At 32.9% G+C, this 72089-nt stretch overlaps 2 protein-coding genes and 1 long non-coding RNA gene across 6 annotated transcripts; all 3 read left to right on the top strand.

Annotated features, from left to right (window-relative positions):
- Positions 1-21170: 21170 nt before the first annotated feature.
- Positions 21171-23411, top strand: LOC142225676 (uncharacterized). Its single transcript, XM_075295497.1, has one exon. It carries the CDS (start codon positions 21283-21285, stop codon positions 23233-23235), a length of 1953 nt encoding a protein of 650 aa, XP_075151612.1. The 5' UTR covers positions 21171-21282; the 3' UTR covers positions 23236-23411.
- A 26228-nt stretch (positions 23412-49639) lies between these two features.
- LOC142223122 (uncharacterized) lies at positions 49640-50685 on the top strand. The gene is made up of 4 exons (XR_012718583.1): positions 49640-49952; positions 50077-50152; positions 50212-50509; positions 50580-50685. It is a non-coding gene; the product is annotated as an uncharacterized LOC142223122 (long non-coding RNA).
- A 19178-nt stretch (positions 50686-69863) lies between these two features.
- Positions 69864-71612, top strand: LOC142225675 (uncharacterized). 4 transcript variants are annotated; one of them, XM_075295493.1, is made up of 3 exons: positions 69864-70147; positions 70278-70400; positions 70463-71612. In XM_075295493.1, exons 2-3 carry the CDS (start codon positions 70389-70391, stop codon positions 71498-71500), a joined length of 1050 nt encoding a protein of 349 aa, XP_075151608.1. In that variant the 5' UTR covers positions 69864-70147; positions 70278-70388; the 3' UTR covers positions 71501-71612. The 4 variants fall into 4 exon arrangements, with proteins under 4 accessions (XP_075151608.1, XP_075151607.1, XP_075151609.1 ...); XM_075295494.1 differs by having other exon boundaries at positions 69867-70015; XM_075295496.1 differs by having other exon boundaries at positions 69885-69903.
- The last annotated feature ends 477 nt before the right edge of the window (positions 71613-72089 follow it).

The following is a 72089-nucleotide window of genomic DNA, read 5'->3' as shown; positions in this document are numbered from 1 at the left end:
GCGCCCACGAACCGAATAAACAAAGTTTATTTAACAGAAACAAACATTTAGTTTGGCACTGTGGAGCAGTGGTAGCTACGTCCGACTCTCATGCCAAGGGTCGTGGGTTCGATCCCTGCTTCGGCCAAAGTTTTTTTTTTTGCTTTTGTTTTTTTTACATACATTCCAGACATATTCGGAAGATTCCGAAAAAATGTTCAACATTACATTGTACTATATTAAATTTTGAACTGTAAAATGTGTCTTATTAAAGACCTAAAGTCAGAAAAGAACAGTGTTTGATATAAACGAAATGGACTGTGTTGTTATTTCAAAAATAACTTTTTTATTGAAAAAATAAAAATTTTGTAACAAACGAATTTTTTTGGTGATAAAAGTTTAAAATTTTCGAAGCAATTCAAAAAACTCTAACAAAAGAAAAACGTTTTCGGTACACGTTTTCCAAACGTTTTTTTTTTGCGTGTACGACTTGAAAGGAAGGACGCAAATTTCCAAAATTTGTGTCCTAAATTTAATAAAAAAAAAATTAAACAAAGATTAGAAACTTAGTTTTAATTGAAATTTCATTATTTTAAAGAAATTTGCCGTTAATATTTAATTTTTAATACCAGGTAAATATCTTTACAGTGTAGATAAAAAACACATACTCATAATAAATACTGTTCTCAATTCATACTCCTTTTTTATTGCAGGTACTCGTTCGCTATTTGATTTCAGTCCCTTTTCTCAAAGTATAGTGGCACATCCAAGCAAAAAGTGAATCCACCATGAAAGAAAATGTCGGTTTATTGAAACTAGTTTTCCAATTGCAACATGTTACAAAAACGTTGATACTTTTTGTCACATTGAAGAAAATTTATAAAAATAATAATAAAAATTGTTAAAATGTGCTTAGCGCCATACGAAGTTCAAGACAGGTACAATTTTACTCGTTTGAGAGACTTATGAACTCAAGTTAAGCAAACTTCTCCCATTTTAGGAAAATATAATTGTGTAGCATATTTGTATACAACTTTTCTTATTTGTAGTTCACGTCATTGATGTAAGCAAAAAAATATTCAAAAATGGAACATTTACTCACATTGGGCAAAATTTAACTAAAATAAAAAAAAATCATGAACTAAAATAAAGTTCAGTTGGCATTAGCTCCCCTTTTTTGAGTGTAGCCTGATATTTTAGGTGCACGTGCACTGCAAAAATATTGTCGTGAGACCAACGATTTATTGACCTTAAAATACGAATGCATTTTTTGCTTAGTATAGAAGATGCATTTGTAAAGACAAATGTTTGGAACCGGACAGTGTGGACAATTCAGTCCATTATAATTCCATAGGGTTTGAACTTTTCTCTCCCGTCAATGCTTAACCGATTGTAAGTTTAGCTCATTGGGAAGCGATGTATGAAAACGTCTTCATGGGAACTGCATTTGGAATGTACTGCTACTGAGATTGTTCAATTTGCCGTACGGTACTTGCACGATTAATTCCGCTTGAATATCATAATCGAGCATGAATTCCAGAATTGTATCTCAAGAGTTATTTTCCGGAATTAAACAAATCATTGAAATCAGGTAAACTTAATCATTATCTGTTCATTATCAAGTTCACCTTTATTTTGGCTACCACTTATGACAGAATACCTTATACAGCAGATGGATTTAACTTCCACACACACACAAATCCCAAGTTGATAATTAACGTCTATAATTTTGCGGCTCTACAAATTTTTGGTGGTAGATGTGATGGAGTACTATGCAAACATAACATTTGTATCTCTGTAAGAGATAAAATGGTAACAGCAAGCGTCACAGTAGCCAGAGCGTGAGTCACGAAAATAATATCTTCGTGGGTGTGCGTGAGTAAAGAATTACACTCACGAAAATATTCCTGCTCACCAACATAAAACGCTTAAGAGTTAAATTCAATTACAATTTTAGTGACACCTGGGATGTTAAGAGTTTAACATGAGCATTTTAATAATGCTCATGTTTTCAGACACTTCGGCAAGGTAAATTAATCATAAAATTATTCGTGAGTCACGATATTTTTCGTGAGTCACGGTATTTTTCGTGAGTCACGACGTTTTCGTGCGTGAGTACAAATTTTCTTTTCGTGAGTGTGCGTGAGTCCTACCAAAAAATATCGTGCGTGAGGGTGCGTGAGTATGATTTTTCAGTCGTGCGTGTGGGTGAGTATGATTTTTCAGTCGTGAGTGTGCGTGAGCGTGAGTAAACTATTACTCAAGTGCACACCTTTAGTATTAATGCAGAGATCGTGAATTTCACTTATATTATTTGGATACTTTTTACTTTTCTTTGGTGGGTGTTCAAAGTACCCTCAGAGACGACCCTTCTTTAAGGAGAATTTTGAACACCCCTACAAATTATATGTAAAGTAATTTAGTTTTTTAATATGAATATGAAATGTATACACCCTCAAAAAAAATTTCGCTTCTCTTAGTGTTTTTAGTTTGATTGATTGTTTGAAACGATTTTTTATTTAAAAATTAAACAATTTTCCATCATTTTTTTTAATTGACAGTCTTTCGTGCTTATTGTTTCAATTAATTTACCAATTGAAAAAATTTCCAACTTCAATCAACTTTTTAAATGGAAATATTTTGGTAATATTTTTTTCTGTGTATTTGTTCGGAAGCATTTACTCCCAAAGAAGATTGTGTTCTTACTGAAAATATAAATTATTTGTCGCAAGTCGAGTAGAAATATTACTATTTTTTCCATCGAATCGAGTATAAACCAATTTATAAATTAATTGATACTATTAATTTTTTGGGGGATGTACCCCAACTAAAAAATTTAGAAGTTCTTCCAAAGGCACAACTTTAAAAGCACTTCCAAAAGACGTACTCCCAATGATGTTCTTTATTTCAACTACACAGGAAGTTCTTTTAATTCAATTTTTTATAACTAGATTTTTTTATATTTTTAATGGATAATGTTAACTTTTTTGTTTCAAATAGGTTAAAAACAGAGTAAGAATTCATAAAATGGTAAAAATTACTTACATTTTGTCAATAAAAATGTCAAATCCAATCTGAGGAAAAATTATAATAAATTATAAAAATTATTTATTTGACACAATATTACAGAATTTTTTAATTTACATCCAAAACATTGAATTCGGATCACACCTAAAGAAGTGATGCAAATTCAGTGCAACGGCTGTTGAAATGGAGGACTTTCGTCCTATGACGGAAGTAATTATAGGTGCAGATGTAATCATACCCAGCAAAAAAAGTGTCGCCAAAAAAGTAATGAAAATGTTCTTTTTGGATCCGGAAGTGGTGTAAAATTGACGCAGAATCGATGAATTTAACATGGGCTTGTCATAGGACGGAAGTCCTCCATTTCAACAGCCGTTGCACTGAATTTGCATCACTTCTTTAGGTGTGATCCGAATTCAATGTTTTGAATGTAAATTAAAAAATTTTGTGATATTTTGTCAAATAAATAATTTTTATAATTTTTTTATAATTTTTAATGGGTTCTTACGCTGGTCGGAAACGTTTGACCTTAAATATTTTCAAAAAATTCACAATTTTTTCAGATTGGATTTAGCATTTTTTGACAAAATTTAAGTGATATGTACCATTTTATGAATTCTTCCTCTGGTTTTAACCTATTTGAAACAAAAAAAGTTAAAATTACCCATTAAAAGTAGGAAAAAACCAAGTTATAAAAATTGAATTTAAAGAACTTCCTGGGTAGATAAAATAAAGAATATCATTGGGAGTGCATCTTCTGGAAGTGGTTTTAAAGTTGTGCCTTTGGAAGAACTTCCAATTTTTTTTGCTGGGTATGTATAACCATTTAGAAATTTCGAGTAAACGTATATATCTTACAATATTTTATTCAGAGAGCGAAAATATGCCAAAAATATCTACATAACAAATGTGGAAAAGGATATGCATGTGTTTTTGCATTGAAAGGAGCATTTTATATGTGCGTACTCTCTCGTTAGTACTCTCTTTCGTTCTCTGAATGTAACAAATGTTTCGAGCTGAAGTTTTTAAACACAATATATTTATGTGCAAAAATATAATGACCTTGAAAGCCCGATTTTAGAGCAGATCTAAAAATAACCAAAAATAATGTTCCTAAATTATTGTTAAACATATGTGAGAATATATGGATGTCTACACACAAAAAAAATTTTTTCATTTCAATCACGAAAATCGCGGATTCAATCATTTTTTAAATTGAAATGTCTTCAATCACAAAAATGATAGTATCAATCACCAATTTTGATTGAAAACCAACACGATTTTCAATTAACAATTTAATTGACTTTTGTCACGGAATCAATTAATTATGTGATTGAATCAATTAAAAACGTGATTGATTTTTAACTTAAAACTCAATCACAGTTTTAATTGAGTAAATTAAAATTTTAATTAATTTCGCGACAAAAATCAATCAACTATTTGATTCATTCAATTAAATAATTAATTAAAATTGGCTATAAATTTCACTCAAGAAAATTGCGCCCCCAAAATCGTATTTAGTTTTATTTGAAATAAAAGAAAATGTGTGTTTCTTATAAAACATATTCAATATTTTATTATTTTTTGAATTATGCAATAGACAAATAAATTTGGTTCTTCTCATTTGTGTGTTTTGTTCTAACATAACTAACACATACAATTACTTTCAATAACAACTATAGGGTGAAAAAATAAACTATATAAATCATTATCTTCCTTATCATAATAACCATATCAGCATGTTCCTTCTAATTTGTAGATGCGCCTAGATTTCCAATAAATCAGCAGCCTGTAAGCTAAATTAGTTTTTCTGAAAGTAAACAGAATAATTCGAATTTAATTTTGTTCAATTAAAAGTTAATTTTGTTAAACATTACCAGCATAGAATATCAAGTTCAATTCTTAGTTATAGGTTGCAGATTTATAATCTTCTTTTGCAGTTGTAGTCTTTTAGCATAAAAAGGTGTATTAAGGATCTCGGTAATTTAATTTTAGTAACACTTTCTTTCCGAAATTTCCACACATTGAAATCGTCTATTAAAATTTGAACCAATCAAAGACATAAATAATGGGAAAACAATGTAATATTTCGTATTATATTGATGATACTTTGCACATTCTGGAAATAGAAAAAAATATAAATGGAAAATACATATTTTTATTATTTTCGAATATTTTTCATATTTTTAAATCCAAAAGAAAGACCTTTTTTACCATTACATAATTCAGCTCATTAGTTTATATATCAGATAGATATACTGCTCTCTACTTGGGTTCAAACTGAAAAAGGCAGTTAAAACAAAAATGCAATTTAATACCAACGCTACTTCGCAACTTCAAGGTGAATATTCCAAAAAACCCATACTGCTCTTGGTTTTAAGAAAACTAAATAGGAGTGAAAAGAAATTTACAATTTTAAATGATCAATACGGTACCCACCTTTTTAGTTCAAACATATTCTTATATATTTGATAAAAATTATGGAGTTGACGGAATTGATTGGTCAATTTCACGAAATAAAATTGGTCACTAACAGAAATTAATAAAAAATATATTATTTTAGTCCGTTTAATGTAAACAGGCTTCAATGGGAAACGGTATTCACATTTCACAATTTCTTACCTTCAATAAACGTAGATTGTTTTTAATTTTTACAATATCACAAAACACAAACACAGGTAATTTCAAATGCGTTCTGTCATATATTTTTTCAAACCTTTACCACGTGGTCATTTGTTGTTGCACACTTTTGTTTATTCCAACCCTTTGCTATGATTTGTTGTTGTGTTCAAAAAAGTTATGCACACATTTTGAATGCAGCAGACAGAATGTCGCCAATCATGTTTTTCAATTTACGCGAAAAACAAAAACCCAACCGTTCGTTACGAGTTACTTCACAGACTGATCTCTCCATCATACATTCACAGACTGATCTCTCCATCATACATTGTATCACAATGGACTGAATAGTCTAAGTGAGCCTGAATCTTAATCGGGCTGCCACTTTAACCTAACCTTAACCATCATACATTGTTGAATAAATACCCATTCTCTGGTTCTCTTTTCGCTCTTTCCATTGCTCAAAATTTTTCTATTTCAATCACAAAGGTGATGGAATCAATCACATGTATAATTGGAAACGGAAAATTTTACAATCACGTTTCTAATTGAAAATTATTTCCGAATTGATTAACAAATCGATTGAATCAATTAATATTTTAACTGGAAACGTAACAAATATCAATCAATTTTTTAATTGGGTTTTATTCGGATTTGATTAAATAATTAATTGAATCAATAAACATATTAATTGAATCCGTTTCCAAATTCAATTAAGTGTTTAATTGAAAAGAATTTGGTGATAATTTTTTTTTTGTGTACATTCCAAAGTGCGCTAAGTCTAAAAAGTGAATTTTACAGGAAACAAGAAACAAGTTTTGTTTTTTGAAGTTTCTCAAAACCCGTATAAGATAGAAATTCCCTTATTTTCGGTCTTAAAATCATATTTTTTATAATTTTTTTTTGTATGTACGAAGTCAAAATAGTGATAATAGAACATGGCTTAAAATGACTTAGACCACTTTAGACCGAACAAAGCTTTTTGTCCTTTTTAAAACTTTGGACTCAGGCTAAGTACAATATTAACCATAACTTTTGATAGAAATGTCCAATAAATTCGAACTTTTGACAGGATGCAATTCACATCAATCCGAATAAAAAACAGCGAACTCCATCAAAACATGCTAAGTCGACTTAGCGTACTCTGGAATGAGAGCATCGATAATATGTATATAAACATATATTAATTTAGAAACTTAAACGAGTAAACATATAGGGTGAGTGCAGCAAATGTGGTACAGGCTGGTAATGGAATATTAGTTTTTTTCTCTATCTAACAACATACGAATAAGTAAACCAAGCTGAATAGATTGTAGCTGTCAGAGAATGAAGCAATCAAAGATCAGTTTGATCTTTCTTTGTGCCAGTTGAAAGAATTCACATTTACCCGTGCTCCAATGTGTTTTTTTTTTGGTTCTTAATCATTTTGTTTTGTGTGAAGGTACATTTTCAATTTATTAAATTTCGGATGTAAATAACTGACGAGTAATAAGCATAAAATGTATGCAATTGCGATACATATATTGCATTTATTTTTTTTTACAAAAAAATCTACATTATGCTGTACCACATTACCTGTACATTTTATGGATTCGTACTTAATGTGTTTTTTTTAATAAATTCGCAAATATATTCGAAATTATGGAATTGTTATTTTTCGCTCATAGTTGCGTGAATGGCTAACACTAGAAAAATGAAAGTGCTAAAATCTTAGCCACGTCGGAGAAAAACAAAAAAATTGGCTATCGAAAAACAAATGGGTATACCATATTTGCTGCACTCACCCTATATGTTGCAATGTCTTAAAACTAGAAAAGAAGACCGCTAGAGAATCGAATGAGAAACTGCTTTTATGTTGTTTCGAAAAAATTGTGTTTGTATGAGTACACTCTTAGAAAAATATGTTTTTCATATGTTCAGATATAAAAAAAGTGTGTTTCGGGCACAATTTTAAAACACAATATATTTAAGTGCAAACATGTAATGTTCCTAAACTAACACTAAATGTTTGGGACATCTATGTTAATATGTTAAAATATATTATGTTTGGGGCATAAATGTTTCATAAAAATCATATGTGTGAATGCAAACATATATAAATTTACAAATTTCGACTAAACATACATATGTTGTGATATTTTATCCAAAGCGACAGAGAGAGTATAGAGAAAGAAGTAGAGATGGAAACCGATTTCAACCAAATTTGGCACGCATAGCTACAATGCTAATTCTACTCCCTGTGCAAAATTTCAACTAAATCGGAGCAAAAAATTGGCCTCTGTGGTCATATGAGTGTAAATCGGGCGAAAGCTATATATTGGAGCTATATCTAAATCTGAACCGATTTCAACCAAATTTGGCACGCATAGCTACAATGATAATTCTACTCCCTGTGTAAAATTTCAACTAAATCGGAGCAAAAAATTGGCCTCTGTGGTCATATGAGTGTAAATCGGGCGAAAGCTATATATGGGAGCTATATCTAAATCTGAACCGATTTCAACCAAACTTGGCACACATAGCTATAATGCTAATTCTACTCCCTGTGCAAAATTTCAACCAAATTGGGGTAAAACTCTGGCTTCTGGGACCGTATTAGTCCATATCGGGCGAAAGATATATATGGGAGCTATATCTAAATCTGAACCGATTTCAATAAAATTTGGCACACCTGACTATAGTACTAATTGTTCTTCTCGTGCAAAATTTTAAGCAAATTAGGGTAAAACTCTGGCTTCTGGGGCCATATAAGTCCATATCGGGCGAAATATATATATGGGAGCTATATCTAAATCTGAACCGATTTCTTCCAAAATCAATAGGGATCTATTCTGAGCCAAAACACATACTTGTGCCAAATTTGAAGTCGATTGGACTAAAACTGCGACCTAGACTTTGATTACAAAAATGTGTTCACGGACAGACGGACATGGCTATATCGACTCAGGAGCCAAAGACACCATGTGTCTATCTCGTCTCCTTCTGGGTGTTGCAAACATATGCACTAACTTATAATACCCTGTTCCACAGTGTGGAGCAGGGTATAACAAACATCATAATGTTTCAGCAATATTCAAAAATATATATACTCCCTGCAAAATATATTTATTAGAGAACCAATTTAGGGTAGGCGTTGTATCAATTGTGGATAGTGAATATCTCACATACATACAACAAATCAAATAAAATCTCATAGAATTTACAACATTTTCAATGAAATTTATTAATGTATTTTTTTTACCCACCACCATAGAATGGTGACGGGGGTATATAATAAGTATGTCATTACGTTTGTAACACATCGAAATATCGATTTTCGATATTTCTTGATCAGGGAGAAATTCTTAGACGATATAACCATGTCCGTCTGTCTGTCGGTTGTAATCACGCTACAGTATTCAATAATGAAGCAATCATGCTGAAATTATGCACAAACTCGTCTTATGTCTGCAGGCAGGTTAAGTTCCCCATAGTCCCCATATAAACCGACCTCCCGAAACCGTAGTTTTTATCCAATTTGCCTGAAATTGGAAATCTAGAGGTATTTTAGAAACATAAAGATGTGTATCAAAAATGGTAAGTATCGGTCCATGTTTTGGTATAGCCCCGTATAGACCGGTCTCCCGATTTTACTTCTTGGGCTTACAGCAACAGTAGTTTTTCCAATTTGCCTGAAATTGGAAATCTAGAGGTATTTTGGGACCATAAAAAGGTGTACTGCAAATGATGAGTATCGGCCCATGTTTTGATATAGCCTCCATATAGACCGATCTTCCGGTTTTAGTTTTGACCTTCTAGAATACGTAGTTTTTATCCAATTCGCCTGAAATTGGAAATCGAGAGGTATTGTAGGACCATAAATACGTGTGCCGAAAATGGTTAGTATCGGTCCATGTTTTGACATAGCCCCCATATAGACCGATCTCCAGATTTTACTTCTCGGGCTTATAGAAACCGTAGATTTTATCTAATTTGCCTGAAATTGGAAATCTAGAAGTATTTTAGGACCATAAAAAGGTGTGCCGAAAATGATGAGTATTAGTCAATGTTTTAGTAACGCCTCAATATAGACCGATCTCCCGATTTTATTTCTTGGGCTTCTAGAATCCGTGGATTTTATCCAATTTGCCCGAAATTAGAAATCTAGAAGTAGTTTACGACCATAAAGGGGTGCGCCGAAAATGGTGAGTATTAGTCAATGTTTTAGTAGAGTCCTCAATAGATCGATCTCCCGATTTAACCCCTTGGGTTTCTAGAAACCGTAGTTTTTATACGATTTGCCAAAAATTGTAAATATGATAGTATCTTAGACTCACAAAAACATGTATCGGATTTAGTTTTTATCGGTCCATTTGGTAAGGCCTCACTATAGACCGATTTCACTTCTTGAGGGTATAGAAGGCGCACTGATCATAAGATTTGCGTGAATGAAACTGAATGTAAAATTTCCAGATTTTACTTCTCGTAATAATTTAAATAATGGGGGTGAACATCTACAAATTTTAAATTTCAAATCAAGGCGTTATTTCATCAGTTTCTTGCACACATACTTGAGATGTTAGTGATTGCTCTAAAACTCTTTTGATTTTAAATTTATATTACCTATATTTAAAGCTAGATACCTCTCTAAAAACGTCTTTATTTTAATGAAGCAGCATCTTTGGCTCGGAATGAATACCAAAATCCTTACGTGAAGGTCAAAATCTTTTTTAAATCAACTAATTTACTGATCATTCCCATTTTATCTAGCTAATGTTACATTGCCATCAAATAAAGTGGAAAATGAATAAAGTGGAAACGGTGAAAAATTAATCATTGAGATGTATAAAAACAAAGTTTAGTTTCTCCCCAATGAGCACGCACTGAAAAAATATTTACGTGATATTAAAGATTTCGCAACCTAAATTTTAGGATGCGAAATTTACAAAATATTAAGGACAAATTTCTTTAAAATAATGAAATTTTAATTAAAATAAAGTTTATAATCTTTGCTTCGAACATTTTTTTTCATTAAATTTAGGACAAAATTTTTTTAAATTTACGTCCCTCCGTTAAAGTCGCATGTCTTTGAACTAAGGCTAATTTTTGAACTAAGGCTAATTTTTAACACGAATTTTGGGAATGGGATGTTCAGCAATATTTTTGAAAACAATTTTCCTTGCATAACTCAAAAAAAAAAAAATCATAATGATCCCAATAAACACAGGATGAACGTTTTTCAAATGCAATAACTCTTCAGTTTCAGGGTAAATATAATTTTCAACATAAAGTCAACTTGACTTGAAAGAGCTCTTCTTCAATACACATTCAAATTGTTTGCGAATTACTTCCACTTTGCCAAAATGTTGACGAAATCTTTGAAAAGATGTTAAAGATAATATGAGAAAACTTTGACAAAACAATACCCTAAAATGCAACGAAAAAACCATGTGGTTTTCAATACTTCTTTTTGCAACGAAGTTCGCGGTCAATTGGAAAAAAATTAAAAAAATTGGAAAATTTTAGACAAATAACTGAATTTACTCCAAATTGTTTATAATAATAGGTAAGTGAAAATAAAAAATGAAATAAAACTTTAAGGAAGTCACTACACTCAAAAAAAAGTGAACTCTCTATTTCACTAAAGCCAATTTAACTTTATTTTAGTAAACTTTATTTTAGTAAATAGAAATATTATGTTTGGAGAAAGTTTTCTTTACTCGAGGCAAAAATATACTCAAATGAAGCATAAAGATTAACTAAATACGTGTCTTCCACAAAATAGTTCAGAATTTCTTTTAATTCGTAAATTTTACCAAAAATGCGTCCATATAGAACTTCGTATGTCACTAAAGACATTCTTGCAATTTTGAACTCCAAGTTTTTTCTTCAAACTACAGAATTTTCTTTAACAAGTGAAAAAAACTTAATTATGTCTAATAAATATTCTTGTATTTGTCAAAAAATATTAATATTAATTCATTTTAAAGCAGTTTTATGACACCAAAAGGAAGTAAATCGAATTATCTATGCAAAAGTGTTTACAAATAATGTTTAGAATATTTAATGTTTTGTTCTTTTGTTCTTATCTGTTGATATGTTCAATAAGTTATTTATTTTTCAATTATTATTGTAGTGCATTATTATATATTTTATTTTGACGAAAATGAATAAATTATACAAAATTCATAGAATGTTGGCTTTGACTGTTAATTAGAAATGAGGATATCATTTATACAAACTTTGGTTGAAAAACATTGTTAATTTTTAATTTGACTCGCATCGAAAATTGTTTGAGAAATTATTGAGTAGCGATGCATTTCAATTTGAGGATAACACCTGAGAATTTATTACTAATGTGTTGAATTTTATTGTTGAGGGTAATGTCTGTTCTCAACAATTTCTCAACTTGAATATTACCCTAATCCTTTGAAAAAATGTTTGAAAAATTGTTGAAATGTTTATTGGGATAACACAATTATATCAAAATTTAAAAAGATTTCAATTCATATTCTTAATTCACCAAAAATTGGAATTTTTAAAAAAACTTGTTCTTGCCCCAAAAACTTTAAATTTTCCTAATTTTTGTTTTTTTTCGGATACATAAGAAGAAAGTTCTTCCGTTGCTTAGTAAAATACGCCAAAACTGTGCACTTAACCTCATTGACATAGATGAAATAGTGCCAAATCTGCAAATGTACGTTTATATGGTGGCTGTACCTAAATCTGAACCAATTTAAAATTTGTTGGGCACACCTTATGGTACTATCAAATATACTACTTGTGTAACATTTGAAGAATGGTATGTGGTATCACAATGGACTGAATAGTCTAAGTGAGCCTGAATCTTAATCGGGCTGCCACTTTAACCTAACCTAACCTAACCTAACATTTGAAGAATGTTGGAGTAAAAGCCTGGTTATATAAGTGCATATCGGGCGTAAGATATATGTATATGGGAGCTATATTTTAATCTAAACCGATTTCAACCAAATTAGGTAAGGATAGCTAGAATGTTAATCCTACTCCTTGTCTCTGGTGGTCATAACTCGGGCGGAAGATTTTTGTGGGAGCTATATCTAAATTTGGACCGATGTCCACCACATTCAGCACACATGCCTACAAGGTTGGCTGATAAGTCTGACACATAGATGGCGTCTCTAGTATTAAATGCATATCATTTTTATATAGTACCAACCTTCAAATGATTCGTGTCAAAATTTGACGTCTGTAAGTCAATTAGTTTGTGAGATAGAGCGTATTTTGTGAAGCAACTTTTGTTATTGTGAAAAAAATGACAAAAAGGAATTTCGTGTTTTGATAAAATACTGTTTTCTGAAGGGAAAAATACGGTGGAAGCAAAAACTTGGCTTGATAATTAGTTTCCGGACTCTGCACCAGGGAAATTGATTGGTATGCAAAATTTAAGCATGGTGAAATGAGTACGGAGAACGGTGAACGCAGTGGACGCCCGAAAGAGGTGGTTACCGACAAAAACATCAAAAAAATCCACAAAATGATTTTGAATGACCGTTAAATGAAGTTGATCGCGATAGCAGGGGCCTTAAAGATATCAAAGGAACGTGTTGGTCATATCATTCATCAATATTTGGATATGCGGAAGCTCTGTGCAAAATGGGTGCCGCGCGAGCTCACATTTGACCAAAAACAACGTGTTGATGATTCTGAGCGACCGGTGAACCGTCTCCGAAGCGTGGAAAGACTCAAAAGTCCGCTGGCAAAGTAATGGCCTCTGTTTTTTAGGATGCGCATGGACTAATTTTTATTGATTATCTTGAGAAGGGAAAAACCATCAACAGTGACTATTATATGGCGTTATTGGAGCGTTTGAAGGTCGAAATCGCGGCAAAACGGCCCCATATGAAGAAGAAAAAAGTATTGTTCCACCAAGACAACGCACCGTGCCACAAGTCATTGAGAACGATGGCAAAAATTCATGAATTGGGCTTCGAATTGCTTCCCCACCCACCGTGTTATCCAGATCTGGCCCCAGCGACTTTTTCTTGTTCTCAGACCTCAAAAGGATGCTCGCAGGGAAAAAATTTGGCTGCAATGAAGAGGTGATCGCCGAAACTGAGGCCTATTTTGAGACAAAGCCGAAGGAGTAGTACCAAAATGGTATCAAAAAAGTGGAAGGTCGTTATAATCGCTTTTGAAGGGAACTATGTTGAGCAAGTAAGGAAAGTCTAAAGTCGGGCGGGGCCGACTATATTATACCCTGCTCCACTTAGTAGATCTAAATTTTCGATACCATATCACATTCGTCAAACGTGTCGGGGGCTATATATAAAGGTTTGTCCCAAATACATACATTTAAATATAACTCGATCTGGACAGAATTTGATAGACTTCTACAAAATCTATAGACTCAAAATTTATGTCGGCTAATGCACTAGGGTGGAACACAATGTTAGTAAAAAACAAGTATATACGGCCGTAAGTTCGGCCAGGCCGAAGCTTATGTACCCTCCACCATGGATTGCGTAGAAACTTCTACTGAAGACTGTCATCCACAATCGATTTACTTGGTTTGCGGTAACTTTTGCCGATGACAAGGTATCTTAAAACTTCCTAACACCGTAATATACACCACGTAGTCCATACGTGGTATATATTAAACTTAAAATGGCCGATTAAATACGTATATAATTAAGTTCGACAAAATTTTCTATAGAAATAAAATTTTGACAACATTTTCTATAGAAGTAAAATTTGTACAAAATTTTCTATAGAAATACGATTTTAACAAAATTTTCTATAGAAATAACATTTTGACAAAATTTTCTATAGAAATAAAATTTTTACTAAATTTTCAAAAGATTTAAAATTTTGACAATATTTTCTACAGAAATAAAATTTTGCCAAAACTTTCTATAGAAATAAAATTTTTACTAAATTTTCAAAGGATTTAAAATTTTGACAACATTCTCTACAGAATTAAAATTTTGACAACATTTTCTACAGAAATAAAATGTTGCCAAAATTTTCTATAGAAATAAAATTTGACAAAATTTTCTATAGGAATAAAATTTCGACAAATTTTGCTAGATTATTTTTGCTCGAGTGGCAAGCATGATTATGAACCGATATGGACCAATTTTTGTGTGATTGGGGATCGGCTATATATAACTATATACGGATATGGACCAATTTTGGCATGGTTATTACCGGCCATATATTAACACCACGTTGCAAATTTCAACCGGGTCGGATGAATTTTCCTCGTTCAAGTGGCTCTGGAGTTCAAATCTGGGGATCGGTTTATATAGGGGCTATATATAATTATGGACTGATATGGACCAATTTTTGAATGGTTCTTAGAGACTATGTACTAATATCATGTATCAAATTTCAGCCGGATCGGATGAAATTTTCTTCTGTTAGAGGATCCGCAAACCAAATCTGGGAATCGGTTTATATGGGGGCTATATATAATTATGGACCGATATGGACCAATTTTTGCATGGTTGTTAGAGACCATATACTAACACCACGTACCAGATTTCAACCGGATCGAATGAATTTTGCTCCTCTAAGAGGCTCCGGAGTTCAATCTGGGGATCGGTTTATATGGGGGCTATATATAATTATGGACCAATTTTTGCATGGTTGTTAGAGACCATATACTAACACCATGTACCAAATTTCAGCCGGATCGGATGAAATTTACTTCTCTTAGAGCAACCGCAAGCCAAATTTGGGGGTCCGTTTATATGGAGGCTATACGTAAAAGTGGACTGATATGGACCTATTTTTGCATGGTTGTTAAGACCATATACTACTAACACCATGTACCAAATTTCAGCCGGATCGGATGAAATTTGCTTCCCTTAGAGCAATCGCAAACCAAATTTGGGGGTCCGTTTATATGGGGGCTATACGTAAAAGTGGACCGATATGGCCCATTTGCAATACCATCCGACCTACATCAATAACAACTACTTGTGCCAAGTTTCAAGTCGATAGCTTGTTTCGTTCGGAAGTTAGCGTGATTTCAACAGACGGACGGACATGCTCAGATCGACTCAGAATTTCACCACGACTCAGAATATATATACTTTATGGGGTCTTAGAGCAATATTTCGATGTGTTACAAACGGAATGACAAAGTTAATATACCCCCATCCTATGGTGGAGGGTATAAAAAATATGGGAAACATTTAAATCTGAAGCAATTTTAAGGAAACTTCGCAAAAGTTTATTTATGATTTATCGCTCGCTATATATGTATTAGAAGTTTAGGAAAATTAGAGTCATTTTTACAACTTTTCGACTAAGCAGTGGCGATTTAACAAGGAAAATGTTGGTATTTTGACCATTTTTGTCGAAATCAGAAAAACATATATATGGGAGCCATTAGCGTAGCTAGACAATTTTCCTAGGGGAGGGGGGCTATAGCCCCCCTAGCTAAAACTTTATATACTGAACTTATAGGTTCAACTAATGTTTTATTTCATAAAATTGAATAAAGAAATGGACATCCAAATAACTCGACAATCAATTTATAATAAAGCAACTAAAAGTACCCTACGGGAAATTGGTGCAAATTGCCACTGACGGACCTATCACAGAACTGGTACCTGTGCTCCAGTTAGTTGCAATTTTCACATTTAGTGAAATAAAATTATCAGAATAACCTTTTGTTTTTTTTTTTTATTTCGGGTTCGATTAGGAGCCCAAATTGAAAGAGATTTCTAGGAGTTTGTCCGAGACTGGTTCCCGAGGACCTGTTTATGGGTTGCTCCTGCTAAATTGTCCTTTGGGATGAGTCCAAGACGCGTCTTAAAATGTAAGTTTACTCCGTCAATGACAAACCCATGCTAAAGTGGACGGTCCCTTCCATACGTTTTGACCATACACACCAGGGACTAGTCCTGTACCAGTTCTGTGGTTGATCCATTGATATTTTCCCAGCAAAAATTGGGATTTGTTCAAAAGGCACAACTTTAAAAGCACTTCCAAAAATGTCTTCACAAAGAAGGTAACTATTTTAACTACACAGGAAGTTTTTTTACTTCATTTTTTTTATATTTTAATGCGTAATTTTTTGTTTTCTTTTTTCAAATAGTTTAAAGAAAGAGTAAGAATAAACAAAATGCTACAAATTATTCAAATTTTGCCACAAAAATGCTAAATCCACTATAGACAAATCGATAATATTTGAAAAAACGTTTCAAACAAGCGTTAGAATGCATTAAAAATCATATAAAAGTATAAAAATTATTTATTTGGGAAAATATCACAAAATTTTTAATTCACATTTAAAACACTGAATTCGGATCACACCTTAAGAAGTGATGCAAATTCATTGCAACGATTGTTGAAACGGTGGACATTCGTTCTATGACAAGCTCATATTACATTCATCGCTTCTCCGCCAATTTTGTACCACTTCCAGACCCAAAAAGAACATTTTCATTTCCTTTTTGGCGACGCTTTTTTGCAGCATTATTAAGATATTAATTTATGAAAGAATAGTTTTAATATCAATTACTATTTTTTATTCAACTAAATCATAAGTTCAACCACAGCTTTATTTCATAAATATCAGACTTCTACCACAACCCAGGTAATTCGATTGTGCGTTGTACGAGTATATACTTGTTTAATTTTTATAAAAATGTAAAATCGTAAATAGGTTTTCAAATTCTGGGGGGGGCTAAAATTTTTCTGGGGGGGTCTAAGCCCCCTCCCCAGAGGCCTTCCTACGCTTATGATGGGAGCTATATCTAAATCTGAACCGATGTCAACCAAATTTGGCACGCATAGCTACAATGCTAATTCTACTCCCTGTGCAAAATTTCAACTAAATCGGAGTTAAAAATTGGCCTCTGTGGTCATATGAGTGTAAATCGGGCGAAAGCTATATATGGGAGATATATATCCAAATTTGAACCCATTTCAACCAAATTTGGCACGCATAGTTTCAATGCTAATTCTACTCCCTATACAAAATTTCAACTAAATCGGAGCAAAAAATTGGCCTCTGTTGGCAATTGAGTGTAAATCGGGCGAAAGCTATATATGGGAGTTATATCTAAATGTGAACCGATTTGGCTGATATTTTGCAAGTTTTTCGAGACTCATAAAATATTCGGATGTACGGAATTTGAGGAAGATCGGTTGATACACCCAGAAAAAAGTGACCCCTTCTTTAAGTTAAAATGAACTAATTGTGAAGAAAGTTGAACTTCGTATAGCGCCAAAGACATTTTTATTTTTTTGAACGATGTGAATTTCGTTTAAATTAGGTAGAATGCATTCCATATATTAGTCAACATTTTCCTATATTTATGTACCACTATACTACAGAATGAAAAAATTTAACTGAATTGAATTCATATATGGAATGATTTTATTGAAAGTTTTTCATTCATTGGGACAAATCTTACATATTTGCGGTAAACCTTTTTACTTCAAACTTAGAACTGCTTACCTTCGTTTTTAAATACAATTTTATTTATTTATATAAGCAATTTTTTTTCTATAAAATACACGTTTTATTAATATATTAAATATACTTATTTGAAATCAACAGCATCGACTGGCCTTGAAATATTAGTTTATTATTCCACTATTTCCAATTTCCATGTAATGTCATCAACTGTAAACCGCATTTTTCCTTCTTCTTGTACATTTCACTTTTAATAAGTTGCTGCGTAACGAGTTTGTCCTCCTTTTACAATTTCAATACCTACAAATAAAAAAATATCATAAACCATTTTTTTTTAAAAAGGTTAGCGTCATTGAATGTTACCTGTTAATTGAAGATTCCAAAATGAAGACGAATGAAGGGGTTTTTATTCTGTTTTCTTTCTTTATACACCATCACGAACATAGTTTTTTCTCACTAATTTAAAATAACAAATATTTTATATATTTTATTTATTTTACTATATTATTTTTTAACAATCCCTCTGTATACCATAACAACGCGATTCCAACTAAAAACCAACCCACGCGCAAACATACCGATTACATCGATGACAGTTATCGATTACAGGTAGATAAAAGAAATATAGGAAAATTTCCTATGTTCTAGCATGTGTGTCTCCTTAAGTTTTAAAAGGATTGAATACTTCTTAGTACGAATGAACTAAAATATTTTTCTATGCCAAGTGTTATTCGTATGTATGATAAGCTTTCTATAATAAAGGAAGTCAGAATTGTAATTTTATAAGAAATTTTACTAAATTCGAGGAAACTTGGTTTAGTTCATATTTTGTTTATTTTTACGAATGCTTTGTTATCAGTGAATAAAATTTTCTTGTTCAGTAGTAAATTCTTATACCCAGCGAAGAAAACAGTATTAGTAAAATTCCATGCCTTATTCTAGTTAATGAACTATTCCTAACTGCTTTAAGTTTAGGATTTTTTTACTGAAGCAAGTAAATTTTATTATTTTAAACAAAAATTTAACTTAATGGAAATAAATTGGCTAAACTATATTTATGAACATTTTTTCCTTTAGTTCCGAAGGCACTTTTTTCTTGGTGTATACACGCCAATTATGACCAAATCGGTGAAAAATATATATGGCAGCTATATCTAAATCTGAACCGATTTTTTCCAAAATCAATAGGGATCGTCTTTGAGCCGAAACAGGACCCTATACCAAATTTTAGGACAATCGAACTATAACTGCGAGCTGTACTTTGCACACAAAAATACATCAACAGACAGACAGACGGACAGACCGACAGACGGACAGACGGACATCGCTAAATCGACTCAGAATTTAATTCTAAGCCGATCCGTATACTAAAAGGTTGGTCTATGATTACTCCTTCTTGGCGTTACATACAAATGCACAAACTTATTACACCCTATATCACAGTAGTGGTGAAGGGTATAATAATAAAAACGAATTTTGACAAAAAATGTGTGTTTCTTTGTTAGACCGGGGACTTATCAGCCAAAATTTAAGCAAATCAAAGGACACAAGTATTACCATTAGTAGTATTGCAAAGTGTGCTAAATTTGGTGGACATAGGTTCAGGCACGGAGGTATTAGGTTCTGAACCCATTTTTTAAAAAAAAATTAATTTTGGGGCTCATATCTTGCAAATTATAAAAGATATCCATAATTGCAGATTTGGCAGCTAAAACAAAATTTCATATTACCGAGGTAACCAATGTCTACAGGTCAGCCCGTGGACCCACTAGGGAACCAGAAACTTGCAAACTGAGCTTTCACACAAGTTATGTTGACATCTTTATCCGGTCAAAAGTTTCAGAATTACTGTGTAACACTGTGTGATAGCGCATACAAATGTTGCATCCAGTATTAAAAGAAAACAGGCCTATTATTGAAATTGCACATTAAATTTAACACAGAAAAAGACGTAAACTGTTTTATAGCAAGAATGAACTACCTCGTTAATTTCCTTCTCACAGAAGAAAAATGGAACTAACAGTAAAGAAAGAAAATCATTGGCGCCAAATCATGACCATTTTAACCCTTATTTGCACAAGGTCACCGATTCCTTCGAAAAAAATATATAATATGCAAGATGGTTAATAAAGAACCTCTGCATACCACTTTTTTTACAGTGGGACGAATTAAACTAAGTTTTTATTTACAAATCACTAATTTGATTTTAGTAGAGAATAATGATATGTTTAAAATACACAGCAGTTTTACCAATATTACTTCCATCTCTAGTAAATATTTAACTTTGTAGTTTTTTTTTTAATTTTCAATTCGAATCTTTGGTAAAAATTTGTTTTTTTAAATTTTGACTGCAGATTACTCAGAAGTGCAACAAATTTTCCAGAAAGACATATTTTTAGAAATGATGTATTAAATACAACAAACTTGATTTCATAGAATTCGGTCAAAATTATAAGACGTAAGAAATTTTTGCTGGTTGTATCTTGAAAGATATAGTGCGCATTTAAGGGTAGTTCATTCTTACTATTTATCAGAGTCACTCGAAAATTTTCTTTTAAGTTAGTTCATACGGCCATTGAACTTTATAGCCACGTTTAATTCATAAAATGTTTGAAACAAACTTAGCAAAAGGAACATTTCATTTGGCTGTGGAAAATTTCGAAAAAATAATAACATTCAACTACAAGCAAATAATTGTTTGGCAATAAAAATAAGTTAAATTTAGCTTTAGTTTAACTACGGACTTTTTTGAGTGTATATTCGGAAGAAGTCTATACACATTTTATTTTTTTTTGTCGGAATATGGACTGTAAATCACTTTGTTAATAAAATCCAAATGGAAAGTCCTATCAATACAAATCAATAGGAACATAATTTAACAAATGTCACAACCTTAAGATCCAAATGTTTTTTTATTAATATTTTTAGTTTAATGTCTTGGCGTTTATTAATTTTTATATCATTTCCTTACCAAAGTCTTCGCTTTTGCATTTGAGGTAGGGTATCTCTAGAATCGTTACTTCCACGTTAAGTGCTGTGTTTATCTTTGTTTGCTCATCTTTGTCCATCCGCAATATATATGCAGATAAAAAGAAACTGATGAAAAAATCGATTAGCAGTAACGTTACGAAACTTATTTAATCGACAGACAATCACGCTTCATACTCAGAGACTGAAACCCAGTGTTAACGATTTAAGCTTGTCTTGGGGCCGAGCAAAAACTAGCAAAAATAAAGATCATCTTTGACACGCTCCGCTAAAGAACAATGTTGGCGAGCAGATTTCATTGGTTTGCATTATTCAGTGCATTAGCACCAGCAGTACTGGGTGCCATCTACAATGGAGGCGGTGGAAATGAGATCCATCAAGCATATGTTCCACATTACCAACATCCGGACCAACAACTGCTGCACAATCAGCATCAGATGGTTTCCTACGACACCCACTTACCGAATCAGGCCCCAATGGCCACCGGAGACAACCACCACATGTATGTAGCACAACCCCAGGGTCACGGAAAGCAAGAAGCAATGCCCACGGTTCCGCAAATTTCACAAGGTGCTACGGCTTCGTACTTGCATACTGGACATTATTGTCAACAAAAGGATCACAACACCTTCCACCACATGGACGATAACCATTTGAAGGAATCCGCCAAGGATCCGAAAAACCTGAAGAATGGAGTGTATCAGTATGGCGCCATGACTTATGACTTGGGTCTACCACACTATGAAGTTATGAACCCACATGATCCCCCAGAGATAATTACATCCGATCATCCTCAATACCATGAGCACTTGGCCCACTTGCAGCGAACTCAAAATTACACATTCGAAGACTTTGGCTTTAGGCCAGCAACGCCATCGCCCATTGAGGAGGATACAACCACGAAGGCTCCAGAGCAAGAAGAGACAACCGAGGAAGACACCACTGTAACCGAGGAAGACACCACCGTAACCGAGGAAGACACCACTGTAACTGAGGCAGAGACCACCACAGAACAACCCACAACGACAACAGAATCGTCGAAAGAATTGAAGATGAGACAAGATCGCATTGAGAAAGAGCTCTCGAAAACCAAAGAAAAACTCCAGAAATTAAGTGAGGAACTCAAAACCAAATGTGACCGGCCCAAGGTGTATACATCGCGCACCAAAGAGGAAAGTGTCAGTTTTGTGGTGGCCCGTAAAAAGCAGTCTCCGAAGAAAAAAGTGAATGCTGCCCCCTTTAAGTTGGCACATGCAAAGGCGCATGCATATGCATATATCGGTGAGAAGAACAAGAAACATGGAAAAGGAGAGACTCCCAAGAAAAAAGGACCATACAATTTCTATGAGGAAAATTCGAGAGAGCAAGATAAGAAGATGAATACAAAGCAGGAAAATGAACACCCAAAAGTCAACAAGGATCACGCTCCACAAGCTCCAGAACATAACCATAGGAGCGAAATGTCACAAAACTCAAACAAGGTGATTGACTCAAACAATCATCACACATCTCCATGTGCCCAAGGTACCTGTAGACACGTGCATGAAGAACCTCAGCAAGGTTCTGCCACAAAAATAGCTCCTTATAATTTCTATGAACAAACTCCAAGGGAGCAAGGCAAAATCTCCTATCCACCAAAGCAAGTTGGACCATCTATGGGGTACCCTGCTTCACATAACCCTCTATACAATCATCACAATGCGATTTCTAAACACGAAATGGAAGAGCAACAATTCTCACGCCAATCTATGCAGATGCAATCGGATCAATCGGCTCCTAAAAAAATAGCTCCTTACAACTTCTATGCAGAAAATGCCAGTGCACAAGGGAGAAAGCATTATCCCAATAAGCTAACAAATAAAACTCCAATGGTGTTTGCACATGCATCTTCTCATCCAATGCCTCACGATACTGCCGGGAACGTAATTGGTAAACACGAAGGGGCGAACATACCAAACCATCATTCTCCGTATGTTCAAAATTTCAACAGCGGATCAATGACCAGCCAGTACCATAACGGTCCTTCGTCGCACGATCACCATATGTACGGGCCTCCGAAGTATCCCGGCTATCAAACTACACCAATTAACTACGACACTTTCAGTTTTCAGACAACCGAAGATCCTTTACAGATGGGCTTGAATAGTATCCGTCGCCTATATCGATCGGTCTCACCAAATAAAATGAAGAACCCAAAAATGTTGGAGAACTCTCCATCGAAATCAATGTAGCTTTTAAGTCGACTAAAATAAAAGATAGATTTCAATTAATTCGGCCTTAATATGGGGTAAATGCATTTGCATTGAACAAATATTGAAAGAGTGTGTGACTTAAATTTTAAGATACACATAATACACAATATTAAGGCCAAATTTATTTTAAATAAAGAAATTTTAATTAAAACTAAGTTCATAATATTTGATTTAAAAATTGTTTGCTTTAAATCTAGGATACGAATTATTGAAATTTGCGTCCCTCCATTAAAGCCGTATGTCATTAAAGTAAGGCAACTCCCCTTACAGTAAAGAAAAACAGATATAATCTCAAAAATTTTGCAAATACTTATTTGGAGAATTTTGCATCTTTTTTCAATGTAAATTTGTTGATCAGTTTATGGTGTCCCATAAGCCCATCCCGGAATGCTCCACCAATTTTTTTCCACTTTCGATTAAGTTCTATTGGGCCGTTGAAAATTTAAATTTTGAACAATTAAAGGTCGCAAAAAAGAATAGAAAATCAATAAAAATGTAAAAAACAATTAAAATAAAATTAAAAATCGCATCTCCGCGGGGATTTGAAGCTGTGCCAGTCCATGGAAGTTCTTATAAGAAGATTTGGCCAAATTACGAAAAATTTCAATATTCTGTTGAGTTTAATATATTTATAGAAAAAATATGTGCGGAAAATAACAAAATAAAAACGATATTTAACATAAAAATATATTTTTTTTAGAAAAAGATTTTATAAAACAACTCACCGCTGGTAAGACTTGAACCTGCGTTCTTAGTTTTTTATTCATAATAATAAAGAACATCTCGCACTGAAAAAAAGCATGTCCAGTTCCGAGCCAAAGAAGCGGAGAATACATGAAAGGACATTTTTAAGACACAATTCTGTTTTAAATTTGGGTTTTGTGTACTTGCTTCTAGGAAGCAAATTTTAATTTTTCGCTTTTTCAGCTTTTTTTTCTTCATATGCTATCAAAGTCCTTTAAAAACGAGTTAACGACAACTTTATTTTCCAAATTAAGACTCGACTTCCAATAGAAATTATGCTATGTTTCAAGTAAAAAACGTCTTTAAAATAAAGTGTTGAAAAACATGTCCTGTATTTGAACGGTTTTTTGCTTTGTAGTTAAGATGCAAAAACATAACAAATTTAAAGACAATTTCATTAAATTTAAAGAATTTTTCTGAATTTTTAAAGTCAAGTTAACCTTACCCCAAATATTTTTTCTTTCATGTTATGATACCAATTTTTAAGTGAAATCACTTAATTATAAGGACAATACGATTTCATTGAAAAGAATATCGACTTTTGGACAAGTAAAAAAACTTTATATAAGAGAAATGCGTCCTCTATGCTAAGCAAAATTTGCATTCGTATTTTAAAGACATGAAATCTTTGACCTCACGACAATATTTTTTTCAGTGCCTTAGTGTCATATTACACTTATCAAATATTCTCGTAGGGCCAAAGTTTTCATTTCCTTGAAGTACGAAACGAATTTTTTTCGTGTCCAGAAAAAAAAACTTTTCAATGAAGTCGTTTTGTTCTTATAGTTAAGTCATTTGGCTTAAACTTGGGTATCCTAAAATGAAAGAATATTTTGTTTGACTATGGACAACTTGGTTTTAATAATTGACTTTTTGCATCTTAACTACAAAGCAAAAAGGCGTTTAAAAATAGGAGATTGTTTTCAACACTTTACATTAAAGACTTTTTGACTTGAAACAAAGCATAATTTATTATTATTTTTATACCCACCACCATAGGATGGGGGGTATATTAACTTTGTCATTCCGTTTGTAACACATCGAAATATTGCTCTAAGACCCCATAAAGTATATATATTCTGGGTCGTGGTGAAATTCTGAGTCGATCTGAGCATGTCCGTCCGTCCGTCCGTCCGTCCGTCTGTTGAAATCACGCTACCTTCCGAACGAAACAAGCTATCGACTTGAAACTTGGCACAAGTAGTTGTTATTGATGTAGGTCGGATGGTATTGCAAATGGGACATATCGGTCCACTTTTACGTATAGCCCCCATATAAACGGACCCCAAAATTTGGCTTGCGAGGCCTCTAAGAGAAGCAAATTTCATCCGATCCGGCTGAAATTTGGTACATGGTGTTAGTATATGGTCTCTAACAACCATGCAAAAATTGGTCCACATCGGTCCATAATTTTATATAGCCCCCATATAAACCGATCCCCCGATTTGGCTTGCGAGGCCTCTAAGAGAAGCAAATTTCATCCGATCCGGCTGAAATTTGCTACATGGTGTTAGTATATGGTCTCTAACAACCATGCAAAAATTGGTCGACATCGGTCCATAATTATATATAGCCCCCATATAAACCGATCCCCCGATTTGGCTTGCGAGGCCGCTAAGAGAAGCAAATTTCATCCGATCCGGCTGAAATTTTGTACGTGATGTTAGAATATGGTCTTTAGCAACCATGCAAAAATTGGTCCACATCGGTTCATAATTATATATAGCCCCCATATAAACCGATCACCAGATTTGACCTCCGGAACCTCTTGGAAGACCAAAATTCATCTGATTCAGTTGAAATTTGGTATGTGGTGTTAATATATGGCCTCAAACTCCCATGCAAAAATTGGTCGATATCGGTGCATAATTATATATAGGCCCCATATAAACCGATCCCCAGATTTGACCTCCAGAGCCCCTTGGAAGAGCAAAATTCTTGCCATTCGGTTGAAATTTGGTACGTGATGTTAGTATATGGTATCCAACAACCATGCAGGAATTGGTTCCTATCAGTCCATAATTATATATAGCTCCCATATAAACCGATCCCCAGATTTGACCTCCGGTGCCTTTTGGAGAAGCAAAATTCATCCGTTCTGCTTGAAATTTGGTACGTGGTGGTAGTATATGATATTTAACAACCATGCCAAAAGTGGTCCATATCAGTCCATAATCGTACATAGCCCCATATAAACCGATCCCGTGATTTGGTTTTGGAACCTCTTGGAGAAGCAAATTTCATCCGAGTGAGTTGAAATTTGGTACATTGTGCTAGTATATGGTCGTTAACAACCATGCCTAACTAGGTCCATATCGGTCTATAGTTATATATGGCCCTCAGATAAATCGATCCCCAATCACACAAAAATATGTCCATATCAAGTTCATAATTGTATATAGCCCCCATATAAGCGACCCCCATATTTCAATTCTGGCTCTCTACGTACAAAAATTCCATATCGATTCGTAATTATTTGTAGACTTAACTATACATAACTTTTTTGTCTAATATATACCATGTATGGACTAAATCACCGTCTTTCGTAGAAGTTTCTACGCAATCCATGGTGGTGGGTACATAAGATTCGGCCTGGCCGAACTTGCGGCCGTATGTACTTGTTTATTATTATTATATATTATTATTATATTACTATAATTTATTACAAGTATTTTCCCGATTTTTAGTTCAATTTTCATTTTAAGTAGCAATCGTTTAGTTAAAAATTTTCTTAACTGGTAGTTAAAAATTCTTTTGTCATACTACACTCAAAAAAAAGTGAACTCACTATTTCACTAAATCCAATTTAAATATTTTTTAGTTCATGAAATTATTATATTTGGAGAAAGTTTCATTTACTCTAATACATTTTTGCGTACGTTAGTTAAATGAACTAAAAGACGGGGAAAAAATATACACAAATGAAGTAAAATGTTTTATTAAATTCGTACTTCTCACAAAATAGTTCATTATTTCTTTAAATTTGTAAATTTTACTACAACAGCGTCCATCATGAACTTCGTATGTCACTAAAGACATTCTTGCAATTTTGAACTCCAATTTTTTCCTTCAAACTACAAAATTTTCTTTAAAAAGTGAAAAAAATTATTTATGTCTAATAAATTTTTTTGAATTTGTCGAAAAATATTTACTTATTTTTGCGATATCGGCGTGATGCCAGCGCTTGTAATACTGTTTAGTTAAAAATTTCTAAAACTATTCAAAATTTTCTAAAATTAATCAAAAGTTTTCTTCCTGGTGGGTTCACTGTTTTTTCAGTGTATAGAACTAGTTGTGAAATGTAAAGTTCTTACTAAAAAATAAGTGCAATTTACTATAAGATCTTTACGTATGAGAAAACATTTTTGTACGAAAATTTAACTTGAAAGCCGATAGCAATTACTTACTGACAATTCCTATAGTTAATAATTGTAATCGGTTAATAAATAAGGGTTCTATGGCCAAATTTGGGATAATCGGGCTATACATATATATGGGAGCTATATCTAAATCTGAACCGATTTCGATGATTTTTTGCGCATATAGTTAGTGCTATAGAAGACTACATTTAGCCAAATTTGGGTAAGATCGGTTGATAAATAAGGGTTTTATGGCCAAATTTAGAAAAATCGGGCGGTACATATATATGGGAGCTATATCTAAATCTGAACCGATTTGGATGAAATTTTGCAGACTTGAAGGGCGATGGAAAAGATTACCTTTTGCCAAATTTGGTGACGATCCGTTTGAAAAAACGCGCAACGTGACCCCATTTGTCGAAATCGGGCGAAATGGGAGCTATATCTAAATTTGATCCGATTTCTTTCAAATTCAATAGCGTTCGTCCTTGTGCCCAAAAAACTCCCTGAACTAAATTTCATCAAAATCGGTTAATAATTGCGACCGGAATCCTGTGAACAACAAATACATGGACAGACGGACGGACGGACACCAAGCGCTAGATCGACTCAGGAGGTGATTCTGAGTCGATCGGTATATATTTTATGGGGTCTAAAATCAATATTTCTGGTAGGCACATTTTTTGGCCGATCAAACGTATGTGGTTTAGTGTATAAAAATCCCTGCAAAAAAGGATTTTTCCTTTTCACTGCTTTCTTGTTCCATGTGGGTGTAATTGTTATTCCCAAAAACCATTGTGTTAAGAACTTCCATTATAAGTTTTTATAATAAAATACTTTTGCTTAAAGAAAGTTTGCTTTAAATGTATGAAAATGTTCGTAATAATGGGTCTTTTCGGAAATGCAGTGTTGCGCTGCAACTGCTGCGCAACATTGATTTTGTTGCGCAGCTGTTGCCGATAAGCTATTGCAGCTGCTTTTTTGTTGCATATTTTGTATGCAATTTAGAACGCAAAAACACCACAAACGGAAAAGTATATAATACATTTTATTTGTGAATTAGATTCTTCAAATGGGTCAAATCTATGTTATTTACAGAAAAAAGATATCTAAAGTATAAAAAGCGAAATTTAATACTGCAACAAGTTTGCAAGACGATACGAAGAATTCCAAAAGTTTTGGGATACTTTGAAGTCGTCAATCAATACCCGGATGATGTTTTTTTCAATCACTTCCGTATGGGCCGATCTACATTTCAAGTAAGCATAACAATATTTGTCAAACGTGTGTGTAAAATTCCTGATTTCAGTCCTTGCTGTGTGCGCTTGAACCATTCTGGATAACATATTTGCATATTTATAAATTTCCTATTTGTCTGCTCCTTCGTGAGTGTGAAATCAGGTTTATTTTCCTTAATTTTGTCGACCACTTTGCTCCAGAACACAGATTTTTGTTTCGGCCTGACGCAAAGTCGCCCTCCATATCCAAACGTGCTCTTACTATTAATTTAGTTGTCTTGGAATCAACCTCTACCCTAAAAAATTATGAAAATATAATAAAAATATTATAAACATATAATATAATAATTAAAAAAAAAAAAACTAAATTGAAAATTTTAATACTTACTCGTTCTCTGCATCAGCCATTTTTATACTGCGTGTTTTTTATTACGTTTGCGCAACATATGCTACATTGTTGCATTTTAGAACATATCCCAATAAACACAGGATGAGCGTTTTTCAAATGCAAAAACTTTTCAGTTTGATGGTAAATATAATTTTCAACATAAATTCAACTTGACTTGAAATAACTCATCTTCAATACATCTTCAAATTGTTTGTGAATTACTTCCAATTTGCCAAAATGTTGACGAAATCTTTGAAAAGGTGTTGAAGATAATATGAGAAAACTTTGACAAAACACTACCCTAAAATGCAACGAAAAAACCATGTGGTTTTCAATACTTATTTGTGCAACGAAGTTCGTGGTCAATTGCAAGAAATAATAAAAAATGGAAAATAACCAAATAGTTTATAAAAAGAGGTAAGTGAAAATAATAAATGAAATAAAACTTTAAGGAAGTCACTAAATGTATATCTCTTTGCAGAAAACTAAAATTATGGATTCTACTTTTTTGAAAACATTAAAAAGCTGACCGATGAAAAAATGGTGGACAATTAACTGGAACTGCTTCAAATAGTTTATAATAATTGGTCAATATGAAAAATTAAATCATCACTTTAGAGAAGTCACTAAATTTAAATCTCTTTGCAGAAAACTAAAATCTTTGGATGCTACATTCTTGCAAACATTAAGAAGCTGACCAATGAAAAATGATTGGCTTATCGACAAGAAAACGTTTCCAGAAACATTACAAGTGCAACCATATAAAATTGGTAAAAACAACAAATTGTTGAAATCAACAACTTCTGGATGAAGATGTGCATCACATCGTCAGTTTAATTCATATGCTGTGTGGCATGTAGCGCCATCTTGTTGAAACCACATGTCAACCAAGTTCAGTTCTTCCATTTTTGGCAACAAAAAGTTTGTTAGCATCGAACGATAGCGATCGCCATTCACCGTAACGTTGCGTCCAACAGCATCTTTGAAAAAATACGGTCCAATGATTCCACCAGCGTACAAACCACACCAAACAGTGCATTTTTCGGGATGCATGGGCAGTTCTTGAACGGCTTCTGGTTGCTCTTCACTCCAAATGCGGCAATTTTGCTTATTTACGTAGCCATTCAACCAGAAATGAGCCTCATCGCTGAACAAAATTTGTCGATAAAAAAGCGGATTTTCTACCAACTTTTCTAGGGCCCATTCACTGAAAATTCGACGTTGTGGCAGATCGTTCGGCTATTCATGATGAAATGTCAAAGCATACTGAGCATCTTTCTCTTTGACACCATGTCTGAAATCCCACGTGATCTGTCAAATACTAATGCATGAAAATCCTAACCTCAAAAGAATCACCCTTTATTATCAGTTTAAAATGGATATTTTGTGAATTCCTTCTGCTGAAAATCAATTCTAACACGCGGTCCAGTACGTTCCTAATTTCAAATTGCCCGCATGTTAATAAATTTTAATGCTGTTTTATGACACCAAAAGGAAGGAAATCGAATTATCAATGCAAATGTGTTTACTAATAATGTTTAAGATATTTAAAGTTTTGTTGTTTGTTTTTTTTTTCTTATTTGTGATATGTTTAATAATCAATTGGTATTGTAGTGTATTATGTAGTGTAGTGTATTATTATATATGTTATTTTGATGAAAATGAATAAATTATACAAAATTCATAGAATTTTGGCTTTGACTTTCAATTTGAAGTGGGGATATCATTCATACAAATTTAGGTTGAAAAGTATTTGCAACGATGTTAATTTTGAATTTGACTCGCATCGTAAACTGTTTGACAAATTATTGAGTAGCGATGCATTTCAGTTTGAGGATAACACTTGAGATATTATTGCTAATGTGTGTCACTGTTGAGGGTAATGTCTGTTTTTTGTTGAGAACGCGATTTTCTCAACAATTTCTCAACTTGAATATTACCCTAATCCTTTGAAAAAATGTTTGAAAAATTGTTGAAATTTTGCATTTTTCAAACGTTTGTGTTTATTGGGATGACGCTTACAGTGTTGCCGGATGTTGCAATTATGAATGTGATGCGCAGCAGTTGCAGCGCAACACTGCGTTTCCGAAAAGGCCCAATATAACGGTTTGTTGTTCATTTAATTATTTAATTTCTCTGTACTGTGGAATGATTGATATAAAAATAGTTTAGTCGTCGACATTTTAAAGAAACTGTTAACCAAATTTTATTATCGGGTTTCCCAAAAAATAATCAAGTTAACCAAAATAATACTGACTTTTTAACTTGGTAGGGGTATATAAATCTAATGGTTTTGTAAAATTGAACTAAAATACAATGCCATAGATGAACTAAAATTTAAGAGAATTATAAACTAAACAAGTAGAAAAAATCTTAAGGGCTAGATCATGGTCAATTTTACTACAGTTTAGTTCATTTTGCAATGGATTCACAAAGGGTTCACTGTTTTCAGTGCAAAAAAGAATGGAAAATCAACAAAAATTAAATTAAAAATTTCACCCCGGCGAGGATTTGACTTTCTTACATCCATGTAATGGATCCGAAAACGAAGTACTTCTATCCTATGACAAGCCCATGTAAATTCATTAGAGATGATCCAAGTTTGCACTACATCAAAAGTTGAGGATACAAACTACAAACTCTTTTTTTCTTGGGTTTCAGCTGAACAGACCTACTTTGGATACTTATCCGCTCTAACGAAGTTAAAATTGTCAAAATTAGTTAGAAAAATTAAAATCAGAAATGAACGAAGATATACACTAGATAGGGTCACGGCCTAAAGGAAAAAAAACAGTTGATGCGGTCACCCCCCAGTTTTGTAGCATATTCGAAGACAATTTCAGAACACCAAAACTTTTTTTCCGTGCACCCTACGACCCCCGAAATACAATTTATTGTGCTATGTCGTCATTTGAAGTCCGATCGAAAAGAAACGCATATCGTTGTTCGTGGTTGATCAGGGGCTATATTTCGTGCATTGGTCATTTTTGACTCCAACGTCAAATTTGATTTTTAATTTTTTTATTTCGCTTCGTATACCCCTATGACGCCTATTTCTATTAACCATTATAAAGATCTTAACAAAATATGAAACTTTTGCTTTTGAAGTATTTACTTATATTCATAAACAAAAAAGTTACAGAGATTTTAAAAAGTCAATAGGTCACCCTACACAACACTAAATAGTTTTTGCTGTGTTGTCATGATGTCCGATCGAAACCACATGCACATCGTTATTCATATCTACGAAATTGATTTATAAGACAAAACCTGTTTATCTGTAAATTTCTAACGGTACCTTTGTATACATACTCGTTGTTTGCACTACGGCATTTTCTGCGTTATGCAAAGTGCATGTGTTTTTGCTAGAATAATTTGAGAGCCTACTGTTTTCATCACGTTTATTTATAAAGGTTTATAAGTTGGAATTTTCGTAATTTTCCACAATTCTGTTACCACTTTTATTGCAACTTTTATATAACATGTAAGCTTTTTATTTTTTTAACACTTGCGGTGCCTGCTTTCTTTAAATATAAAAGGAATTCAATAACTTGATGATTTGTTGGTAATTTAATTTTGTCGATATCCCGAGCTTCGAATTTCATTTTGTTTTCACTTTTTTCAAATACTATCAACAGCCTTCTCTCACAAAAATATGGACAGACTTAAAAAATCATGTAGCGAAAGTGATTGTTAGAATTTTAAAACAGTAGGCTCTTAAGTTGTTCTAGCAAAAACACATGCACTTTGCATAACGCAGAAAATGCCGTAGTGCAAACAACGAGTATGTATACAAAAGTACCGTTAAAAATTTACAGATAAACAGGTTTTGTGTTCTAAATGCCTTATAAATTAATTTCGTAGATATGAATAACGATGTGCATGTGGTTTCGATCGGACATCATGACAACACAGCAAAAACTATTTGGTGGTGTGTAGGGTGACCTATTGACTTTTTAAAATCTCTGTAACTTTTTTGTTTATGAATATAAGTAAATACTTCAAAAGCAAAAGTTTCATATTTTGTTAAGATCTGTATAATGGTTATTAGAAATTGGCGTCATAGGGGTATACGAAGCGAAATAAAAAAATTAAAAATCAAATTTGACGTTGGAGTCAAAAATGACCAATGCACGAAATATAGCCCCTGATCAACCACGAACAACGATATGCGTTTCTTTTCGATCGGACTTCAAATGACGACATGGCACAATAAATTGTATTTCGAGGGGTCGTAGGGTGCACGGAAAAAAAAGTTTTGGTGTTCTGAAATTGTCTTCGAATATGCTACAAACTGGGGGGTGACCGCATCAACTTTTTTTCGTGACCCTATCTAATATACACACTGAAAAGATATACACACTGAAAAAAAATATTGTCGTGAGGCCAAAGATTTCATGTCCTTAATATACGAATGCAAATTTTGCTTAGCGTAGAAGTCGCATTTCTGCAATATAAAGTTTTTTCTTGTCCAAAAGTCGATAAACTTTTCAATGAAGTCGTATTGTCTTCATAATTAAGTGGTTTAACTTAAAAGTGGGTATCATAACATGAAAGAAACACTTTTTGGGCTAAGGTCAACATGACTTTAATAATCCTGAAAAATTCTTTAAAATTAATGAAATTGTCTTTAAATTTGTTGTCTTTTTGCATCTTGACTACAAAGCTAAAAATTGTTCAAAAATAGGTCATGTTTTTCAACACTTTATTTTAAAGACGTTTTTACTGGAAATCGAGTCTGAATTTGGAAAATAAAGGTGTTGTTAACTTGTTTTTAAAGGACGTTGATTGCATATGAAGAAAAAATGCTGAAGAGACGAAAAATTAAAAAGTACGCAAAACCCAAATCTAAAAGAGAATTGTGTTTTAAAAGTATCCTTACTTGAATTCTCTGCTTCTTTGGCTCGGAATCAATACCAAAATTGTTAAAGACAAAATTTTTTGAACCGAGCATGCTCTTTTCAGTGCAGGGGCTGAAAAAAACTAGCTCGGTTCCAAAGTTTTTGTCTCTGCTCTAATGATTTTGTATTGATTCTGAGCCAAAGAAACAGATAATAAAAGTACCATTAAGACACAATTCTCTTTTAAATATGACTTTCGCGTACCTGATACTATGAAACAAACTTGAATTTATTCGGTTTTCTTCATATGCTATCAAATTTCCAAGTTCAGACTCAACTTCAAATAGAAAAATGATATAATTCAAATTTAAAGACGATTTCACTAATTATTAAATAAATAATTTTGAAACAATGTTTCAATTGTTTCAAAATTATTTAAGCCAAGTTGTCCCTACACTGAAAAAAAGCATATTCGGTTCCAAACATTTTGTCTTTACTTTAAAAAATTTGGTATTGATTCCGAGCCAAAGAAGCGGAGAATACAAGTAAGGATACTTTTAAGACACAATTCTCTTTTAAATTTAGGTTTTGTGTACTTGCTTCTAGGAAGCAAATTTTAATTTTTCGCTTTCTCATCTTTTTTTCGTCATATGCTATGAAAGTCCTTTCAAAAGGAGTTAACGGAAACTTTATTTTCCAAATTAGGACTCGACTTCCAGTAGAAATTATGCTATGTTTGAAGTAAAAAACTTCTTTAAAATAAAGTTTTGAAAAACATGTCCTATATTTGAACGATTTTTTGCTTTGTAGTCAAGATGCAAAAAGACAACAAATTTAAAGACAATTTCATTAAATTTAAAGGATTTTTCTGAATTATTAAAGTCAAGTTGACCTTAGCATATAAATTTTTTCTTTCATGTTAAGATACCCATTTTTAAGTCAAATCACTTAATTATAAGGAAAATACAACTTCATTGAAAAGTTTATCGACTTTTGGACAAGGAAAATAACTTTATTTTAGAGAAATGCGTCTTCTATGCTAAGCAAAATGTGTATTCGTATTTTAAAGACATGAAATCTTTGACCTCACGACAATATTTTTTTCAGTGTAGTCACACAAAAATTTCGTTCATGTAAAGATACCCATTTCGAAGTCGAATCACTTAATTAAGAGCAAGGAAACAATTTTGTCAGAGAAATGCGTCTCCTATGCTAAGCAAAACACGCATTCGTATTTGAACGACAATATTTTCTTCAGTGTATTTACTTATGAACCAATTGATATTCTTCTACACCAATTACTTCCATCCTATGACAAATCCCATAATCCAAATTATCAAGCCCGTCAAATTATAAGTAGTCAGCATATGGTTTGGCGAAGAATGCATGTGTCTGCAACATACTCGTACATTCACTTTAATTTATAAACATGACACCAATAAGAAAGCAAAAATTTAAATGTAAAAAAAAAAATTGAAAAAAATAAATAAAACAAAACAAAACCACCGTATAACAAAAACACTGATAATAATAATTTTAGGTGTTCCTAATTTTAGTACAATGACTTTAAGACTTCTCCAATTTTCCAACAATGCTTAAGCAAATTAAATTTATTTTAAATTTACGAATTCATTCATTGAGTTTTGTTATAAAATGAGAAACAAATCGTTCGATTAAGCGGATTTACTATGAATTCACTTCAGGATAGTTTAACTCATCAAGTTTCAACTTCAGTATAGTGAATCCCTTTGGGTGTCTGAAAAAATATTAGGTTCCAAACAGAAAAACGCCTTAAAACAATAAACCAATATTTTTCGATACAAATTTAGGATACACACACTAAAAAAAGAGTTTTTTTTTCGAGGAACCAAATTTTAGACAAATCAAAAAAACAATCAAAACGAATAAACATTTTAGTGATAATTGTTGCATCGTTTGCCATAAATTCGGGTTTAGGTTAGGTTAGGATGTGGTGCAAAATCACATCATTTCCAATGATCTAAGTATGGGAGTTTTCTGGGTTATGATTATATCTTTCGAGAACTCTGTCTGTCACCAATTTTGTGAAGTGAATGGCACTAGGTTAGGTTAGGTTAGGTGGCAGCCCGATGTATCAGGCTCACTTAGACAATTCAGTCCATTGTGATACCACATTGGTGAACTTCTCTCTTATCACTGAGTGCTGCCCGATTCCATGTTAAGCTCAATGACAAGGGACCTGCTTTTTATAGCCGAGTCCGAACGGAGTTCCACATTGCAGTGAAACCACTTAGAGAAGCTTGAAACCCTCAGAAATGTCACCAGCATTACTGAGGTGGGATAATCCACCGCTGAAAAACTTTTTGGTGTTCGGTCGAAGCACACTGAAAAAAATATTGTCGTGAGGTCAAAGATTTCGTGTCTTTAAAATACGAATGCAAATTTTGCTTAGCATATAAGCGCATTTCTCTAATATAAAGTTTTTTCCTTGTCCACAAGTCGATAAACTTTTCAATGAAGTCGTATTGTCCTTATAATTAAGTGATTTGAATTAAAAATGGGTATCATAACATGAAAGAAAAAATGTTTGGGCTAAGGTCAACTTGACTTTAATAATTCAGAAAAATTCTTTAAATTTAATGAAAGTGTCTTTAGATTGGTTGTCTTTTTGCATCTTGACTACAAAGCAAAAAATCGTTCAAATATAGGACATGTTTTTCAAAACTTTATTTTAAAGAAGTGTTTTACTTGAAACATAGCATAATTTCTACTGGAAGTCGAGTCTTAATTTGGAAAATAAAGTTGTCGTTAACTCGTTTTTAAAGGACTCTGATAGCATATGAAGAAAAAAAGATGAGAAAGCGAAAAATTAAAATTTGCTTCCTAGAAGCAAGTACACAAAAAATTTTCCACAATTTGAACATAAATCTCAAATTAAGAGGTACAATATTCTATTGAAATAAAATTTTAACAAAATCTTCTATAGAAATAAAATTTTGACGAAATGTTCTTAGAAATAATTATAATTTTGAAAGAATTTACTATATACGAAAAATATAGAAATAAAAAATTTCAAGAACGTCCTATAAAAATATGCAAAAATTCTCTACAGATATAAAGTACTCAGAAAGTTTTCTATAGAAATAAAATTTTTGACAAGATTTTCTATATAAATATAATTTTGACGACATTTTCTATAAAACTAAAATTTTGACAAAATTTTCTATAGAAATAAAATTTTGTCAAAATTGTCTATAGAAATAAAATTTTGACAAAATTTTCTATAGAAATTAAATTTGGGCAACTTTTTCTGTAGAAATAAAATTTGGGCAACGTTTTCTGTAAAAATAAAATTTTCTATCAATTTAATGTAAAACATATCTTACGAATAAAACAATTTTTTTATATACTAACTAAAAAAATTTGATCAACAACTTAAAATTTTGTTTTTTATTTGGTAGATTTTTGGTAAAATTTTCTTCAAATTTTGGTGGAGTATTTTTGGCACGAGTGGCAACCGTGATACTAATACTGTAGGCGTAAAATGAGGTATAGCTCCAACATGTATGAAATCTCTAACAAAAACTCGCAATTTCTCTATCTGGCAACTGTCAAATGTAACCTTTCTTTTTTGGCTCTGCTTTTAGTCAAAATTTTTGAACGCAGCTAATATCGTCATTTTTGGGGCAAAAATCGAAAAATCGTCAAAATGCCGATAAATTTGCTCCTCCAAGAGGCTCCAAAACCAAATCTCGGGATCGGTTTATATGGGGGCTATAAATGATTATGGACTGATATGGACCACTTTTGGCATGGTTGTTAAATATCATATACTACCACCACGTACCAAATTTCAACCAGATCAGATGAATTTTTCTTCTCCAAAAGGCACCGGTGGTCAAATCTGGCGATCGGTTTATATGGAAGCTATATATAATTATGGACCGATATGGACCAATTTTTCATGGTCATTAGAGACCATATACTAACATCATGTACCAAATTTCAGCCGGATCTGATGAAATTTGTTTCTCTTAGAGGCTTTGCAAGCCAAATCGGGGGATCGGTTTATATGGGGGCTATATATAATTATGGACCGATGTGGACCAATTTTTGCATGGTTGTTAGAGACCATATACTAACACCATGTACCAAATTTTAGCCGGATCGGATGAAATTTGCTTCTCTTAGAGGCCTCGCAAGCCAAATTTGGGGGTCCGTTTATATGGGGGCTATACGTAAAAGTGGACCGATATGGCCCATTTGCAATACCATCCGACCTACATCAATAACAACTACTTGTGCCAAGTTTCAAGTCGATAGATTGTTTCGTTCGGAAGTTAGCGTGATTTCAAAAGACAGACGGACGGACGGACATGCTCAGATCGACTCAGAATTTCACCACGACCCAGAATATATATACTTTATGGGGTCTTAGATCAATGTGTTACAAACGGAATGACAAAGTTAATATACCCCCCATCCTATGGTGGAGGGTATAAAAAGAGATGGAAACCGAGAGGGTTGACAAAAGATGTCAACATAACACAGCTAGAGAATCAAAAGGGAGCAACTTCTGTGAAACCGTATGTATGTTGTTTCGGAAAACTGTTTTATGATAAGGCCAAAAATTTGATATGCTTAAGTCTAAATATTATTTCATTTGAATATTAGAATGAGTATTCGGAGTAAAGAGAATAGACCATAGACAATAGATGTTATATAGATAGGCAATGTGTCTCTTTTAAAAAAATGTGTCAGTTCCAAAAATTAATTTTCTGACATTTCGTTTTGATTTTTTCGTAAAGAGTCAGTCCCATATATTAATTTTCGTGCATTTGCTTTTGTGTTGTTCGTAAAGAGCAATGCTGCTCAAAATTAAATTTCGTATTTTCGCGGTGTGTTTGTCATTTTGGCATTATGGGCACAATTTTTTGGTTCTTAAAAGAAATCGGAACGTACCACAGTGGACGATTGGGCCTCGCTAGCGGCATTTAATTCAAATTTTCAAATTTGAAAAAGCGTTAATTTTTTTCACAAATCGATAACAGATGCTTTGATTAGATTTTTGGCGTTTTTCTATAAGCTCTACGATCAGCTGATCATCAGCTGTGAGCTGTCAAACGCAAAATATGTTTTAGCAAGTGCTTTACAATATTTTTTCTTTGTTATGCGCATTGATTTCGAGCTCCTTGGAAATTTACAATTTTAACTTGTTTTATTAAAAGTGTGGCTTTTTATTAACTTCTATGTATGTATTACATAAAAAATCAGTGTTTGTGACCGGTCTTTAAATGTGTTGTTCATAAAATGTAGTGGTAATTAAGTGTATTAACAACTAGCCCGCACTAGCGTGCACCTGTCGTTCGTGGAGTAGAACTTTCAAGATTCGCACGGATTCGGTCTAACTCTTTTTTTAGCTGGAAGTATGAGTCATTGTGCGTCCAAAATGTGTAATATGAACTGCTATTACGTGCAAACCTTTAAATCATGGTACTTTTTAGGAACAATGTCGGTATCAAAACGGGTACATTTTTTAGTATGGCATGAAGAAGCGATCCCAACCAAGAAGTTTCTCACCATCGAAAACTTTATTTTTGGTACTGTTCTCAAAAACCTTAAATATACTCAGGAGGAGCAGTACGAGATTGGCAAAAAGCTTCGAAATTTTACTAGTAAGCTTGTAGAAAAGTGGAAAAACTGTAGAAGAAATAAGGTTTTTTTTGAAAACAAAAACCAGGAATGGCTAGATACGCCGTTAGTATTAATTGAAAGATCATCTTCCGAAATTATTGGACGTCCACAAAAAGATATTTCGGAGTGTTGCAAAAAAACGCAAGTTAAGAAATTGTCAGGCCTTACTGAAGATGTGCCAACAGAAGCATTGTTGGTAGCTGCAAGCTGCAGCTTGTATAAAGGTGGAAAACGTAGTGCTTCACAGCTGGTGTCAATGCTAAACTCCGACGATGAGTTTAGCGGTAAGATTTTGAAAACTATGAGTACCCCTCAGCGTCTACCAACAAAATTTTCTGATGAAAAAGCACTGGCGCTATTTGTAGATGTTGGACATACCAAGTACACATGGAATTTGTCAAAGAGAGCCGCCGATATATATCCATGCTACGACAAACTGCGTTGTGCGAAAAAAAAATGCTATCCTAGTGTCATCACGGTCACTGATCATTTCGCTGAGGTACCATTACAAAGCTTAGTAGACCATACGATTGCTAGGATTATTGAAGCACACCCAGAAAGTTTTCAAAACCATATTGAAAATAATAATAACACACAATTAAATGCTACCTACAAATGGGGTTGTGATGGCAGCAGCGGCCATTCTACTTACAGGCAAAAATTTAATGACTTCGATGGAGACATGATAGATCAATATTTATTTTCAATTTGTATGGTACCATTGATAGTGCAGAAAGGACCGACAGTTTTATGGAAAAACAATCGGCCTTCTTCTACCCGATATTGTCGACCCATTAAATTACTTTGCGAGAAAGAATCGGCAGACTTGTCTCGCAGAGAAATTCAAAACATTAACAGCCAAATATTAAATATTTCTCCAACATTTGTGAGTACCTTAAGAATTGATCACCAATTTCATATGACCATGCTTGATGGCAAAACGTTCAGTGTCATATCGGAATCAGCTTCGCAAACATGCGGAATCTGTAGCGCGACTCCCAAAAATATGAACGATCTAAATTTGGTGAAAAGCTTTCCTATAAAGGGAAACCTATTTGAATATGGCTTATCAAGTCTCCACGCATGGATAAGGTTTTTCGAGTGTGTTTTGCACATTGCAAGGATGACAAGGATGTCGTTGACCAAAATAAAAGAAGTATTCAGCAGAAGCTAAGGGAAGAAATGCATTTGTTGGTAGATATACCAATGGCTGGTACTGGCAGCACGAACAACGGAAACACTGCAAGGAGGTTTTTCCAACAACCAAATTTAGCTGCTCGTATAACAGGAGTAAGCTATGATTTAATATATCGATTTAGCGTAGTCTTACGAGCATTGGCTTGTGGATACGACATAAATTCAGACGCATTCAGATCTTACGCATTGGAAACTGCCGAAATTATTGTTAAAGCATACTCCTGGTTTTACATGCCATCGTCTGTTCACAGAATTTTAATTCATGGAGCAGATATAATAAACCATTTTTCCCTTCCGATTGGTATGATATCCGAAGAAGCTCTTGAAGCCAGGAACAAGGACTATCGAAACATACGCGAGAGCAATACAAGAAAAAAAATCCAGGAAAAATACAATGGAAGATATCATACATGCTTTGTTAGTTTCGTCTGACCCTTTGATATCTTCATTGTCCAATGGGTCTTCAATTTCGTCTGCAAAAAATATTATTATGGACGATGATGTTAAGAGCTTGCTTTTAATGAAGCATCTAGTTATGCCTGATTCTGGGTCCGAAGATTCCGAAGATAATTTTGATTTATAAAATTGGTTTATTGAAGTTAAAAAAAAAATTTGAAATTAAAAAAAAATTTAAAAATTAAAAAAATAAATTTAAACAAAAATTTTTTTTCTTAAAAAATTCTATGACTTTTTTCTGAGCTGTGAAAAAAAAACCGTCTGAAGATATCTTTGTTTGTTTAGAAGTTATTAATTAAATGCCGCTAACGAGGCCCAATCGCCCACTGTGCGTACGAGGAGTAAATCAAAATATTCAGGCAAAGGAAATTAAAAAAAAAAGTGGAAAATATACAAAAATTAGAAAGGGATCTTCATACAAATAACAAAAGGGCACTATGCTCTTTTTAGAGTTGGGGCAGTAAAATGAAACAAGGAGGAAATAGTGAAAAATTAAACAGTAAAATGTATAAAAACAAAGTTTAGTTCCTCTTTATTAATAAGTAGTCCAAGAGGAGTTGCCGGACACCTTCAAATATAAAAGCGGGCATTAAGTTGGAGTTTTGCAACTAAAACAATTGAAAAAGTTTATTTTCTTTAAAATTAATTATTAACGAAAAGTAAAAGGCAAAACATCATTTTAGAGCGATAATGCCAACTTAATAGCAGCCTTAAAGGTAAAAATGAAATTAAGTACAAAACACGATGAGTTTTAAATGAATTTAAAATGGTGTTAAATGCTAGTAAAAAATTGTTCACGCCTAAATAAATTTATGTGTACTCGTATATTATAAAATTATTTACCGTGTAAAAATTGGGGGATCTGATTTGATATGGTTAGATCTGAGCCAAGATATGGTCAGATCTGAGCAGATACGAAAAATGGTTATATCTGGTCAGATCTAAATACTATGAAATTGGATCTGAGCAGATCTCAAAAATGAGACACATCTAATCAGATCTAATTTGATATAATTGTATATTATTTGATACAATTGTATCTTTCGAGATCTTTCAACACATAAAAGCCCATAATTTGTATATAAAATGAGATCAATTGTTTTATTTAATAATACAGACAAAATGTATGTGCATAATAAATATGTTTAATTTAAATTGATCCATCAAAGCTATTTAAGAGTATTGACAGTTGAGTTAGAGTGTTGTCCAAGGTTTTTTTCGTTTGTTTCTTCAGCGTTAAGGCAATCTGCAATGAAATTAAGTAAAAAAAAAACAATTATTAAACAAATATAGGAATAAACAAATATGGGAATATATTGAACTATGTAAGCAAGTATTAGTATTGTTTTGGATCATTCTTCTTTAAGTTGCAATAAAAATTGCCATATAATTTTATGTTGCTTTTAATACTCACATTTAAAGTGTATTCGGGATTAGGTTAGGTATAGCGATAGGCTGTTATTTTAGGCTCATACATACTATTCAGACCATCATGACATCACAGAGATCAACATCTCACTTATCGCTAACTGCTGCTCGATTCAATAATTAGCTCAATAACATGGGACCTCCTTGTTATAATCGAGTCCTATCGGCATTTCACGTTGCGCTGAAACAACTTAGAGAATCTTTGAAGCAGAAATGTCACCAACATTACGGCGAGGAGATAATCCACCGCCGAAATAATTTTTGGTGTTGGTCGGAACTGGGATTGAACCCGTGACCTTTTGAATGCAAGGCGGGCATGTTAACCAGTACACCACTGAGGTTTCCTTTTTTTTCCAAATCTAGAAAATAGTAAAACAATATGAAAATGACTACTAAGGAAATAACAAATACAATCTACTTACCTACATAATCTCCGCAATAAAGGAAACGATATACACTTTATCAAAGGAACACATTTAAAACAATTATATTAAATTTCTTAATTTTCTCAGCTAGTCTTGCGTTAAATTTATTTAGAAGTGATGCCCCTGACGGCGTTGCTTAGAAAACCAAGAAGGTATTGAAGCCCCCATCCTCAAGGTACGGCTTTTTGGTGATCTGGGCAACGTTTACTTTTTACAATTACGACAAGCAACAAAACCATTGCTCTTTTGAAGGAAATGTTTCCCGCGATTAAAAATGTTTTAAATAAGGTTAGGTTAGGTTAGGTTATGTGGCAGCCCGATGTATCAGGCTCACTTAGACTATTCAGTCCATTGTGATACCACAGTGGTGAACTTCTCTCTTATCACTGAGTGCTGCCCGATTCCATGTTAAGCTCAATGACAAGGGACCTCCTTTTTATAGCCGAGTCCGAACGGCGTTCCACATTCCAGTGAAACCACTTAGAGAAGCTTTTAAACCCTCAGAAATGTCACCAGCATTACTGAGGTGGGATAATCCACCGCTGAAAAATTTCTTGGTGTTCGGTCGTAGCAGGAATCGAACCCACGACCTTGTGTATGCAAGGCGGGCATGCTAACCATTGCACCACGGTGGCTCCCATGTTTTAAATAAAATGTAAATTACTATCTCCGAGTGGGACATATATTGAAAAGGGCGACTTGTTCAGAAATGTTATTGCATAATCAAAATCTACTAAATGTTTTTTAATGTTTGAAGTTCTATTATTTAAGCAAACTACTAACTTTTGGGCAGTATGTCTGTTATTCCAAACTAACAGATTGTACTTTCGAAGAAAAACTGCGAAAACAGCACTTTTTTGTTTACCAAAAAAAAAAAAAAAAAAAAACAGCAGTCAATGTTTCCTACAGCAGTCTTTTTATATGAGTATATTTCAAAATAAAAATTCATTTTGTAATCTACTTAGGATACTAGATAATGCTTTGGATGAAAGGTTAATTAAACTCCAAACGCATGGGAACGACAAATACTAAATGAGTGTTTTGATGAAACCCACATTTTTCTTACTACTCGAGGTGTCAAATGGATACAAATATCTACACATCCCTTTTATATAAAAATACTAAAACTAATATCTATACTGTACAATTAATAGAAAATGGCGTTTCTTTGCGAATTTTCAACAATTTATTTTTATTACTCTTTTTGACGTCAACCAGCAGTATGCGATAAAACATTTAAAAACTGGCGCTGATCATTATATCCATTTCCAAAACTGTTTTAGATTGTTAAACCATCTGAAGTGAAGGAGCTCAACCATGTTCTGAAACTCGAAAAACATGTTTATAAACTGCCAAACACTTTAAGATGTATTATGTAAGTTCGTTAAATAAACAAAAGTTATTTTTCCATCTGTAACTTTGTGTATATATCTCGAATAGTTTTTTTTTAGACGTGTATTTCAAAAATCTTTTTAACTTGTTCATGATTTTTTTTTATTATATTTTGGACCTATTGAACCCCATATATAGTCAGATATGATGTTATATCTACCATATCTTATTAGATATAGTGCTATATATGGTCCTATCTAAGCATATATTATTAGATATGCCAGATATAATTAGATATTATACTATATATGATGAGATCTGCAATTATATCTAACCAGATCTAGCACCATATATAGCATATCTGTGCATATCTAATTATGTCTGAACCAATATCTGAACAGATCCAATTAGATCCAATTTGATATTATTAGATAGGATTGGATCCTCCAATTTTTACACGGGTATGTATGTTTATACTCGACTCCACGTTCTTCTTTTGTTAGAGTTTTTGAATACCTTCCAAAATTTCAAACTTTTATACCAAAAACAGTTTTTTGTTACAAATGTTATAAGCACTGTTTCTGACTGTAAATCTTTAATAACCCACATTTCCAAGTTTCGTTATAAAAATGTAATATAGTATAAATATAAATGTGTAAATTTAAAAAATAATGGTGTTCGGTCGGAGCAGGGATTGAACCCACGACCCTTTGCATGCAAGGCAGACATGCTAACCACGGCTCCACGTGACCAACAAAAGTATGTTTCTGTTAAATAATGTTATGTTTGCATGGGCTCGTGGGCGCTGCAAACTATGCTATATAAATGTAACATATAACGATAATTGTCTACTGGTGATTATAACAGCTACGTAGCCCAGTGGATAGTAATTTGGCTTACAAACTCGGTTCGATTATCCGTCCAGGCGAAAGGTAAAATTTATAAAATTGAATAATTTCTTCAACATTATTTGTATTACAGAAAAAGGTGCCAAGAACTAAAAAATTTCGTGGAAGTGAAAATTTGTGAGGGAATGAGCTCAATCTTCTTTGGGGAAAATTCTTCCAAACATATAATATTTTTGGGCTCAAAGTGCTTCCAAACATATAATATGTTCACATAAAACAAACATATTAATATTTCAGCAGTATCCAATAATATATGTGCTTCCTGCAAAATATGTTTGGAACATATGTTAGAGAAGCGATTTTTTTTTTGAGGGTGCAGAAGTGCAGTCAAATTCAAAAAATTTTGGCAGGGACGAATTCCATTTCAGATGAACTCATTGATCACGAAATTTTAATGAACAAGTGAAAAAGATAAATATTCTTGAATTTGTTGAAAAATATTTACTTGTTATTGTTTGGTATACAGTATAGTAAAATTTTCAATAACTATCCAAAATTTTTCTACTTGGTGCATTCACTGGTTCTCCCTCGCTCAGTAAGTTTCTCAAATGAGTAAATTTTACTTAAATTTTGTCTGTCCAGAACTTCATATAGAGCTAAAGACATTTTAACAATTTTTAGTTCCAATTTTTTTCTGCCAAAGTATAAAATTTTATTAAACAAAAGAAAACATTATTATTTTTAATAAATTTTCTTCAACACTAGTTAACAAAATAAATTTGTTTCATGTAAAGGGTGATTTGTTAAGAGCTTGATAACTTTTTAAAAAAAAAAAACGCATAAAATTCGCAAAATCTCATCGGTTCTTTATTTGAAACGTTAGATTGGTCCATGACATTTACTTTTTGAAGATAATTTCATTTAAATGTTGACCGCGGCTGCGTCTTAGGTGGTCCATTCGGAAAGTCCAATTTTGGGCAACTTTTTCGAGCATTTCGGCCGGAATAGCCCGAATTTCTTCGGAAATGTTGTCTTCCAAAGCTGGAATAGTTGCTGGCTTATTTCTGTAGACTTTAGACTTGACGTAGCCCCACAAAAAATAGTCTAAAGGCGTCAAATCGCATGATCTTGGTGGCCAACTTACCGGTCCATTTCTTGAGATGAATTGTTCTCCGAAGTTTTCCCTCAAAATGGCCATAGAATCGCGAGCTGTGTGGCATGTAGCGCCATCTTGTTGAAACCACATGTCAACCAAGTTAAGTTCTTCCATTTTTGGCAACAAAAAGTTTGTTAGCATCGAACGATAGCGATCGCCATTCACCGTAACGTTGCGTCCAACAGCATCTTTGAAAAAATACGGTCCAATGATTCCACCAGCGTACAAACCACACCAAACAGTGCATTTTTCGGGATGCATGGGCAGTTCTTGAACGGCTTCTGGTTGCTCTTCACTCCAAATGCGGCAATTTTGCTTATTTACGTAGCCATTCAACCAGAAATGAGCCTCATCGCTGAACAAAATTTGTCGATAAAAAAGCGGATTTTCTGCCACTGATTTTGGTAATAAAATTCAATGATTTGCAAGCGTTGCTCGTTAGTAAGTCTATTCATGATGAAATGTCAAAGCATACTGAGCATCTTTCTCTTTGACACCATGTCTGAAATCCCACGTGATCTGTCAAATACTAATGCATGAAAATCCTAACCTCAAAAGAATCACCCTTTACATTTGATGAGAGGTGACTTATCTTATGTATTGTGATCTGCTGAATTCGAAAATGAAGGCTAAAATAAATCCGATGCCAAATCATGTAAATATGAGCCGCTCACCCACACAAAAATGCATGTTTGTGCGGCTGAGTGGCATTTTTGTGTGGCTCATATTTACATGATTCGGCATCGGATTTATTCACTCAATTGTTTATAACTTTGCCATTTTATTGGTCGATTTTCTTCTAGCTGATCTTATTTCTTACGTTAAAGTATCATCTTTACGAACATGAAGAGAAACATTTTTTTTCAATGGTTTATACTTTTCTGCTGGCATAGAGTATATTTTTTTTTAAATTTAATTATTACAGATCCAAGTTTGTTCGTCATCTCAATACCTAGCATTCAAGTACCAACAACGATATAATCGGACATTTCTAGCTCGAGATTTATTTGTTTAGTGAAAAAGGTCGAAAAACTAAAAATAACGGAATATCTCAAAAACTGTTCCATAAGAAAAATCACCCCTCATCAAGTGTACATTTTCAGTGTAAACTAGACTGAAAAAAAGGATGCCCTGTTCCAAAGATTTTATCTTTACTTTAAAAAAAAATTGGTATTGATTCCGAGCCAAAGAAGCGGAGAATACAAGTAAGGAAACTTGTAAGACACAATTCTTTTTTAACCCTTGTGTATGTGATAACACTGGAAGCGATACCAGCGTGATGAGGTCCCGTGGGACCTACAATTAAAAAAGGATGGTAGAGAGGTTATCCCTACGATATTTTTCGATCATTTACTGTAGGTTTACTCTTCTATAATGCACAAATTGCATATATAAACATTTGGTTGTAAATATAGAGTTTTATTTAATTTTTAATAGGATACAGATAATGTTAAAATTTTTGATTAGTATACTAGTGGCCCTGATGTTTGACGCAGGCGTGGTACCTATAAGTATCCTTATACGTACCAAGCAACAATATATTGTTTTTGTAGTTGAATGTTCTTAACAAACTGGATTTTTGAAGGAAAAACAATACGATTTTTTTTAGTGGCGTTCGTTTTGCTCGCAGTATTATGTGCACAGTGGTTGTTTCAAACTTGGTCCAAATTGAGGCACATCTTGCCAAATTCCAGGAGCCGATAGGTCTGGAAAATGTATAGAAATATAAAAACTTATTTCGACCACGATTTCCATGAAGTTCAAATAACTTTTTTTGCACGTTTACTCTCACTATATTGGATATATCAACGGAAGACATAAAATTATGTACTACCAAGCAACGAAACCAATGGAAACTTCAAAAAATGACAAATTCTTCCAAATAACGGTATTTTCTGAAAGGATGTTAGTGTTATTAATTGTTCCAAATACGAAAATCGCAATATCTTTACACTGCTTTTTAAACTGTGCTAAAACCACTAATGTAATTAGTAATAGGTCCCATTGGACCTCATCACGCAGAATCGCACTAAACTTTTTCAAATACCTATAAAAACCGATTTAATGATTCAATCACATAAAAATTTAAAGTTTTCAACTTAAAACACTTCAGTACAAGAAGTCATAAACCATCAAGCTGAAATTCATATAAAAGATAAAGTTATGTATGAATAAAAATCAAAAAGGTCCAGCGGGACCTCATCACGCACAGAAGGGTTAAATTTGGGTTTGTTGTACTTGCTTCTAGAAAGCAAATTTTAATTTTTCGCTTTCTCAGCTTTTTTCTTCATATGCTATCAAAGTCCTTTAACAACGAGTTAACGACAACTTTATTTTCCAAATTAATACTCGACTTCCACTATAAATTATGCTATATTTCAAGTAAAAAACTTTTTTAAGTTTTGAAAAGCATGTCCTATATTTGAATGATTTTTTGCTTTGTAGTCAAGGTACAAAAAGACATCAAATTTAAAGACAATTTCATTAAATTTAAAAAAATTTTCTGAATTATTAAAGTCAAGTTGACCTTAGACCAAACATTTTTTCTTTCATGTTATGATACCCATTTTTAAGTCAAATCACTTAATTATAAGGACAATACGACTTCATTGAAAAGTTTATCGACTTTTGGACAAGGAAAAAACTTTATATTAGAGAAATGCGTCTTCTATGCTAAGCAAAATTTGTAATTGTATTTTAAAGACATGAAATCTTTAACCTCACGACAATTATTTTTTCAGTGTAGTGTTATTAACATCTTTGTGATATGTTGCAATTATTAATATATTTTTGTTAAAATTTTTCTGGGTGTTTGTCCTGAACATTTTCTACAAGTTTATGAGAATTATATGTTTGCACTTAAAAATAATTGAAGTTAAAATGCACACAAGAAATGAATGCATATTGAAAGAAAATGTATGTTTATTTTAGAAAATTTTAACTAAAGTATTGACGAAAATGTATTCTATATATTTGTTTCTGCTGTTAAGAATATGTCATATTTTGAAGGAAAATATTGGGGTTAATTTTTTAATGTCTTCAGCGTTCACAACAGACACAAGGTATATTTAGTAATGTATGTTACTTTTTTTTATTTTTTTATTTTTTTATTGTATTCTTTCTTTATTGATCATTTTATACTATACATAAATATGAATTCAATTTAAACATTTCAAATGAAAGAATTTACGACTATGATATTTATATCGTCAGCCGGTGCGAATGTAGTGTTATGTGACATTTGTTGTTTGACCATATTATTAATATTACATATGTATGTTCAAAATTAATGGAATTCATTTGTGATAACTGCTCTATAATTCAAAGAGATTTTTAAGTATTTTATCAGCTTTTCCCAGTCATCATTTCCACTACCGTTTAGAACAAAGATTATATGGTTATGTGATAGCTGATCAACGCCAAAGATTTGTCGTCGTATCTCGGTCATAATTGGGCATCTGCCTAACAAGTGCTGGGGCCAAATCACCGCATTCGTCATCGAGTTCTGTTTCGTATAGAGAAACATTTCGATCGCATTAAATTTTTGGATCACCGCATTCGATCGTAATTTATTTTGTCTACTACTTTTTTTACATTGCTGTAAACATATGGTAATAAGAAATTGGAAGATAGAAGAATTTCAAAATAATTTTTTGTTATCAAATTATGTTATTTCTGAGATATTTATATTGTTTTTATGTGTTTTTTTTTTGTTTTCCTCGTCTTCGGATTCAGAGGATGAGTACAAAGTGGCATTAATAAGGAAAAATATTCGTGACAAAAGCAGTCCTTTAGCATAGCCTGAAGTAGAGTAAGTGATTCTATTTTGAAGTGAGTGCTTTTAACTAATTGTGTTTTTAACATCCATAGATTTTAAAGACGTTTTCATCTGTCAAAAGAAACTGTTGGCGCTACAACCAAAAGCCCCATGATTTTCTCATTGTTGATCTGGCAACACTTAATTTAAAACATGAAATATTTTATATTGTTCTAAATATCGATTTTTGAATAGTAAATTATCTATTAACGAAACTTTAATTGTCAAGATGCGTCCCAGGCTTCCACCATTTTAATATTTAATTATTATTGCAGTTGATATAAGTTAGCGTGGTGACGTGGAGCTAATTCAGAATTTCTTTTTAATTATTAGTGGTTTTCAAACCAAAAAGTATGTAATTATTAGATTAACTATTTTAATTTGAATATGTTGTTAAATACCTTATTTTCTTCAATAATAGGAATTTTAATATAATACATTTGCGAAATAAATCAAGTCTTTTATTCAGCTTTGTATTTATTCAAAATCCTTTGGAAATCGCTACTTGGCCATTTGCCTCAACAACAGAAACTTTTAAATATGTTCTTGAAAAAATAAGTTTTTTTGAAGCGGCTACTGAGCATTCCTCTCTTTGATCCGTTTCCCTAAATGCAAGTAATATTATATTTTCTTAAATGTATTTTGCCAAAATAGAATAATAATTACATTTTCACCAACTTTTTTCTTTTTGTTTACCTTTTTTCTGCTCAAAAATCACTACAAACTTCGTTTTCGATAGCATGCTACCTATCGTGTTCAACTTCGAGTAGAAACAATTCGATAACGACTACGGTGATCCCCGTAAACTACACTACGATGACGAATTACTCGATTTCGACTGCGGTGATTTGGCCCCTGAACGTTTTCCCTTTCCTGGAGATTACATAATGTACAGAGTGTTTGTTCTTCAACCATAGAGTAGTTGTTACCATTCAGATTAAGCATGTCCGATCGAGTCTTCATTATCAATGCTGTTTCATCTTGACTGTATGGACCATTCAGATACATTACACCCTTATTGTAATCGAGATGTTTGTAAATCCTTGTGCTACTACCCATTGCATTCTCGATTTTTTTCAGTTTGTTAACCAAACTATGTGTTTCCACCAACCTGGAAAAGGTATTATGCCACATTTCTTTAGTAATGTTTGCTTCCATGTTCGCTTCTCCAAACTGGCTTAGCAGATCATTAATAGATTTTACCCAAAATAATTTCTTTTGCAAGAGTATTTTGCTGAAAAAATTTGGCAACCGATCTACATCATACTCGAATAGTGCTCTATAAATGTATTGTAGATGAAGTTGTAGGGTATAGTTATGCCCATCGTCTATGTTCGTTTCCAGGTCGACAACATAATTAGGTATATTTTCAGGCAATTTTAGTAAACGTTTCACAACAAATCTTGGAAATTTGTCAATTTCATCGAAGTGGGTGAATCCCCATACTTGTGCTGCATATGATTGAATAGATCGGCAAACAGCGCGATATATTTCCCATTTCATTTTTAGAGTGATATTATCCTTTTTAAAAAACATTTTCCATGTCGAATTTATAGCATTTTTGGCTTGGGATATTCTATTATATACATGGGGTTTGAAATTTAGTTTTGGCGTAAATATTACTCCTAAATAAACATACTCAGCAACGATTTCAATTTCCTGTTCTCTATAGTACCACTTCTCTTAATTCGATAATCTCCCTCCATTTCTGAATACCATGATTTTGGATTTGCTTGGATTTACTTCCATGTTCCACGTTTTGCAGTATTGCTCTAGTTTCGAAATCATGCTTCTTAAAGTGGTTATCTCGTCTGCCAGGATAACAATATCGTCCGCATACATAAGTATTCGTATATTTTTTTCTTCTATAATGACGTCGCCTTCCAGACATTCGTGAAGGTCATTTATATATAAAGCGAAGAGCAAGGGGGATAATAAACATCCTTGTTTCACGCCGGATGTTGTGTCAAAATATGTGGAAAGTTCCTTCCCATTCCACACAGCGGATCTAGTATTTTCATACAGGCTTTCTACCATTTTAACAAATTTATAGGAGATTCCTATGCAATGCAGCTTGTATATAAGTGCTTTTCTTGATACTTTATCGAATGCGGCTTTGAAGTCCACAAAGTACGCGTACAATTTCTTCCTTTCGTGTAGCTTTAAAGTAACGATCGATGCAAGGTTATATATAATATCTGCTGTTGAAAAATGTTTCCTGAAACCGGCTTGATATTCCACCATAACCAGTCTTTGATTTAAAATGCCCATAAATAATTTCGCTGCAGTATTCATAAATGAAATAGCCCTATAATTGACTGGGTCATTGATATTACCCTTCTTGTGGATAGGGAAAATTATTGTTTTGATCATGGACTCTTCAACACTACAGTCTCTGTATGTATTTGAGTATATTCTTGCTGATTCAAGCAAAAAATCCTCTGTAGCGTGCATATAAAACTCATATGGCACTCTATCTTCGCATGGGGCAGTGTTATTTTTAACCTTTGACAATATGGATTTAATTTCATCTACTGTTATATCCCCGTCTAGGAGATCGTCGTAGGTCAAATTGGGCGCAAAATGAATATTCTCCAATAATTGTATTGGGTTCAACAAGTTCCTGAAATACTCCTTAAAAATGCCGACATCAATCATGGTACAATCCGTTCCTAATTCTTTGTTATTAATTTCTGTTACTTTCATATTCTCAATTCTTCCCATCTACACGAATTAATTGTTCCTCTGTTTGAGGTATCTTAACAATGAGCACACATTGCAGTTTTCACCAGAAATGGTCTGCCTTAAACTGTAATGTATTTGACATACATTTAGGACATATTTTACCATACGCCAAAAACGTCGTAAACCTTCGTAAAATACTTAGTTTTTGACAATTTATTTGAGAATGCCTTTTTCTTATAAAAAAATATAGTAAAAAAATATAGGAATCCACATAACCGCATTAAAAACGTGTTCATTAATCTGCGTAGTTGTTTTTTGTTGCAACATTGTGCTAACACAAAATGTTATACCATTTGTATGCAACACTTTTTTCACAAACGAATTCACCATAAGACTTGTCCAAAGTGACTGCACCGGAAGTGGGAAAAATCGATGATAAAAAGTGTGAAGAACTAAATATTAAATACCGCAAGCTAAGTTGATTGATCGGTAAAAATTCAGTCCCCTCCACAGATAATAAACTCTTAATATATAAACAAGCATTAAAGCCAATACACTGGTAGAAAAAGTTTCGTTATATTAATGAAATGTGTCATTAAAATTGAGCCAATGAAAACAATTCATTGATATCACGAAATTCTTCGTTATTATAACGAATTTTCTGCGATTCAACGAAACGTTTCGTACTATTAACGAACATTTTCATTGTCATAATGAAAATGTTTCGTTGTATCAATGAAAAATTTTCGTTGGCTCAATTTTTATGAAATTTTCTTTGTGTGTAGGGATTTATGGCATTCAGCTATGGGGATGTGCGGCAAGTAAGGAAAGTCTAAAGTCGGGCGGCGCCGACTATATTATACCCTTCACCACTTTGTAAGTCCACATTTTCGATACCATATCAAATCCGTCCAATATGTTGGATGTTATATGAATCCATACACATATATTCTGTATATCTGAGCAGATCTGTACAAAGTTCTGCAATACTTATAGATTTTACATTTAAGTCGGCTAATGCGCTGAGGTGGAACACAATGTTAGTAAAAAAATATAGGAAACATTTAAATATGAATCAATTTTGAGGCAACTTCGCAAAAGTGTATTTATGATTTATCGGTCGATAGATATGTAATAGAGTAGTAGGAAAATTTGAGTCATTTTGATAAGTTTTCGACTTAGCAGTAGCGATTTGATAAGGAAAATGTAGGTATTTCGGCCAGTTTTGCCTAAATAGGAAAAACATATATATGGAATCTATATCGAAATCTGAACCGATTGCAATCAAATTGCACATGCATAGTTACTATGTTGAATATACTCCCTGTGCAAAATTTCACGTAAATCGGATAACAACTTTGACCTCTGTGGTCAAATGACGGAAAATCGGGCGAAAGATATATATATATGGGAGCTATATCAAAATCTGAACCGATTTCAACCAAAATAAACACGCATATGCAGAACCTTAATTCTACTGCCTGTGCGAAGTTTCAAGTTCAATTCTACTTCCTCTGCAAAATTTCACGTAAATAAGAGTAGCACTTTTGCCTCTGTGGGCATATTAGTCCAAATCGGGTGAATGATATATATGGGAGCTATATCTAAATCTGAACCGACTTCAACTAAATTTTGCACAACTAACGATACTATAAAACGTACTCCTTGTGCAAAATTTCAAGCAACTCAGGGCAAAACTCTGGCTTTTGAGGCCATATAAATCCAAATCGGACGAAAGATATATATGGGAGCTATATCTAAATCGGAACCGATTTTGACCAAATTAAGCACACTCAATGATACTATTAAACGTACTTGTTGTGCAAAATTTGAAACAAATCAGGGCAAAACTCTGGCTTTTGGGGCCATATAAGTCCAAATCGGTCGAAAGATATATATGGGAGCTATATCTAAATCTGAACCGATTTCAACTAAATTTGGCACAATTAACGATACTATTAAACGTACTCCTTGTACAAAATTTTAATCAAATCAGGGCAAAACTCTGGCTTTTGGGGCCATATAAGTCCAAATCGGTCGAAAGATATATATGGGAGCTATATCTAAATCTGAACCGATTTCAACTAAATTTGGCACAATTAACGATACTATTAAACGTACTCCTTGTACAAAATTTTAATCAAATCAGGGCAAAACTATGGCTTTTGAAGACATATAAGTCAAAATCGGACGAAAGATATATAGGGGAGCTATATCTAAATCTGAACCGATTTAGTTGACAGTGGCAGTTTTTACGGGACTGACAAAATATTCAGATGTACAAAATTTGAAGAACGTCGGTTCATAAATACGTGAATTATGATCAAATCGGTGATAACTATATATGCAGCTATATCTAAATCTGAACCGATTTTTTCCAAAACCAATAGCGATTTTCTCTGTCCCAAGAAAGGGCCCTATACCAAATTTGAGGACGATCGGACTTAAACTGCGACCTGTACTTTGTGCACAAAATTACATATACAGACAGACGGACGGACGGACAGACAGACAGACAGACGGACATCGCTAAATCGACTCAGAATTTAATTCTAAGCCGATCGGTATACTAAAAGATGGGTCTATGACAATTATTTCTTGGCGTTACATACAAATGCACAAACTTATTATACCCTGTACCACAGTAGTGGTGAAGGGTATAACAAGTAAGGAAAGTTTAAAGTCGGGCGGGGCCGACTATATTATACCCTGCACCACTTTATAGATCTAAATTTTCGATACCATATCACATCCGTCAAATGTGTTGGGGGCTATATATAAAGGTTTGTCCCAAATACATACATTTAAATAACACTCGATTTGGACAGAATTTGATAGACTTTTACAAAATCTATAGACTCAAAATTTAAGTCGGCTAATGCACTAGGGTGGAACACAATGTTAGTAATAAAATATGGGAAACATTTAAACTTTAAGCAATTTTAAGGAAACTTTGCAAAAGTTTATTTATATACAACTTTTCGACTAAGCAGTGGCGATTTAACATGGAAAATGTTGGTATTTTGACCATTTTTGTCGAAATCAGAAAAACATATATATGGGAGCTATATCTAAATCTGAACCGATGTCAACCAAATTTGGCACACATAGCTACAATGCGAATTCTACTCCCTGTGAAAAATGTCAACTAAATCGGAGTTAAAAATTGGCCTCTGTGGTCATATGAGTGTAAATCGGGCGAAAGCTATATATGGGAAATATATCCAAATCTGAACCGATTTCAACCAAATTTGGCACGCATAGTTACAATGCTAATTCTACTCCCTATGCAAAATTTCAACTAAATCGGAGCAAAAAATTGGCCTCTGTGGGCAAAGGAGTGTAAATCGGGCGAAAGCTATATATGGGAGCTATATCTAAATCTGAACCGATTTGGCTGATATTTTGCAAGTTTTTCGAGACTCATACGTAATTTGAGGAAGATCGGTTGATATACACGCCAATTATGACCAGATCGGTGAAAAATATATATGGCAGCTATATCTAAATCTGAACCGATTTTTTCCAAAACCAATAGGGATCGTCTTTGAGCCGAAACAGGACTACACTAAATTTTAGGACAATCGGACTAAAATTGCGAGGTGTACTTTGCACACAAAAATACATCAACAGACAGACGGATATCGCAAAATCGACTCAGAATTTAATTCTAAGTCGATCCGTATACTAAAAGGTAGGTCTATGATTACTCCTTCTTGGCGTTACATACAAATGCACAAACTTATTATACCCTGTACCACAGTAGTGGTGAAGGGTATAAATACAAAGGTTTCAAATCAAAGTGATATGAAGCGCAGTAAACGCTCCATGGTATGTCCGAAATAGTGACCTCCACCGAGACTTAAAAATGAACACAATCAAAGAGAAAATCTCTAGATTTGCAGAAAAACGTCCGCCTCCCGAACCATACTAATCGCGAAGCCCGAAATTTATTCCAAACTTCCAATCAACATAGAAGATTGTGCCGTTTCATACCACACGATTTATTAACTCGCTTTATTTAATATATGAAAGCCTCAATACCAATGAAAAATTTACAATAATTGTCCTAGTTCGACTATATGAGACTTAGGATATTTTAAATTCAATAAATCTACTGATGTTTATAAATAAACTATTTGCTAGTCACTTTTTCATAATAGAGACTAGTTGTAGTATAAGTTAAGCATCAAATATGTATTTGCTTAAATAAATAAAAAAAAAATCATACAACCTTTACTCTAATAATTTTTTGCGTAGGTTAGTTAGGAAAAAATTAAGCATAAAGATTTACTAAATTCGTACTTCTCACAAATTACTTAATTTTTCCCGTTTTTTTTGGTTCACTTAACTAACTTACACAAAAAATTATTAGAGTAAAGAAAACTTTTTCCAAACATAATAATTCCATGAAGTAAAATAAAGTTAAATTGGCTTTAGTGAAATAGAGAGTTCACTTTTTTTGAGTGTAGTGTAGGGTGTCATATGGTTGACTCCGCCCAACTTTACATCTCCTCAGTTGTTTTCCGTCTATTATGAAGACGAAGAGATAGACGAATATTGAATAAACCGTAGATTTACAAACACGAATCTTGAAGCTAAAACATGTGTGCGACATTCATAATCCAAAATCAGCAAAAAACAAAAAAATATACACTTGGTTTCTTTGTGGTTTTTGCTTGAAACGTTTGCCAAGCTTATAATTGTTTTTATATTCATCTTTTCATTTCTCAAAGTTTAGTGAACTTTGCAAAAAATATTCCAAGAAAAATACAGGTCGAAAATTTATGATTTTATTAAAAAAAAAGAAAGAAATTTCTCCACAATAAACGAAGAAAAATAATACACAAAATTAAAAAAAATATGAATGAAATTACCTCGAACTAACACAAAAAAAACAAATGAAACAGCCATACAGCCATTGTTGCATCTGATCGGTGGATAATTTCCCTAAATGTATTTGGAAATTTTCACCCGATTTCTTGAGCCGCATCATCATTGAATGCCTCAACTTGTATCACTTATTTTTTCTAAGGATAACCGAAGAAACTCAATATTGGCATTTATCAATTTCTAGACTGGACAGCAAAAAATAATTATACAATTGGAAGCGCTAAGGCAGCGTTTTTGTAAGTTACCACTTTGTCTTTCCGGATGTCTTATTTAATGTAGTTTTTTCAAAAATAGCAGTAATACTATAATTAGTTCAAAAGTTTTAACATGTTCTATTCGTATTCTTAATTCCAAAAAAACTAATTTTTTTTATTTCAAAAAATAATTCTTAATATGCTACGGTAGCCTCATCAAAAAACGCTTTAATTTTTTAATTGGAAAAATAAAATTAATTAACACATGCAATATTGGGATTTCGCAATAGAAATCGTAAATCTATTTCGATCAAACGTAAGACAATCTGGCGGAGGGCCATTTTGATGTCTGTCTTTTTTAATAGAACTACAGCCTTAAATAATTGAGATAACGTGTTGAACCTTGGCAAGGCCTAGCACTTTGATCGAAATGTGAAGTCTGAAGGTCTTTTAGATCCATAAAGAAATAGACCAACTAAACGTCTTGATTATATTCAACGACGCAATTGAACCAAGTAAAAATGTTAACATCTTAAATGTTAGGAGCTATAGGTGACGGACGACTGCTTTAAAAAATCTGACTTTTATGGATAAAATTTTACCAAAAATTATTAACACATTATTTATAAATAAATTATAAATATAAAATATTGAGAACATTAAAAGCTGTGTTTCTTTGAATGTCAATGTAGAGGTGTGCACGTGAGATATAGTTTACTCACCACGCAAAAATCTTACTCACGCACACTCACTCAGAAATCGCATGACTCACGAATAATTTTATGAGTAATTTACCTGACTGAAAACATGAACATGATTAAAATCGAGAGCGTTGATAAACTCATAACTTCCTAGGAGCCACCGTGGTGCAATGGTTAGCATGCCCGCCTTGCATACACATACATTTCTGAGGGTTTCAAAGCTTCTCTAAGTGGTTTCAGTGTAATGTGGAACGCCGTTCGGACTCGGTGTTTTATGTTCGAGAGCGTATTTTTCGGAAATTCGTTACTGACGCATACTCGCGAAGATATTATTTTCGTGACTCACGCTCACGCATGACATTTGGTTGGCTTATAAAGCTCACGCCGTTGCCACCAGCGTGACTTATTTGAAATTTGACTTATTTGAAATGAAATTTTTCACTACAATATCGTGTCATGTGCACAGATCTATTTGACTGCTACCCAGCAAACAAAGAGCTTCCAAATTGTGATCCGGAACTTGGATCATCTCCAATGAATTTTACATGGGTTTGTCATAGAACGGAAGTACTCCAGTTTTAGATCCTTTGTATTGCTTTAGAAGTTGTGCCTTGGAAGGCATCATAACAGAATGCCTTATTTTCTCGTTTATTGTTCTGATTTATTTAGTTCTCAACACCTTTCTCTGTACTACAAATAATGTAACATAAGAAAAAAATCTGATTCAATCACGAAATTAATTGATCCAGTTAATTTTTTAATTGAAATGTCTTCCATCACGAAAATGATAGTATCATCACAGCTTTAATTCGACACTAAAAATATACTTGATTAAAAAATTAATTGATTTCATTAGCAAATTTCAATTATTTTTTTAATTGATTCAGTTAAAAATTAAATTGATGTTGCTTGCAAAACTAAATTAACATAATTATACCCTTCACCACTACTGTGGTACAGGGTATAATAAGTATGTGCATTTGTATGTAACGCCAAGAAGGAAAAGTCTGAGACCCATCGTTTAGTATACCGATGGTCTTAGAATTAAATTCTGAGTCGATTTAGCGATGCCCGCTTGTCTGTAATTTTGTGTGCAAAGTACAGGTCGCAGTTTAAGTCCGATCGTCCTAAAATTTGGCACAGGGTTTTAATTTGGCTCAAAGACAATCGCTATTGATTTTGAAAAAAATCAGTTCAGACTTAGATATAGTTCCCATATATATCTTTCGCCCGATATGGACTTATATGGCCCCAGAAGCCAGAGTTTTACCCTAATTTGCTTGAAATATTCCACTAGGAAAACAATTAGTAGCGTAGTCAAGTGTGGTAAATTTTATTGAAATCGGTTCAGATTTAGATATAGCTCTCATATACAGTGAAACCTCTCAAACTTGGACACTCTGAAACTCGAACACCTCTCAAGCATGGTCAGTTGTCTGGGGACGTTTACTATATTAACACATTAAAATTAAACTCTCATACGTGGACACTTCTCAAAGGTGGACAAAATTTAGGCGACCGTAGGTGTCCAACTTTCAGAGGTTTCACTGTATATCATTCGCCCGATTTGGACTAATATGACCACAGAGGTAAAAGTTTTACTCTGATTTACGTGAAATTTTGCAAAGGGAGTAGATTTAATATAGTAACTATGCATGTGAAATTTTATTGAAATCGGTTCAGATTTCGATATAGCTTCCATATGCATGTTTTTCCGATTTAGGCCATAATGGCCAAAATACCCATCTTTTCCTTATAAAATCGCCACTGCTAAGTCGAAAACTTGTAAAAATGACTCAATTTTTCCTATTACTCTAATACACATCTATCGACCGATAAATCATAAATACGATAAATCATAAATATGTGTATATGGGAATATAAACCTTCATGAAGGAGTTGAGTTGGTAACATAAATTTTGGTCTACAAAGTGGTGAAGGGTATAATATAGTCGGCCCCGCCCGACTTTAGACTTTACTTATTTGGTTTTTCTTTAGAAACGTAACTATTTTCGATTACTTTCTTAACTGATTTACGGCCATTTTCATGTATCTCCGTTAGACTTTTACTCCCAGTTAACACACTGTTAGAAAAATATGTTTTTCATATGTTCCGATATAAACAAAATGTGTTTCGGGCACGATTTTAAACCACAATATATTTAAGTGCGAACATGTAATGTTCCTAAACTAACACTAAATGTTTGGGACATCTATGTTAATATGTTAGAATATATTATGTTTGGGGCATGAATGTTTCATAAAAATCATATGTGTGAATACAAACATATATAAATTTACAAATTTCGACTAAACATACATATGTTGTGATATTTTATTCAAAGCGACAGAGAGAGTATAGAGAGAAATAGAGATGGAAACCGGGAGAGTTGACGAAAGATATCAATATAACACAGCAAAAGAGTCAAAAGAGAACAATTTCTGTGAAACCGCTTGTATGTTGTTTCGGAAAACTGTTTTATGATAAGGCCAAAAATTTGATATGTTTAAGTCTAAATATTATTTAATTTGAATAAAGAGAATATACATTCTGAACCAAGAGAATAGACATTTGAAAAACAAACAGCTTATGTTTTCGCCTTGAGAGCAGCATTTTATGTATGTGTGGACATGTGTTTTGTTTATCATTTTGGCATTATGGGCACAATTTTTTTCTTGGTTCGTTAAAAGAAATCAGGGGTCTTCATAAAAATAACGAAAGGGCACTATACTCTTTTTAGAGTTGGTACAGTAAAATGAAATAAGGAGGAAATAGTGAAAAATTACTTTAGTTCCTCTTTATTAAAAAGTAGTCCACGAGGAGTTGACAAATATAAAAGCGGGCATTAAGTTCGAGTTTTACAGCTAAAACAATTTAAAAAGTTCATTTTCTTTAAAATGAATTATTAAAGAAAAATAAAAGGAATTTTAGAGCGATGATGTTAAATGCTAGTAAAAAACTGTTCACTCCTAAATAAATTTATGTTAATATTATAAAATTATGTATGTATGTTTATACTCGACTCCACGTTCTTCTTTTGTTAGTTTTTGAATTCCTTCCAAATTTTAAAGTTTTGTACAAAAACAGTTTTTTATTACAAGATTGTTATTTTTGCAATAAAAAATAATATTTTATCCAAAAATCAGTCAATTTCGTTTATATCAAGCACTGTTACTGACTATAAATCTTTAATATAGCACATTTCGAAGTTTCATTTAAAAAAAATTAATATAGTATAAATATAAATGTGTAAATTAAAAAAAAAAAAAAAAAAAAAAAAGTTCGGTCGGAGCAGGGATTGAACCCACGACCCTTTGCATGCAAGGCAGACATGCTAACCACTGCTCCACGTGGCAAACAAATGTATGTTTCTGTTAAATAATGTTATGTTTGCATAGGCTCGTGGGCGCTGCAAACTATGCTATATAAATGTAACTCAAAACGATAATTATCTACTGGTGACTATAACAGCTACGTAGCCCAGTGGATAGTGTGTTGGCTTACAAACTGTATGGTCCTCGGTTCGATTCTCCGTGCAGGCGAAAGGTAAAATTTATAAAATTTATAAAAGTGAATAATTTCTTCAACATTATTTGTATTACAGAGAAAGGTGCCAATAACTAAAAACTAAAAGTTAGGGAATGAGCACAATCGTGTTTGGGAAAAATTCTTCCAGGCATATAATATTTTTGGCTCAAAATGCTTCCAAACATATAATATGTTCACATAAAACAAACATATTAATGTTTCGGCAGTATGCAATAATATATGTGCTTCCTGCAAAATATGTTTGGAACATATGTTAAAGAAGCGATTTTTTTTGAGGGTGCAGAAAGAAAAATCGATATATCTTCTCTCCGGTTAACTTTAACTGAAAAATTTTTAGCAGTTAAGTTCCTAACTGTCATATGGAATATATAGACAAGATGACACACATGTCCATAGTACGCTTTAAAAGTTCGTTAGCTAACGGAAATGGGGTTAGTGTTTTTAGTTTATTTACAAAGTTGATTGTTTGAAATAAATGTTTAATTAAAAACTACCCAACCAGATCTTACTAGAGACTATGGAAATGTGGATTAGCCAACACTGCAACATATGTATAGTCAGGCTTTTAAGATGGGTATCTGGCATTTTCTTCTCAATAGCATAATAATACCAATTCCTTAATCTTCATGTCCAATTAGCTCGCATTTAAAATTGTAATTAATGTAAAGTGATTGATTTGGACGAAAAACCAGCCTGCGTTGATATCAGGCTAACATAAAAATAAAAACTAAAAACATTTCCATCGAGTTTGCTTTAACAGATATTGTCTTCCGTGTTTGATTAAAAAGTTGATGGCATTAATTAATTTTTTAATTGAAAAATTTAAAAATCATTGACTTAATTAACTTAATGTTTCTATATTGATTAAAAAGTTAAATATATGAATTAATTTATTAAAAATTTCAACCTCAAACAACTTTTTAATTGTGAGTGGAATTTCAATCACGCTCAAACTCATTCACGAAGAAATATTTGTACTCACACACGCCATGTGGGTAGGAATTCACGGTCACGAAATGAAAAGTCATACTCGCGCACGTTCATACATGAACAACGTTTATGTCTCACGCTTTCGCACGATTCACGACAATTTTCGTAATTCACGACAAATCTCGTGAGTCACGAATATTTTCGGAGCACGACAATTTTCGTGGCTCAATAAAATTCTGGTAATTAACGAAATTTCCCGTGACTCACGCTATTGAAATCTTAAGCGTGATTAAATAAGTAAAGGTGATTAAAATCGGTGAGCTTGTGAATTTTTGTGTCTGTTTTTTGATTTTTACTCACGCTCACTCGCCACACATTTTTCTTTAATCCCGTTCACGCACATTCACGAGGTTTCGTTAAAATTTCATTCACCGCTTCGCGTGAATCACGCGTGACTCACAAAAGTGTTTTGTTTTTTGTTTTTTTTTTTTTTTTGTTTTTAACCCATGCCAATTTAACTGGCGGTGTAAAAAACCAAAGTATTATAAAGCGCCAATATTCGTGCTAATCCACTAGTATGTTGCCAAGAAGTGGCTTACTCCCTTTTTACGATGCCTTCCAAATTCCCCACTGCACTGCAGATATGTTTTCCACATCATCGCCGCATTTCTCGTCACTGGGACATCCCAATTGAAATTCAAAATTTTTTCAAAATCATTGTTTTTCAAACCTTTTTTCTCCAGGTCTTATGTCCACAAAAGTTGCCCACAGGCAACTTTTCAATTTTTAAAATTTCTCATCTGTTGTTTTTTTGCAATTGTAAGATTTGAATTCCAGAAATATTTTATTTGACATGTACTACAACAGATTTAATAAAAACTTTCAACATTTTGGTTGTAATTTTTGAAAAAAGTCACATGTATAAAAACCTCTTTTTAAATTCGCAAATATTTTTTTTCTTGAGGTACGTACGTACTAATGAAAAAAAATTTTGCTAATTGACAACCAAATTAGCTGATTTTTCATTCAACTTGAAGAAAACACTTGTAGCTTTCGATACCGTTACAGTGTTATGAACAAAAATAAAAACAACGCTGACAGTGAGTCTCAAAACACAAAAAGTTGCCCACAGGCAACTTTAGGGTCGAAAGGGTTAAAGACACAGTCAGTCGATGTGAGCCTGAAAATAAATCGGGCTGCCACTTTAACCTGTAGTCAGAAAAGAACAGTGCTTGATATAAACGAAATGGACTGTACTCTTGGAACAAAAAAATAAAAATTTTGAAACAAACAAAAAAAAATTCGTGATAAAAGTTTGAAATTTTCGAAGATATTAAAGACAACTGTAACAAAAGAACAACATTTTCGAAACGCGTTTCCAAACGTTTTATTTTTTCTTTGCGTGTAGAAGAAATATCTCGGTTTCATATATTTTTCAAATGTTACTTTTATCCAGTTGGATAATCTAACGGTCTCTTATTGTCATCAACAAATAATTATCGATATAGCCACCAACGCACAAGCAGCTCATACAGTCAAGCAATTTTATTTATAGATTATAGATTGTTGGGCACACAAAAGCCGATATAAAGAAACTTTCTTTATAAACGATGTACCCTTTTCTTATAAACGATGTACCAAAATCCAAAAATATATGCAAAATTTAGAAAGAATGTTCGGCATTACATATTACTACACTAATTTTTTACTATGAAACCTCAAAATGTGTCTTATATAAGACATAAAGTGAGAAAAGTGTCCGATATAAACGAAATGGCCTGTGATTTTGTATCAAAAATTATTTTTTTAATGCCAAAATAAAAATTTTGTAAAAAAAAACTTGTAATAACTTTTATTTATAATTTAGTAATAACTTTTATATATAATTTATTTTTAGAAGAAATTCAAAAACTACAGAGAAAAATTAAATTCAATTAAATTTTTTTGAAAAAAATTTCAATTAAAATTTTAATTGAATTTAAAAAAGAAAAATATTTAATCAAAAATGTAATTGGTTCAACAAATGTTTTAATTGAAATAAAAATCAATCACTAGACTTAATTGTATCAATTAATTTTTTTAATTGAAACAATTCATTTTTTAATTGACTTTGGTGAAGACATTTCAATTAGGAATTAATTGGATTAATTAATTTCGTGATTGAAGATAAAACAAAATTTTTCTGTGTGTAACAAACGAAAAATGCTTACGATACTCGGTTTCCAAACGTTTGCTTTGCATGTACGCACGCAATCATTTAAAGTCGTGTTACGTATTTGCCGGTACACTGCAACAATTTGAAAGTTTTCACATCTGTGTTTTCTTAATGCATATCGTTCCATAATTAAAACCTTATCTATGCCTCCTTTCATCCAATCGTCATCTCAATTATACCACTTATGTGAATTGCAACCATATCGGCCCCTGCATCTTCTTAACGATAGTAATTGCAGGACTGTCTTTGCAACGCAATCACCTGTTTTATCGACACTGTAAGTAATAACAAAGCATTGAGAAAACGGCCCTACGTATACTAGATTGTAATGAAGAAAATACCCTCCAATGAATACCACTCTTATCATTTTTTCAGTCTATTTCTGTTCTTGAGGTAGCTTCAGGCAACCCAAGCTTGCTAATATTGTGAGCGATAATCTTGGAAATTACAGATAGACTAGTTACTGCATTGTCTACATGAGTGAATTGAAGAAGTTCTGAATGCTGAATGGCATCTGTCAACTTGAATACTCTTTTTGAATTCGAAAAATAGGGAAAATGAAACCAATTGTGTGCGGATCATTTAAACAAAACTCCAACAACCCGTTCTTATTATCGTGATTGATTCAATTTAAAAAGATAAGAAGTGTTAGAATTCAGAATTATTATTCTAACTACACATGTCAAATTTAGTCAAAATCGGTTCAGATAATATATAGCTCCCATAAAACTTTCAAATTGTTGCAGTGTACCGGCAAATACGTAACACGACTTTAAATGATTGCGTGCGTACATGCAAAGAAAACAAACGTTTGGAAACCGAGTATCGTAAGCATTGTTCGTTTGTTACACACAGAAAAATTTTGTTTTATCTTCAATCACGAAATTAATTAATCCAATTAATTCCTAATTGAAATGTCTTCACCAAAGTCAATTAAAAAATGAATTGTTTCAATTAAAAAAATTAATTGATACAATTAAGTCTAGTGATTAATTTTTATTTCAATTAAAACATTTGTTGAACCAATTACATTTTTGATTAAATATTTTTCTTTTTTAAATTCAATTAAAATTTTAATTGAAATTTTTTTCAAAAAAATTTAATTGAATTTAATTTTTCTCTGTAGTTTTAGAATTTCTTCTAAAAATCATTATAAATAAAAGTTATTACAAGTTTTTTTTACAAAATTTTTATTTTGGCATTAAAAAAATAATTTTTGATACAAAATCACAGGCCATTTCGTTTATATCGGACACTTTTCTTACTTCATGTCTTATATAAGACACATTTTGAGGTTTCATAGTAAAAAATTAGTACCGCTTGTGCACAATTTGAAGTATGTCAGGGCAAAACTCTGGCTTTTGAGACCATATAAGTACAAATCGGGCGAAAGATATATATATATATATATATATATATATATATATATATATATATATATATATATATATATATATATATATATATATATATATATATATATATATATATATATATATATATATATATATATATATATATATATATATATATATATATATATATATGTATATGTATATATATATGTATATGTATATATATATATATATATATATATATATATATATATATATATATATATATATATATATATATATATATATATATATATATATATATATATATATATATATATATATATATATATATATATATATATATATATATATATATATATATATATATATATATATATATATATATATATATATATATATATATATATATATATATGAGCTATATCTAAATCTGAACCGATTTTAACAAAATTTGACACACTTAACGATACTATTAAACGTACCCCTTGTGCAAAATTTTAAGCAAATCACGGCAAAACTCTGGCTTTTGTGGCCATATAAGTTCAAATCGGACGAAAGATATATATGGGAGCTATACCTAAATTTCAACCGATTTCAATCGAATTTACCAAGCATTGGTACAACGTCAATTCTACCCTATGTGCAAAATTTCACGAAGATCGGTAGTAAACTTTGGCCTCTGTGGGCATATGGGTCTAAATCGGACGAAAGCTATATATGGGAGCTATATCTAAATCTGAACCGATTTGGCTGATATTTTGCAAGATTTTTGAGATTCATAAAATATTTGGATGTAGGGTATTTCAATAAAATCGGTTGATAAACACGCTAACTATGACCAAATCGGGGATAAATATATATGGCAGCTATATCTAAATCTGAACCGATTTTTTTCCAAAACCAATAGCGATTGTCTCTGTCCCAAGAAACGGCCCTATGCAAAATTTGAGGTTGATCGGACTTAAATTGCGAGCTGTACTTTGTGCGCAAAATTACATATACAGACAGATGGACGGACAGACAGACAGACAGACGGACATCGCAGTATCAGAATTTAATTCTAAGCCGATCCGTATACTAAAAGATGGGTCTATCTATGACCACTATTTCTAGGCGTTGCATACAAATACACAAACTTATTATACCCTGTACCACAGTAGTGGTGAAGGGTATAAAGATTACAACTGCAAAAGAAGATTATAAATCTGCAACCTGGAACTAAGAATTGAACTTGATATTCTATGATTTATTGGAAATCTAGGCGCATCTACATATTAGAAGGGACATGGTTATTATGATAAGGAAGATAATGATTTATATAGTTTATTTTTTCACCCTATAGTTGGTATTGATAGTAATTGTATGTGTAAGTTATGTTAGAACATAACACACAAATGACAAGAACCAAATTTATTTGTCTATTGGATAATTCAAAAAATAATAAAATATTGAATATGTTTTATAAGAAACACATATTTTATTTTATTTCAAATAAAACTAAATTTTTTGATTGAAATTTATAGCCAATTTCAATTAATTATTTAATTGAATGAATGAATCAACTATTTGTTGATTGATTTTTGTCGCGAAATTAATTAAAATTCTAATTGATTCAATTAAAACTGTGATTGAATTTTATGTTAAAAATCAATCACGTTCTTAATTGATTCCGTGACAAAAGTCAATTAAATTTTTAATTGGAAATCGTGTGGTTTTCAATCAAAAAGGGTGATTGATACTATCATTTTCGTGATTGAAGACATTTCAATTAAAAAAATGATTGAATCCGCGATTTTCGTGATTGAAATAAAAAAAAATTTGTGTGTACTTAATCTACAAACAAATATGTTTCAATACAAGAATGTACGTCTTTGGATCATATTGTCTCCCAAGCATATTATTTTAAATTCTTAAGGATTAATAAATTTTGTTTCCATCTGAATACTAGCTATGCATACAAAAAGGTAAGGGTGTATGAACTTAATATAACATTTAAACAAAATTTGTTCCAATCACTTCACGATTTTGTACGTAATGCTAAGATCTTAGCTGTAAAGATGATGTTCATAACAAAGGTAGGGAAATAATATATATATATAGCAGGGTGCTACCTTCTAGGTGAAAACTAATATTTTTCTCGTCAATGTAACTATTAAACAAAAAGGCTTGGTGACAAATACCCCCTCCTACACTGGAAATGAATAATCCAATGCATGAAATTTAAAAAAGATACCAATTTAGGGAATGGTACACAGAAAAAAATTTCAAGAAAATTTTTCCAATTAAAATCTTAATTGAGTTTTGAAAAATATACAATTAAAAATTTAATTGATTCAACAATTTTTGTAATTGAAATAAAAATCAATCACACAAATTAATAGTATCAATTAATTTTTTAATTGGATCAATTAATTTTTTAATTGATACTATCATTTCTGTGATTGAAGACATTTCAATTAAAAAATTAATTGGATCAATTAATTTCGTGATTGAATCAGAAAAAAATTTTTTTGTGTGTGTATATTCAGCAATATTTCTTAGAACAATTTTCCGAGTTAAAATCAATAAAAATATAAGTTTGAACCGATTTTGATGAGTTTTTCTGTAATGGATACAACTTGTAAATCTCTACAAACATTTGCAACATTTTGGGGGAAGTTCCTTACACACACGCAAAATAGTTTCAAAAAACAAAATCGATAACAAGGAATTTCAATCAAAAATTTGTGTGAATATCAATTAATTTAGTGAATAAAGACAAATCATAATAAAAAAAATCTCTTTTTTCTTAATAATAGTCGGCACTTCTAGACTTCAATACTTTTCATTTGCTTTTGTCATCAGTGTAGACAGCTGAGAATATAGCTGCAAATTCTGTAGCAAAACCATTTGGTTTAGTAATGGCCTAAACTTTCAGAAGTCTGAAAACCTTACAAGATTTCATTTTATGTGACACACGCTGGCCCGTGCTGATATTCTAGCCACTCAATTCCATGAGTGACTTTAAGCCATGGTCCAATAATTGCGGGCGGGTGGTGGTGTAAGTCGGAAGTTTATTGGTACTTGAGTGATGAGGAAGCTGCAAAACTTGGTGAAAGACTAGCGCATTTCCATCACGTTCTTCCGCCTAGAGGTTTCATTTATAAAGAACGGCGGCTGACATAACAACCATCAAATTTCGATTAATGTTCGAACCATTCAAAAGCTCTCTTTCTGCTGGTGAGACCCCTATTGGATCAATGGGAACTCTTAGCCGCTATGTATGATGTCATAGGGAGAGGGGTCTAAGGTCATGTCAAGCATAGATAGTCGGAAAGACTACAATGCTGGGGTGGGTCCAAAAAACAAATACATACTCTTACAATAAACTACACACATACACACACATAGACATTAGCAGTCCATTGTGCTATAAACGATTAAACGTGATACTTGGCAAAACTTCCGTCCATAGTCGATCACAGTTGAGTGACTTTTTTGTTGGATCGACGGCAAAAATACGTTGGTCATTATAAAACGTCTGCTTTGGCCGTTAACTTAGTTTAGAACGCTTCTGGTATTGACTTGTTAACGTACTTCTTCCTATTTCTCAGACTCTGGACCATTGTTTTGGTTTTATCGGCCGAAATATTCGACGTCTATTTTTTAACCGCTATTCTTAGTTGGTGCCCTCGTAGCTTGAAACTATTTATGGAACGTGCACAATGAATCCAAAGGTGAGTGTGTACGGGCATTTGTCAACTACCATTGGTGGCTAATGTTCTCTACCTTTTTGCAGATAGCTGCGGTCTTTGTTGTGTCATGCCTTTTCTTCTCCGGCATGGTGTCTGCCTATCCCGGTGGTTGTTATGAATGCGAGGAAGAGGTTTGGGAAGAGGTTCCCTGTGACGAAATAGCTTCGAATAGCACTGCCGCAAGGCCGCCACCACCTTGCGTCACAACAACAACAACAACAACCCCAATGCCGGAGACAACAACTGCAAGCGAAGAGCCTCCAACTACTACACCAACGACTCCACCATCAACAGTAGTTACAACTACACCAGATTCAGGTGGAGCAGAGGAGCCGGAAGAGACAACAACCCAAGGTATTGAAACGACGACACCCTCAAACGAAGCCTATAAGAAATGCTATTGTGAATGTAAGTCTGGTTGCAAGGAATTCTGCCGCAAGGTAATCACCCATCCTGAAAGTAAGAAACAAATCGTCCAAGTATCGGAAATATCTGAGCCCGTTCCCTATGGCCGAATCGAGTCGACACACTATCACCAAAGAAAGCTGATACCCGTCCACAGTGGCAATCCGCCCAAATGCAATTGCCAAGATTACCCCAAAGCCCACAATTACAATAAGCCAGTGGAAGACTACTCCTCAGTGTACAACTCAATACAATCGTACTACAAGAGTCCAGTAATATCCCCCCACTACAACTACGCCCGAGCCCGTGCCAGTGCCGGTGCTGGCATTGAGGATCTTAACCCAGACTTGTCGTATGTCAACAAACATCAGACTTTATATTTTTCAACATCGCCATCGGAGCTCCACGATTTGCCCCGGTACTTTAGCACACACTTCTCAAAGGCGGCGGCTGGTCCTAGGATCCCTAACTACAAATCGAATAGAATCCCGCACACATCCAACCATGCAGTGCCATGCCCTAGAGCGGGCTCGTTCTCATCACCAGTGCCCGCAAACGAAGGTCTCAGCTATGACAGCTTATACGACCCCTATTACAACCCGACCTCAGTGGAACATTATGACCCCTATCCACAATACCCAGATGCGCCGAACTATTCCCTGTCGTATAGTCGGTGATGCTGAACTACATAGAACTTAAAATTATTTATAACTAGCGTAATCGGAAGGTAGTTGATAATTAATTTAAATTTTAATATAAAAATCTATATAAATGACCACAAACCATAAATCATCTCACTTGATCTTCATTGGTAGATAATCCAGTAATCGGAGATAAGATTTCTACACTTCGCTCACGTAGTTGATGGCAAGAATGTGTCGCTATTTAATTTATCTAAAAATCTAAAAGAACGCAGAATTCTGTGGGGTCTGATAAAAGGTTTGCAAATACACTGTCATAAACGATAATGCCGAGTTCAAATTGTGAGAGTGTAAATTGTGTATCTACCGTAGGGGGAACAACAACCAAATAAAAATTGTGTTTCTCCCTCAATAATGAAAATGGAGACTACTAGAAGTCTAACATTGAGTTGAAGCAAATATATACAGAGAACTAAATCCATCTTAACGCAGATCTAGCCTGAATATAAAAAAGAGGTGCGTTATTACAATTAAGGCTTGTCCGCAATGCAACCGCAAATTGTCCATACTTCTTGCACCAGCCTTGAGATGGCGCATAGCATGTTTCTTTATTCTTCAAAACCGT

This window comes from Haematobia irritans, chromosome 2 (assembly GCF_050003625.1).
Source record: "Haematobia irritans isolate KBUSLIRL chromosome 2, ASM5000362v1, whole genome shotgun sequence".
NCBI lineage: Eukaryota > Metazoa > Arthropoda > Insecta > Diptera > Muscidae > Haematobia > Haematobia irritans.
The sequence above is the reverse complement of the archived record's forward strand: the minus strand, read 5'-3'. Positions and strand labels throughout refer to the sequence as shown.

Excerpts from the sequence above, each read along its gene's own strand:
- LOC142225676 (XM_075295497.1), top strand. The coding sequence starts at position 21,283 with ATGTTGGCGAGCAGATTTCATTGGTTTGCATTATTCAGTGCATTAGCA.